Raw genomic sequence first — 72,089 nt, 5'->3', positions numbered from 1 at the left:
ACACGGCACTGTAAGGCTCCCTTGCCTTCCTCCTTGCGCCTATGCCAGACGGTTTGGACGCACTAATGCACCATCAACCGTGCACCCTGGCATACTCCTTCTGCACCATTCCCCCTTGTCGATTTCTAAACCGGGTATGCGATATGGGTTTAATCATTCTTCCTCAAGTGATATTAGTCATGGGGCGAGTGACTGATCTTTCATTCCAATTGAGTGACTGTGAGTTGAGTGTAGTATCCCTCATCATCATCGACGAATTTCCTGCGATTCCTTCCATCAGCTACCTCCCTGGGTGCTGCCGCATGGTCCCTACCATGGCGAACGTGTGCTGTAAAGATGCCTTGGTCCCTCCAGCGCCGACAACAACACTGGACGTGCCATCGATACTCAACCTTGATTCTTGACAAAACGGGCCAAGTTTTTCTAACCCTACAACTTCTATTTCTTAGTGATGGTCATGTTTTAAGTGTGGGGAAGTTAGTGGATGGTCTGTGGCGTGGTCCTAGGTCCCTGTTGCTCGGTTAACCCTATCCGTTAAGGTCTTAAGTGTGGGGACCCGTCCCTGCGTGTCTACCGTGCATACCTTTCTGCATCTGCCTTAACCTGCTCATGCATGAATGCCTTGCCTTGCTTTTGTCCCAATGGGATCCCTTTCCACCCATCCGGTTATGTTTCACCCACCCTTGGGGCTGTTTCCTTGCAGTTTTCCTTCATTCCCTGATTTTGAGGTCCTGCCATGTGAATGCACCCTAAGTTCACCAAAGTCCTCATCCAACCTCATAGCCCTGTTCCCACCATTGAACTGATCATTTTTCCTTTTTACCTACCCCTGTTCCGGTGCACGGTTTTTGAGTTATTAATTTTTGAAGCATTTTACGCAATTTAGACGGTTTTCCATGTGAACGCGCTTTTCTTGCTTCCGAATCATGCTCTGACATCATAGCCCTGACTAGCGCTTTTCCCCTAACATTTTTCCTTTTTATTCCGCATCATTCCGATACATGGTTTGTCCATTATTAATTTTTCCGTTTTTTACGACTTTTTCATGCGTATTTTTGCTATTTTTTCATGTGAACCTACCCTATTTGCATCGGAATTCCAATTTGATTTGACAGCCGTGTCTCCTGTGCCTTCCCCTACCTTTTTCCTTTTTCCTCCACCCTTTTTCGACTTCAGGATTTTTACTTATTAATTTTTAAATGAGTTTTCGGGAGTATTTTTGGAGTTTTTTACATGTGAACCCCTCCTATTTCCACCGGAACTGCGGTTTAACATGATAACCCTGTGCCACTCCTTCCTGCGGACATTTTTCCTTCTTACTGCATGTTATTCCGGTCAACGGTTTGTTCGATATTAATTTCCGATCCCATTTTTGGGTTTATTTTTTGGGTTTTTCCCATGTGAACGCATCTTCTCTCAGTCGGGATTATGTTTTGATGTGATAGGATTGTTGGGCACATCTTTCTGCACAGTTTTCCTTTTTTCTGCACTTCATTCCGATGCACGGATCTTTCGATATTAATTTTTGAATTGCGTTTTTGGTTCGTTTTTTGTGTTTTTTGCACGTGACCTCCCTTTACCCCTCCCGGAACCCCTGTCCCGTATTTTCCTTGTTTCCCCCCTGTCGTCCTGCCCACTTTTTGTTTTTACGATATTTCGTTTTGACGTCTGGATTGGGAGTTATTAATTTTTATTTCTTTTTACGTTTTTTATCGCGCTCGTTTTGCACGTGAACGCGCCTTTTTCGATTTTACGAATCTCCACGCGCCTCGGTCGTGTCCGCGTAACCCGTACTGTCTTCCTCGCGCCATTTCAATCCCGTCACGGTAAATTTTTTTACCCCGCCCCGCGCACGAGCGCGGGACGGGGGTACGCGCCTTTGTCCCCATCCCATGGCCCCCCCATGGGCCTTCCATCCCTTACCCCCAACTGCCCCCCATGGGCACCCACCCTTTCCCCCCAGCCCTCCCCCCCCAACTGCCCCCCATGGGCACCCACCCCTTCCCCCCCCAACTGCCACCCCTTCCCCACCCGCCTTCTCAACTTCTCTCTTTCTCTCTCTCCTCCTGCGTTCTGTCTTCGCCCCTCCCTGCGACCACCTCCCTCCTCCACAGCACCCTCGCCTCCCCAGCGGGCTTCCTCCTCCACCGTGCGCCCCGCCCGCGGCCTCCTCCTCCACCGTGCGCCCCGCCCCGACCTCCTCCTCCACCCTTCCTCCCCAGCGCCTTCCACCTCCCTCTTCCTCCATCGCCCCTCCAGCGGCTTACTCCTCCACAGTGCGCCCCGCCCGCGGCCTCCTCCTCCACCGTGCGCCCCGCCCCGACCTCCTTCTCCTCCACCCTTCCTCCCCAGCGCCTTCCACCTCCCTCTTCCTCCATCGCTCCACCGCGACTCCTCTCCGTCCTCCACCTCCATCGCTCCACCGCCTCCTCCCCCTCTACCACCTCCTCCTTCTCCTTCTCCTCCTCCTCCGCCTCCTCCCCCTCTACCACCTCCTCCCACCCTCTCATCTGCCCAGGTTAGCAACTAACCTTAGATTAGTTAACACTAACCTCACTGTGATTAATTACTAACCTCGCTTTAATTAACTTAACTAAACTTAGGTTAAAAACTAACTTAACTAGACTTCGGTTAAAAACTAACTTAACTAGGGTTAGGTTAACCCTAACCTAACTGTAGTTAGTCAACTAACCTACCTCAGGTTAGTCTCCCCCCCCACTAACTAACCCTAGGTTAGTTAGTTAGAACTTACCTAGACTAACTTAACTAACCTAGACTGATCCCAGACTAACCTAATTGACTTAGTCCACCCTAGACTAACCCAGACTAACCTAATCAACCTTGACTCACCTGACTAGACTTAGGTAGACTAACTGACTTATCCCACTAACCTGACTTAATTGACTTATGTTTAACTGACTTATGTGATTAATGTGATTTAGGTGACTTAATTAATCACTACATTAATTTTTCCATTAAAAAATTTCAGAAAAATTTCTAAAAATTCATTTTGCCTTTTGTCAATTTTTGGAAATTTGTCTGCTGGAAATTGCCTACCCTATAATTTCTGAAAATTCCACATTTCCTAAATTTACCCCTAAATTGCCAATAAATTTAGAAAAATCATTTAAAAATTTATAAAAAATCCTCAAAAATTCTAAAAAAATTCTAAAAAATTCCCCTCACCTCCCTTGCTCATTTTCCATTTATTCAAACATAAATAATCACAACTAAAAATAAAAAAATAAATAAAAATAAAAAACCAACACAAACCAACTTAACACATCTGCTAAGGTGTTGTCATTGTTGTTTCACCAGTGTTCTTTACTTTTCCTTTACTGGAACTCTTCCATGCACATTCCTGCATTACATACACACCCCTTCCAGGTATTTATTTTATGTGCTTTATTTTTATTTTCCCCCTTAATCACAAATTAATTGTTAAAATGAACCCTTTCATTCACCCACCGTTTCCACGCGCATTCGCGCTAAACACACATATTTCTTAAATTAAAATCAACCAGCCGTTCACTTAGCACGCGCTACGTGCGCTAAAGAGGCACTTTAAATTTTTTAATTAAAAAGAACCAGCCGTCACATGAGCACGCGCTGGCAAAAAAGTGCTCCACGTCACCTTAAATTATAATCAATGAATTGCATTTAGAGACCCAGGCGGGAATCGAAGTCCGGGAATCGAATAACTGCACCGCTTAACCTAATAATTGGTAATTAAATTTATAATAAGGAACCGCCGTTTTTTTGTTAAGGTTTATCACCTAATAAAACTTCACCCATTTTTAATTAATTAATTAAAATCAACCCTTCATTCAATTAATTCCCCCCTCACTGCACTTAATTCCCTTTTTAATGAAGCGTCTCGTGGGATGGGTATACGCAGTCATTAGTGTTATTTTCCATGGTCCAGTCTTGGTTCTATCACAGATGTCGTATTGATTTGTGTCGGATATGGTATGGTTTTGGTTTCATGTCTTAGTTACGGTTACGGGTACGGTATGCAGTTTTTTCTTTTATTGCCTGATACGGGGTTCTGGGTGTTTGTCTGATGCATCGCATGAAGCTTTCGGTCGCATTTGTCTCAAGGTCATGTCAAATTTTTTCTAGGATGTGGTTTGCTTGGGGTTAGTAGGTCGGGTCACGTTTGATTGGTAATTCTCTTATCCTTGGTTTTTGTCTGTTGCTTTGCAGGCATTCTCCTTGATTGTCTGTGTTTGTGGTGTGTGTGTAACCATCTGAATGGCGCCTTCTCATGCTCCTCCCCCTATCCAGTACGTCCCATTAGTTAGTAGGGATTACTCATCCCTACTTACTTTTGAGCCTCTCACGAAGGCGGGCCTTGCTGCTTTTGTGGCCACTCCTTTTCCATTACTTCCAGAGGATCTGTCCGTATGTGATGAGTTCCTGGCCTCTTACAGCAAGAAGACAGGCGTAGTCCAAGGCATGTCTATGACTTTGACATCTCGAGGCTTAGGGAAGGCTCTGTCTTTACCCTTCAAAGGAGAACCTTTTGTGACCACTCGTCAGCTCTTCTCTAATGACGAGATTCTCAAGCTGTTGCAGAAGCAGACAAGGGAAGTCCTTGATGTTAAGAAGGTAATCAACTCTTCAGGAGTTTCGTTTTCTATGATTACTGATCCTGTATGGAAGACGATGTGTCAGTTCCTTCAAGACAGGTTCATGCCTGCCAAAACGCCATCCCACTATTTGTCCAAAGAGCTTTTCACAGCTTCCAGGATGGTGTTGAAAGGAGTTGCTATTGATTGGAGCACATACCTCCTTACTAAGATGGATCAGCATTTTGTTAAAGTCACCAGGGGTAATGTTACCAATGTTACCTACGGATCATATTTGTCTGCCTTCTTGACCTATTCAGGTTTACAGAAGACTGTACCTCCACCTCCTCCATTCGATCCAGTACCTCCTCCTCCACCTTCAGAAGAGTCAGCACCTATTGACATTGAGGATGATGATTCTCCGCCTCCCCTGGTCATACAGCGCAAACGCTTGAAGAGGATAGCGGACAAAGCCCCTGCTGTACTTCCCTCAGTGCCTATCCCTGCTACTTCTGGCAGTAAACTCCCTGGGTATCTCTCTTGCAATAACATGTTCCGAGCACATCGAGAAGGATCCTTGGAGATCTCAGTTCCTTCCCTGAACAATCTCGTCTCAGGAGATGCCATTCCTTTCCTCTGCAAGGATATTCAAAGTTCCATTGAGTTGTCAGTGACAGCCTGTGTTCAACAGCTGTACGCATCTTTCTATGAGGAGCTCATGCAGTCCAAAGACCAGTTGCATAAGGCAATATCTGAGTTAGCTTTTGCTAAGGATACCCTAGCAGATCTATTTAAGCAACTGGAACAGCAAACCCAACTGGTTGCCACTCAAAGTGATGAGATTTCTTCATTGAAGACCCAGTTACTAGAAGCTCAATCACAAGTTACTAGCCTTTCAGACGAGAAGGAGAGGATGTCCAGAGAAGCGAAGGAATTCCAAGCTATCTTAGATGACAAGCTTTCAGCTTTACAGATGGCTAATGACACAGTGGCCAACCAAGCCTCCCAAATCCAGCAGTTGCAAGATCAGCTTGCAAAGTCCCGCTCTGTTCCTCCAAGCCCTCCTGTTCCATTAATTCCTTCTCTTTCACAGCAGGACTTGGCTGCCTTACAAAGACAGGCTACTTTGTGCCCTCTATTCCAAGACAAAGTGGAAAGATTGCAGTCCAGAATGGACTTGTTATGGTCTACCTTTGAACAATTTCAGGAATATGTCTTACCAGACCATTCTTTCTTTGTCCACTACCACTTGCAGAAGTTGGTCTTCTATATGAAGCTTTCCACGATGGATTTACCTTTTCCAGAGGATGGCTGGAGTGGAGCTTGGTCTGCTGAGTTGTTGACAGAGGTAGTTAGAATGGTCTTTGAAGATTCTGTCACGCCAGACACCATGTTGATGTCATATATGTATCTCCGAGGAGATTTGTTAATTCCAGATGAGGTAGATATGGCATGGTATGTGGGGGATGTGATCTTACAGGCTGTTCTATATGTCAATCATTTGGAGTTGCGCATAGCTGATATGTTTCAAAGTTATTCCTCCAAAGTAGCTGATTGTCAGGATAATTCGTGGCATCCCATGATTGATTCGGTGGTCCTCAATCAAAGACAAAACACAGCTCCTACCTTTGTCCAGAGTACTAACCAACTGAGGATGGATCTCTTAACCTATCTTTCCAAACATAATCCATTTGATGCTACCTTCTTTGATGCCTATCATAGACGATCTCTCTTGGGACCTTCTGTTCCTACCCTCCTCTATTACCAACAATTGGCTCACCGCTATGCCATATATATTTCCCTTTGTCAAACTAATTCCACAGTAATTTTACCACTTCTTTTCCAACCTTCCAATTTCCCTCAAATTCCTATTTTCACTTACTGTTCCTTTATTGAGGATAGGGTCTTTTCCCCTTCTCCACCCTGTCCTTCACCCCTCATTAACGTACCCTCCACATTTCCTATTTATCAGTTAACACCGTTCCTTAGTGATTCCTTCCAAATTTCTGCCACTCCTTCTTTAACCTTTTCTTCCTTTTATGATTTTTCCTATCCTTCCCTACATCCACTTTCCCTTATTCCATTACCCTCTCCTACCACTTCCATATCTCAACCACCTCAGTTGGTTAGTGACTGTGACGGGTTTGATACTCAGATTTCCAGAAGAAGGGGATGGAGTTCGGATGATTGCCTTACAGGACCGCAGATTAATTGGCCAGTAATTCCAGGGGAATGGACAGCTTCCAGTCAAGCTTATCAAAACTATGTTCATTTTGCCCAACAATATTCACAGTCTGCAGATCCCTCAGTGAGATTGACTGCTCACTTTGCTTGGTACCTGGCGTATATGCATAGGCACTCTCATACTGATTCAAAGTCTATTCCAAAGCTGTGCATGAATGTCAATGTAAGCATTGATTCCCAACAGCTGGAGATACTGTATTTTCATGCCCTCTGTTTACCTAGCAGATACTTGGTCCTGTTGGAAAGGATGTGCTGTCTCCAATTTTTCCAAAATCCTCCTAAAAACTTTGTAGATGAATCCTTATCTATGGATCGATTTAGACAACATCAATCTTTTAAGAGGGATCATCTTCATTGATACCTTTCCAATGTATAGTGGAAGCTTTTAATGAACAACTTTCTTTTTGAAGAAGTCATTCAGATGGTTGTGTTGTGTATTAGTGTTTGTGTTGTGAGTTCCTTTATGTCAAACGAACGTGGTGGTTTCCTATTGGATTTCGTGTACGAGCTATGTTTTGGAGATTTGTAGAGATGGGTTCGTGGATGGAGAGTTGAAGCTGATGCTGATGAAGAAGAAGCAAACTCTTATATCCTTTACAAATTTGTTGTGATTTTTAGTTTGATAAGAGGTGTTAATTTCAAAAGAGTTTTCCTTTCTTTGTATTTTTATATCAGAAACAGGTTATAAGTTGGGGTCGTATTGGATGGATTCTTTGTGAAAAGATATTGAAGATCAAAGTTGAGCTTTTTCTTGAACTTGTATTCCCTTTTTCCTGGGTCGCGAGGACGCTTCCTTATTAAGTGTGGGGATATGTTGAGTGTTGAAATGACTTGTTTTTTGGCTGATTTTTGTTGTTTTTGAGAGCTGAATGGTTGATTTTTTTGGGATGATTGGTTGGTTTAGAAGTGGTTTAAGAGTGTTTTGGATGATAATGATTGTGTTTTGGAAGTTCATGATGTTTGTTGATGGTTCTGTGATATTCTGATAGGTTCTGATAGGTTCTGTATACCTTCTGTTTTGTTCTGTTTTGTTCTGATTATCTTCTGTAAGGAGGGATGGAGTATTGATTGATGAAGAATGAGATATTGTGAAAGCTTAGTGAATGGTTTGTGAGAGTTTGGAATGGTTTGAGAATGAGTGATGTGGTTTTGATAACCTTCTGTAGGTCTTCTGTAGAGCTTCTGCTTCTGTTCTGTCTCTGTTCTGTCTCTGTTCTGGTACTGTTCTGTAGACTGTTCTGTATGCTTCTGTAAGTGTTCTGTGGAATGTATGTGTGACTTTGGGAAAGTTTTCTAGCCTTGGAAAGAGGTGAATACAAGTGCAAAAGAGCTGAAAGAAGTGGAAGAAGTAGCTGCTGAAGACTCAAGTGAAGACTAGAGTGAAGTGACAGTAGTGAGCTGTGAAGAGACACTGTAGTGGCTCTGGTGACCCTTCATATCAGACATACCTCTTGGGAGGGGTATCCACGACCTAAGAGTGATTATTGAGAGTAATTTTTGAGAGATTGTAGTGAGGATATGATGTATTATTGATGGAGTGAGAGAGAGAGAGTCAGATATAGCCAATTCTACGCAAACAGAGTAATTGTATATGAGAGATTGAGAGAGAAGACTATGAAGATATTGAAGATGAATACTATGTGATGTATTTCCATTCAAAGATGGTGTATTTCTTTGCTTTCTTTGTTCTATTGATGGATTTTATGAAGATGTTGAAGAATATGGTTGATTCTATTAAAAACCGTGGGAGATCTACATGATGCTGCATGAAGATTTGTTGTGCCTGGTGTTCTTTTCTTTATTATGATCCTATGAAACATGATAAACAAGCTTGTTGATGTTACAAGATAGATTTTCTTGCAAGAGAATTCCCTTTTCCTTGGTGTTCCTCTCGGGGCTCCACTAGTCTGATACCATGTCACAAATTGGATGGCAAGGGGACTTTCTTGAGCTACTACACCAAACACTTACCATACACATAAGAGGAAGCTCAGTCACAAACAAAAAGAGAGATATAGAGGCCAAAAAATTTTCTTGTTGGTTTCTTATTCTTCTTTCACACACAATACAATGTACATAAAGTATAGATAAGATACAATATAAAGGAAAGTGACCTACCAAGTCAAACAATGCATGACCAACTATACTAAGTAACTGGCACTATAACTATGACAACTACAAGTAGGTGCAATAATGACCATCAACATGCTAACAATAGATGTGTGGATCCATCTAGCTAGATAGACCATCATCAATGTATGTACATGTTGAACTTGCCATCTCAACATTTTCAACCATTAGGCTAATGTGAAGAAAACTCTAAGCCCTCTAAGGACACATGCATATATGTCAAACATATGGTAAAGTGTATTAGTGCACTACTATTGGAATAAAGGGTAGTGCCCATGTCCACCCATAAGGGCTAGGTTATACATAGTGCATATATCTATCTAAAATCATTATTGAGGTACGCTCTTCAGTGCCACAAATCGTGTCTCTGGCTCTTCTCTCTCTCTCTCAACCTACATCTCTACACATAAGCTCCATTGCAGCTAGCTCAACAAAGTGGTATCAAAGCTTGGTTCTTTAGGCAATCAGGAGCTTGGCATTTCTTTAGGTGCGGGAGCTTAAAGTTAAAGAAGAGTTCACTATGAAGAGTCTGTAGGCAAGGCAGCAAGGTTTGAAGCTTCTTCTTGAAGCTTGAAGCTTCCCTCTTCATTTGAGCTTGCTAGCAGCTACCATTGGCCACTTGGGGACCCTCCCCATCATCTTCAACACTTGGACCAGCATTCCAATCTCTTCAGGGTTGAAGGCACCATCAGTGTGGGTATGCAGATCATGTTTTCAGCATGCTTAGTACCTATAGCAGCCACTCCTCTTCATTTGGCATCATGGTTGTGCTCCAAACTTTGCATCTAATGCTTAGCATTGAGCATTGAAGTGTAATATTACACTTGAGACTGATATACATTCAACTTCAGGTCTGAAATATACAATATTCAGATCTGTAATAAACAGGGCACCACCTGCTCTCTTGAGATTGATGCTCATATGATAGATATTTGGATGTATCTTAATACTAGATGCTTTGGGAACCATGTGGCATTGTCTTCAGGACATTTTGAGCTAATCTTGGCAAGGATTTGGCTCATTTTGTAGACATATTTGTGGCTGGAAATAGGGCATTAACTATTCCTCGAGTGAATAATGCTTATGATTCACCTATGTGATGACTATCTAATGCCCCATTTGGTGCTACATGACTTAGAGATGTTATGTCCATGATTTAGATATTATTTTGGGGTGATTAGAGTCATCATTTTGCTTGGTTTTGACAGAGATTTGGCTACTGGAATAATAGAACTAAATGACATTTTGACTGCATATGCATTATGTCTTGCTTCTAGACTTGGTCTCAGGCATTCTATACCATGTATTCATTCTTATGGTTGATGTTACGTGCTTGGATTTGAAATGGAGTTGAGCAGTAATTAAAGATCATTTTTGGATCAACTTTACCTACATGTCTATTGCTATACATTCAGGGTTGTTTCCTACATATTCAAGACAGCATACCTCACTGTCAAGAAATTTGATATGTTTCTATGCAAGAATATTATGGTGATGTTTTGAGCCACTTTACACGATCTTTAGAGCTCAATCTCAGCCAATCTAAGAGGTTATTTTAGTTCTAAATTTTTAGGACAGATTTTTCCTGAATGTCAGGACTGCATCCCTAAATTGTAGGACAACCACCTATATTGTCAAGAATTTCAAGATTGCATTGTGTTTTTGTTAGAAAATTGGTATGTTTATTGTCATTGAATGCTTTTGAGGCATTTTGGGAAATGAAATGATGTATGTTCTTGCTGCTACATACTTGGGGATATTCCTAACATACTACTAAGTGGATTTTGGAGCTTCCATTGCTTGGCATTAGCTATCATTTACTGTCATACAATTATTTGGCCATAAATCATAGCTAGAAGCAATGACAATCATCTTATGCATATCAAGAAGCTTGAAGGAGCACACAACTTTGCAGTTTGGCAAAAGTAGTGCTATAATATCTTATTGCAGAAGAAGTAAGCAAAGCCAATTAAAGTAAAGAGACCAAAACCAGTTGATATAGAGCAAGACAACTAGGATGAGCTGAATGAGCTTGCACACTCGACCATTGAGCTATTGATTTCTGATGCCTTGCTGTTTAACATTGAAGGGTTGGATTTTGCTTATGACATTTGAAAGTGACTGGAAGAATTGTATGCCCAGAAGAGTGCTGCAAGCAAAGTCTACTAGCTAAAGAAACTCATGATTTGCATATGAAAGAGGGTAGTGCAATGTCTACTCACCTTAGTGAGTTTAACTCCATTTTCATCCAGCTTGATGCTTTGAAGTTCAATATTGATTGATGAGTTCAAAGCTACGTTCTTGCTTTGCACTCTGCCTAAGAGCTAGGATACCTTCATGACTGCTATGAGAAATTCTAATGCTATGCTTTCGTATGCTGATGTAGAGAGTGCTCTACTCATGGAAGAAATGAATCGGTAAAACAATGCATCCAGTAAGTCTTCTAGTTACTACAGGCAAATCATAGTAGAAAGGCAAATCTAATAGCAAGGGACGCAGTAAATCACGTAATAAGGATGTTGAATGCCATCATTGTGGCAAGAAGGGTCACTTCAAATGTGACTGCTATAAATGGAAGAAAGAGAAAGGGAAGAACAAGAAGACCGATGATAGCAAGGAAGAGAAGAAAGAGAGTCAGCCTACTAAGAAGAGCAGTGTAAAGATCCAAGAGGTAAATGTAGTTAGCCATGAGAGTGACAATGGGAATGATGTACTCTTTGTTTCTTTATGTTTCAATGCACATGCTTTGATAGTTAGCCGATACGGATGATGACATGCACACTTGGATTTTGGATTCATGTGCCTCTTTTCATGTCACCCCTCACCATGAGTGGTTTATAGACTATACAAGAGGTTGACATGGTGTTGTCCATCTTGGGGACAATTATGCATGTGACATTGCAAGCATTGGCAGTGTGCAACTACAGTTTCAGCATGGACCTGTCTTCACTCTTGAGAATGTAAGGCATGTACTGTAGCTCAAGAAGAGCTTGATTAGTAGTGGATAGCTAGATGACGATGGATTTCATACCACCTTTGGTGATGGAAAATGGAAGATCTATTGAGGATATAGGGTTATTGCCAGAGGCTCAAAGAGTGATACTTTGTATCCTCTCCATGTATCTAGTGTGCGTGACCATATTGTTGTCGTGACCAAGCAGCCAAGTGTTTCCTTGTGGCATTGCTGGTTGAGACACATGAGTCAAACAGGAATGGAAATACTTTCTCGTTTGGGTTACTTGTCTTGTCTTCATTATGTTGATTTTGAGAACTATGAGCATTGTGTTTATGGTAAGCATGCGCAGACATCTCAAAAAAAGTCTCTTTCACTGAAATATTTGCCTTTAGAGAGTTAATACATTCCGACGTATGTCAAATTCCAAGGTTATCTATAGAAGAAAAGAAATACTTTGTCACATTGGTCGATGATGCTACATAGAATTCATAGCAAGGACGAAGTGCTTGACAAGTTTCAAAAATTCTTGACATTCGTTGAGAACCAGACTGATAAGATACTTAAGTGTCTTCGCTTTGACAATGGTGGGGAGTATGTGTCCAAAGCCTTTTAGACATTTTGTGACACCAAGGGGATAAATAGGGAGCTCACTACACCTCATAATCCATCCCAAAATGGAGTTGCAGAGCGCATGAATCGAACCATACAAGATAAGGTCTGTACAATGATGTCTCATGCTACATTACCCCATGGATTTTGGGCAGAGGCTATTATGACAGCCGTTCATCTGATTAATAGGCCACCGAATAGGTCTTTGTGGGGAGAGTCCCTCAAGAAGAGTGGTCGAGCAAGCCACCTTCTTATGCTCATTTTGGCTACAAGGCTCTTGTCATATACGGAAAGAAGAACGCAACAAACTGGAACAAAAGTCCTATAAATGCATATTTCTAGGATACGATGATGAGGGTGAGATGGGTTATACACTTTGGGATCCCAAGAAAAGAAAGATAGTATGCAACAATGACCTCATCTTCTCTGAAGATTGCATGCATAAGAAACTCGAGAAGACTAAGGAAGTCAAGAGGATTGTTTTCAAGGAGGATGTACCTTTCAAATAGCCATTTGTGCCCAGTGGAAAAAAGTGTATACATGTTTTAAATACTCCTGAAAATGCAAGAAAATGGTGCTGGAAATGACCAGCAAGGTATTGCTTATGATACACCACAGTTTCAGCCTGAAAACTTGCAATTAGGACAGCCTGAACTGTCATGACAGTAACTTGTACATGCAAAATTGTAGGCCCATATTTCAAGACAGCAACCTGTACATGCAAAATTACAAGCCCCTATTTCAAGATCTTCTCTCCCATAGTCAAGATGACTCCTATAAGAACCATTTTGGGCTTGGTTGCAGCTGAAGATATGGAGCTCGTACAGATGTATCTCATAATACCTCAAGGGCACAAAGGATTTGTGCATCTACTTTGGTAAGCAGAAGACATTTGGCTGCATCTTGGTTCAAGGAGAATGCAAAACGAAGAGGGATGCAAGGCTCAACCTCTCTGCCATAAGGCATAGTCCCATTCCGTTCCCCTAAAACAAGCAATACGATGAGTTGAGACCAAACATAACACTTACTACAGAAGTAGAGTATGTGGCTACTACTGAGGCATGCAAAGAAGCCTTATGGCTGTTACGTTTGATTGCTGAGCTTAGGATTACTGAGGTTTTTGTCCTCCACTGTGATAGTCAAAGTGTTATCATGTTAGCACGGAACCCTGTGTTTCATGCAAAGACAAAACACATACATGTGAAGTATCATTTCATCAAAGAGGTACTTGACAACAAGAGCATTGAGCTGGTCAAGGTGCACACTGATGATAACCCTGCAAACCTCACAAAGGGTCTTCCAATAGAGAGATTTACCCATTGTTGGCAGATGATGGATATTGGATAGGTATAGTCTCTTCAGCTTTGTACATACTTAGACTTAGCTTATTCTTTTCCTCTATCTTTGGGTGCATTGCCTTTAGGGGGGAGGTTGTTGGGATAAAGAGCAGAGCCCATGTCCCTGTAGGCCAGGTTGTACATAATACATATACCTATCTCTAAAATCATTATTGAGGTACGCTCTTTAGTACCACAAATCATGTGTCTCTGGCTCTTCTCTCACTCAACCTACATCTCTACACAAAAGCTCCATTGCAGCTAACTCAACAACTACCTTGACTTGACCAGATAGAGATATTTCTATATTGCTTGATGAAGTACATAGCATGGTTGTATAAAATTTGCTACACAAATAACCAACAATGAGAGTTAGTTGAAAATCTAGTTAGTCAATAAAAAACACATAACAATGTAAGTTACCTTATAGAGTGAAGTGAAGATTATCCTAGGCTTTTGTAATTGCCTTTTCGAGGTGTTCTAATTGATCTTTAAAGTATTTGAGATCAACACCTTGCTATCATACAATTTTATTTCAAAAAAAAATTCTATTATTTTTCAAGCTTTAACTTTTCTATTTTAAGCTCATCCTATAATTGCATTATACAAAGGTTTCCATTAGTTGTAATTAATAGATGAACCACCTTCTTTACAGTTGAAGTTACTAATTTTCTAGTGGGAGCCTAAAAATATCCTAGTTTTTGCCCCATTAATAGATAATTTTCTAGATATATACTTTCCATTCATATATTTCCAAGGATTTGGTTCAATGACAATATTGCCTCCATGTAAATCAATTAAAGGTAAAACTTGTTGAATCTTAGTTACAGCATCATTTCTAGTTGACAACAAGGATTTAAGCTTCCAGAAAAACCCTACATATAAAGATGAATCCACTTTTCAATTATTTTGCAAAGTGCATGAAGTATGCACTTGTCAGCATTGGCTAAAGAAATATTGAATGTAGACAACAATAAAAGCAAGGATATCTAAAAGTGACTTCTTTTGAAACTATATATATATATTTGAGTGGCTCCAAATCCCCAACTATATGTCATTCTAAGTTGCAGTTTCCAAACCCCTCAATAAAGAGCTATTTTATTTGTTGACTCTAGATCATATCAAGTATTGAAGCCCAATGGAGAAGCCAATTCAATATGTTAAAATCCTCTATAACTAATTTTTAAAAACTCATAACCACTATATATATATATATATATATATATATATATATATATATATATATATATAATTTTTATTTTGAGTGGCTCCAAATCCCCAACTATATGCCATTCTAAGTTGCAGTTTCTAAACCCCTCAATAAGGAGCTATTTTATTTGTTGACTCTAGATCATATCAAGTATTGAAGCCCAATGGAGAACCCAATTCAATATGTTAAAATCCTCTATAACTAATTTAAAAACTCCTAACCACTAGAATTTTTTCTAAACACTAAAGGGCACTAAATCATTACATGGAGCTAATCAAAGTGCTCTATTTATCAAGGTAATATAGACTCTTTCTAATTTTATGCACTTCACTATCTTACTTTCATCTAGTTTAATTTGCAAACTTGGATACTCCTTGTACCTCTTCCAAAGACACATTATAAAATCTAATTATCAAACATAGAGGAGGCAAGTTGAGAAAAATATTTTTGAATTAATTGAAAAGAACATTTTTTTCTTGCCTTTGAAGATCTAGATCTAATATGAAAAGTCTTATCCAAAAGCTCCATATCCATCAATTTACCATTGATTCTTTGTCATATAGTCATTACCAAAGATGTTCGTGGAAGAAAACAATTGTGCACTTAACCTTGTTTCATTTTTTGAATTTTTATCCCTTAAGAATATCCTTTGGAATTGTTGAAGATAGAAGGTTATAATAAAATTGATATGCTTTTGAATTATAACTTTGGTTGAAGAAAAAGCCTAACCAAGTTCAATATCACAAATCAAATGTAATTCTAAACAAATCCATATTGTAAATTTATCATGTAAAAAAGATCGCCTTGCTTCTCAAATTCTCTTACTACATTCATCCCCTCCTCATTTGAGCTTTTCAATATTGCCAATAGTGTTTTATGGATTTTAAAGACCTAAAACAGATTCTTTCTATTGATATGCTTCGATACCTTTCTCTAATAAATGGATATTCTATTGACAATCCTATAGTTTCTCCAATAGCTCATCTATATGTTTTGTTAATAAATGAATTGTCAATGTTAGAAATACTCTCTTTGCAACAAGATTGTGTATATCCTAAAAAACCATTATAACCATCACCAAAAACCTCATAAATGATGAACACTTTTAAAGGATGTGTGCTATTTTTGATAGAGTATTTGGGATATGACCTTCCATCCAACCAAAGGTTAAGATGTTTCTTTCCTTGAAATCTCAACACATGCTTCATGGACTTTGAAACAATATTGGGTCTTTTTCTGTTTCCAATTGGTTCATGCTCACTTTTTAGCTCAATATGAAGATGATAAAGGGCTCTTTTACAAGTAATATAGATATAATTGGATGATTGATTCATAGTGAGGGTGTGTTTTGAAGATCACTCTAGGAAAACTATGTGAATTTGAAGAAGAAGAAGAAGAAGAAGAAGAAGATGGAAGAAAAGAAGAATAAGGAAAGCATTAGCAAGGAGTAGGAGAAAGGAAGAAGGCAATGAGGATGGAGGGAGGCAATCAAAAGTTTTAAAAAATTAAATTGAGTATTCCTTTTCACTTTCATGATGAAAAAGTAGGATCTTATCTTCCCAATCATTGTTACTTCTATGGAGGCCTGGATTTCTAGGCTTGATGTAAGCCATGAGTACATTATGATTTTGATATTTCATAATTTTACATATGATTACTTATATACTATTATAATTAAAACCCCATAAAATAATTTTTTCCCCAAAAATTTTCTATCTATAAAATTGCATATAGGGATATTTCAAGACATCAAAACTCCTCTAACGGTTGTGATTCTCGGTGCTTAATAATAAAGCTAATTGTTAAGAAGTTATATGAAATTGACAAAAAAGAGGATAATTTATAGTTAGATATTATTTTATTAAGTAGAAAATGATTAAAAAAATTATTTTGATAAAGTATATTTCTATGGAGGACATGGGTGAAAAGTGAAAAGAGATCTTACTTACCAAAGTCATGAAAAAATATTTCTTCAGTGGAGTGGTGACAATATTAGCCAACATGGAGAAAGAAGGCGTTTGAGCCCACTTTCATAGCGTTATTATTAGGTGAGGTTTATAAAATTATTAATTATTGATTGGTATCAACAAAGGTCCAATAGACATCCATGCATAAGAACCAATTGTGGGTTTATCTTAAAGAACTTTCTAAATGAGGTTCGATAAATGTTAGGAAACATCACAATGAAAAATGTCTCAAAAGATACTCTTGAGATACATTCATTAGATTTAGTGGTTTTAAAAGAGCGAGCTCTTCGCTTGGAGATTTTTATCCCATATTTAGAGCTTTTCTTAATTTTGAAAAATGGATGGAGCATTGAAGATCCCATTTGGAGATTTTTGTGTGTCCAAGGAAATAAACAAAAGTAATTTGAAGTTGAAAGTGATTATGTTGAGTGAAATACCCATAAATGCAAACCCAAGAAAACATGGTTGCAAGCATAAGACTACAATCAATCTTGTAGAGTCAAAATCATATTACACTATAAAGATCACGATGCATGTAGTGACTAGAGTCTTCATCTTCATCACCTATTGGAAAATGGCAATCCATAATAAATTTATTGGCTTCTGTGAAAATGTTCCAATGCTCCATATATAATTGTAGGACCACGTATATCCAATGCCTTTGGGTAGCTACTTCTGCAACATATCCAAATTGACAAGATTAGCATTTGTGAAGTCTTGTAGTACTTGACCCAACAAAGTTGTAACGTCAATGTTGCTCTTAATATAGCATCTTGGTGTATTGCCTCGATCCCTTCCCTTGCTCCCTTTTCTTTCTCACAAAAGTGGAAGCTTGCATCTTATGTTAAGTCCCTCATGTAATGTTCCTCATTGACATTGAGATGATTGTCATGGTGTGATCCATGCCCATTACGATAGTTGCAACTCATTGGTGCTTAGAGGTTTTTAAAAAAACTATTGCTAAGAACTTAGCCATTGTTTTGTAAGTGATTGATTAATGTTTTTGTTTCAATAAGGTAATTTTACTCCATGTGTTTATGTTTTATATTTTGTATGATCTACATAAGTGAAAAGAAAGAAACATCTTGCTTGCCAAAGCTGAGAGAACTTTCATCAATGAAGTGATAACAAGAATATCTAACATGTAGAAAGAGGACGTTGGAGTCCATTTTCCTAGTAATGTCACTTAGAGATTTATAGATAATTGACTAATGATTTTTATTTATAGATAATTAACCAATGATTCTTATCAAGAAATGACCAATAGACATCTATACATAAAAGACAATTCATGACTCTAGCTTTGAAAACCTTTAAAATTAGGTTTAATGAATACTAGGAAACATAATAAGGAAAAAGGTCATGTAAGATATTTGTGAGATATTCATGTTCATGTTCGATTTTGGGGCTTAAAATAGAAGTTTTTCCTTATGAGCTTTTATCCCATTTGTGGATCTTTTCTTCATTTTGGAAAATGAATAGAGTATTAATTATCCCATTTTGGATCTTTCCTTAATTTTGGAAAATGAATAGAGCATTAATGTTTCCATTTTGGAGCTTTTCGAGTATTTGAGGGAATTCAGAAAAACAATTTGAGGTTGAAAGTGATGATGTTGAGTGAAATATCATAAATGCAATCGCAAGATAATAGGGTTGCAAAACTATTAGACTACAATAAATCTTGTATAGTTGGAATCATATTACAATATAAATATCACAATTCATGTAGTAATAACACTACTTTTTTTATGCTCTCATAATTTATAATACAACTACAGGAATATTAGCTTACTTGCCATTGATAGATGATGATACTCCTTCTTCCCCTCCTATAGGATGATGATAATCCACAATAGATTTATCGACTTTTCTAAAAATGTTCTTAAATGCTTCTCAATATAATTGTACGAATGCATATATCCAATGGCTTTGGGCAATTTCATCTCCAATATATCTAGATTGGCAAGATCAACATTTAGGGAGTCTTATATTATTCGACCCTCAAGGGGGTTGCTCATAAATATGTAAGCATATCATATAGGTTCAAAAAAGGGATTTGTTAAATACCATTTTTACTCATTTTTTACATAAAAATGAGTACTATATAAAGGGGTTATTCACAAGTTTAATAGGAAAGGGGTGTGCTTTATTTGAGAAAAAATTAGAGATAATGATATTTTTAAATGGACCTTGAACATATGTGATATAGAGGATTTACATATAGTGAACCCCACGAGATTTCACCAACAAAGTTATGAACTCAATGGTTGATCCTCTAGCATTTTGGCATGTTGTCTTGGTCTCCCCCCTTGATTCCTTTTCTTTCTCATGAAAATGAAAGCTAGCGTCTCATATTTTGCCCATCAATATAGCATTCCTCATTGACATTTAAATTATTATTGTGGGTCACACTTGTTAGGGTAGTTGCAAGTCACTAGTGCTTAGAGAGAATGAAGCTAATTATTGATAACCTTGCTCCTATAAAAAATAAAAACTAGATGATTAAGGGTTAGACATTATTTCATTCTATGTATTTATATTGTATATTTCTATGGCCTGCATGGGTGAAAAGAAAAAATGGATCTCACTCACCAAAGTTGAGTGAAAATCTTTCATCTCATTAGTGTGATGACAAGAATAACCAACATGCAAAAAGAGGACTTTGCAGTCAACTTTGAGAGGGAAGAAATGGTGAGATGTGAGACAAAAGCTATGGAGAGCAAGAGGGTTGAGAGAGAGAAGCACACAAGAGAGATATGTTGGGTGGTGCATGCTCGATTATTGGCCATTGTCCTTTACCCCCAACAACCTCCCATTTAAAGGCCAATGTTCCTTTTTAAAGGAGGATAAGAAGAAAGTGAAGGTATTATCCAAAATGCCCATCAACACTTTGTAGTGAGCAAAGTGCTCAAAAGATAAATTCTTTGGGAGAAGATGTGAAAGGTTATAATTTATATCTATCTTGACAAGCTCAATATGCTTGTCCTTAGCACCTCCCTAATGAAGAAATACTTTATCTCAATGTATTTTATATTTGCATGAGGGATAGGGTTCCATGCCAACTAAATGGTACTTTGACTATCACAATGCAATATAGGCACCTTTCCTACAATGTCCAAGTCTTCCGCTATGAGTAATCCATATAGCTTCCTTACAAGCCTTAGTGGCTGCAGTATGCTCTACCTAATGGTAGATAAATCTATAGATGGCTACAATTGAGAGACCTTAGAGATTGCAATACCTATGAAAGTGAAGACAAAACCTATAGTAGATCTCCTAGAGTCTAGACTCCTTGTAAATTTAACATCTATATATCCAAGAACAAATGCATCATTCCTTTCAAAGCATATGCACAATAGATCTAGTGCCATTCAAGTATTCGGTAATGTTCTTTACAACCTTCCAATGCTTCTTGCTAGGGTTTTCCATATACATGCTATCAACTCCCACTACATAGGTGATATCCGAATACGTAGCAATCATGGTGTATATCAAGTTACTGTCAGAGAGAGAACTAGGGAGAGAGGAAGAGGAGAGAGAAAGACTGCAGAGGAAAGAGAAAGACTGCAAGAAGAGAGAGAAATAGAGTGACGAGGAGAGAGAAAGACTAGAATTGGAGAGAGAAAGACAGGAAAGATGAAGAAGCCATGGAAGCTTGGAGCAAGAAGGGAGAGAAAGTTTGTAAATGTATTGATATGTCAAAAGATGTGAAAAATTACAACTTCTCTCCTTATATACCAGTGTCAGTGTGACATGGCATATTATTAGCATTCTAAGTATTCCCAGCTTCTTACAATCCATCCCTTCCCAAAAGTTTTTGTCCCCAAAAACAAAACTAGAAAGAGCTAAAGAAAAGATGGATGGAACAGAGTACTACTCTGTTTTTACAGCTTTACAAATAGGGAATGAGTGAAGAATTATCATTACAAGAGCTGAATTTGAAGTACGGAAAGTGGACCCTGCTATATACATGGTTTGAAGAACTTTAGAAGCCATTGGAGGTATAGAATCTTCAACAAATAGTTCCAGAAGAAAGTAGACAGCTTGCTGGAATAACAGTCCCTGCTGGACCAAATCAGCCATAACTTTTGATAGAAGTGTCCAAATGAAGTGTACCACATATCAAAACGAAGCTCTTGAAGAGTACTTTAAGCTCATGTAGATAGCTCAATTCTGAAAATGAAGTACGACAAAAACTGTTCTAAAACAGCGTGCTGTCCTGAACCAGTCTGCACCAATACTAGCTCCAAAAGCAGTAGGCTTCAGCCACCAATGTATCCTTCAAGTATGGATACTCATCCAATATTGAATCAGGTCTCCAAGAAGCCTCTTCAGAGGGTAAACCTCTCCATTTAATCAAATATTCCACAATAGAACGTGATCGAAGCTTCTTTTCACGCTGACCTATAATAGCCTCTGGGATGTACTGAACAATACCATCTTCATCAATAGGTGGCAGCTCATCAACTAAATCCACTGGATCACCATAATAGGGCTTGAGCTGACTAACATGGAAGACGTTATGAATTTTTGTAGAAGAGGGAAGCTCTAGTCTGTATGCCAAATCTCCAATCCGCTTAAGGATCCTGTAAGGGCCATAGAATCTGTGGGCAAGCTTATTACTGGATCCATCTTTCAATGTAGAATACTTGGATTTGGGCACCTTCAACAAAACCAGCTCTCCTTCCTGGAACTCTAAAGGCCTCCTCTTCTCATCAGCATACATCTTCATCTGATCTTGAGCCTTCCTTAGATTCACCTTGCATTGCTGAAGAAGGGTCTGCATTCTATCCAACTCTTCCTTCCCATGAGGGTTAATCTTTTCGTTAAAAATGACTATGGGTAGGGGCACCTTGTAACCATACAAAGCCTCAAAGGGTGAAACTCCTATGCTCGCATGAATGGAATTATTATAAGCAAACTCAGCCAGGTGTAACCAAGAATCCCATGAGGTTTGGACATCATAGCAAAAATGGCGAAGATAAGTCTCCAACCATTTATTAACTCTCTCTGTCTGTCCATCAGTTTGGGGATGATAAGCCGTAGATGGAGCCAACTTGGTACCCATAGATGTAAATACCGCTTGCCAAAAGTTACTCATAAACTTTGAGTCCCTATCATGGACAATCACCTGCGGTAATCCATGCAATCTGAAAATATGCTCCATAAACTGGTTGGCCACCTGAGAAGCAGTAAACTGAATTTTTGTTGGGATAAAATGAGCTGCTTTGGTGAGTCTGTCAACCACCACATAAATGCTATTCCACCCCTTCTTGGTAGTAGGTAAGCCAGTGATAAAGTCCATAGTAATATGAGTCCATTTACCCGTAGGAATAGGCAATGGCTGCAATAAACCTCCTGGCTTATGGGTGCTATCCTTATTTTGCTGACAAGGCATACACTTCATAACGAAGTCCTTGACATCTTTCCACAGTCCTTTCCAATAAAAGCTCTTGCTGATCCTGTCATAAGTCTTGAAAACTCCCAAGTGTCCAGCTAAAGGCGAAGAATGCATCTCCTCCATAATTTTTCGCTTGAAGGAAGAAGTAGAGGGAATAACAATCTTGCCCTTCCACCAAATAAGACCATTTTTAAGCTGGTAGTGCGAGTTTTCTTCCATGAGACCTTGCTATAATTTCTGAAAGATTTGGCTGAATTCCTCATCTAAGAGATATGCCTCTTGTAGCTCTTCAATCCAATCACTATGTAATTCCGTCATGGCTGATACTTTGCAGGCCCACATACGAGAGAGAGAATCAGCCACTATGTTATCTTTGCCCCTTGTATGAGTGATGTCAAAGTCATAATTTTGTAATGTTGCTACCCATCGTCGTTGCTTTGGAGTAAGATTTGACTGAGTAAGGAAATACTTGAGTACGCGATGATCACTATGCACTCTGAATCGGCTGCCATATAAGTAATGGTGCCATTTCTTGATTGCATGCAGAATAGCCAACATTTCCTGATCATAAACATTCATGGCCATTTCCTTATCAGTAAGCTTACGGCTTTCAAATGCAATTACTCCATGCTCCTGAAGCAAAACAGCCCCAATGCCACGGCCACTAGCATCACATTGTATAGTAAACTCTTTAGAGAAATCCGGGCATACAAGAATAGGAGCGGAGGTAAGTAATTCCTTTAACTGGTTGAAGCTGCTATCTGCAAGAGAATCCCAAAAGAAAGCCTCTTTCTTCAACCTGTCAGTTAAAGGGGCTGCAATTGCCGCATAATGCTTAATAAATCTGCGATAGAATGAAGATAGACCAAGAAATCCTCTAAGAGAGGTAGTAGTAGTAGGCGTTGGCCAATCTTTTATGCATTGCACCTTCTTGGGATCAGCCTGTATTCCTTTTTCACTGACTATATGTCCCAAGTATTCCACTTCAGTCTGCATGAAAGAACACTTCTTCTCCTTAGCAAAAAGCCTATGATGTCTCAACACATCAAAAACCTTCCTCATATGCGACAAATGATCCTGAAAAGTCTTGATGTAGATCAAAATGTCGTCGAAGAATACCAAGACAAACTGAAAGAGGAAAGGTTGTAGAATCTTATTCATCAGGCTTTGAAAGGTAGCTGGAGCGTTTGTAAGGCCGAATGGCATCACCAAGAAATGGTAAAGCCCACGATCAGTCCTAAAAGCAGTCTTGACCTCATCACCCTCTCTCATGCGAATCTGATGATACCCTGATCTCAAATCAATCTTCGTGAAGAATCGAGCCCCCTTAAGCTCATCAAGCAAATCATCTATCCTGGGTATAGGATATCTGTTCTTCACTGTTATCTTGTTAAGATCCCTGTAGTCAATGCACATTCTGAAAGATCCATCTTTCTTTTTGACTAACAGGACTGGGGATGCATACGGTGAAGAACTTGGTTCAATGAATCCCATTTCAAGAAGCTCTTTGATTTGCTTGGCTACTTCCTCTCGTTCACATTTTGATAGTCTGTAAGGTGGCTTATTGATCGTCTTTGAGTTGGGTTCCAAATCAATGGGGTGATCCACCGCTCTCTTAGGAGGCAATGAAGTAGGTACTTCAAATAAATCTCTATACTCCTCAAGAAGAGCTGTCAAGGCTGGATGGTTTGCTGAATTATTGGGCTGATCCTGTGTTTCTTTGTTCAAATGCAATACAAATATCTGTGAGCGCTTCTTGTACTCTTTCTTGAGTTGTTGAATGGTGATAAGCTAAAAATCAGATCTACTAGGGATTCCCTGTAAACGGATGAGCTGTCCATTGGAGAAAAACTCCATATATAACTGTGAGAAATCCATAGTAATCCTGCCTAAGGTCATCAACCAGTCACAACCAAGTACAATATCTATGGGCCCCATTTCCAAAGTGATCAGGTTTACTTTGACTTCAAAATTTTCAGCCATCAGCAAAGAAACCTGTGGACAAATCTGTGTGCTGATTTCCTCTTCACCATTAGCCACTTGTACTCTAATGGGCTGCTGTAAGTCGGTGGGAACACAATTCAACTTGTACAAAATGGATTTATTGACAAAACTGTGGGTACTGCCACTATCTATCAGGATGAACACTGGCTTTCCACATATGCTTCCCTTCATACGAAGTGTATTAGGGTTCTTAGATCCCGTCCAAGCATCCATAGAGATAGAACAATTAGTGGCAGCAGGCAACTCATTACAAAATCCACCAGGATCAAATGGAATATCACCGCCTGGATCAAAAGGAAAAGAGTCAGATGGATCATAGAAGTACTCCTGTCCACCATCATCCTCGAAATCTTCATTTTCAGCATTGATTGGGACTGCATTAACTTCATCTATGTCATTTTCAAGGTCCTCAAGAACTAGCATACTCTGAATTTTTGGCTTGGCATTTTTGTATACACACTTTGAAGCATGGTCAGGAGTATACTTTTCTCCACACTTGAAGCATAAGCCTTTGTCCTTTCTTTCCTTGTAAAGATCCATGGGAATATTTCTAGAATTTGTATTGGCTGAAGTAGACTTAGGCTTATTGTCACCTTGCTTAAATTCAACCTTTGGACTGTTTGCTGTCCTGAAATTGCCTTGAAGCCTAGAAGCATTAAATGGGGGATAAGTTGGTATCCGTAAGCTCCCACTAGGCATATGGTTGCTGCCATAATTGTTACCAACTTGCCCTTGCTTTAAAACAGTCCTTGGCTGTCCATAACTTGGCTGAAATGAAGACTCTTTCCTATACTTCCTTCCAAAGCGCTCTGCAAGCTCAATAGCCTTGAAAAGTGAAGTAGGATTTTGCGCCATAACATCAGCTGACAAGGATGGTTCCAAACCATACATGAACTTGTGTAACTTGGCCTCATCACTGATGTTTTCCACATACATGGTCAAGTTGAGGAATTGGTTTGTATATTCCCTTACACTTAGGCTCCTTTGTTCCAAGTTGTACCATCTTCGTTCTAACTTCTCTTTCTCAAGAGGTGAAACAAAGACTTCAGCCATAAGTGCCTTGAAAGCTTCCCAATTCTCAATAAGTACATTCTCTTTCTTGATATACCTCCACCAAGTGTGAGCAAATCCTTCTAAGTGCAAGGAGGCAAAGTGTATCTTCATAACATCAGTTTTAGGAAATATATCAAAATAAGACTCCATCTTAGAGGTCCATTCCTCTAATTCTGATGGTGAAGATGACTGGCCATTGAATTTGGATAAAACAATTTTGTCCTTGAATTCTCTATCATGGAAGGGTTGCTGTCCCAAAACTGGCTGATCAGAATTTCCAAGTACAGAACCCCCAAAATGAGATTGAAATCTTCCAACAGGTGGCTGAGAATTACCCTGTAATCTTCCTGTTGGTAAAGCACCCCTAGAATGCTGTGTATGCAGTCCAAAAGCTTGAGTATTGGCACCGTTCAAACTGCCCAAATAGTCATCATGCCTTTGTGAAGCTTCTCCCACTTCATATTGACTATTGGGTATGCCTCTTCTTCCTATGATTCCATCTCCATGACCATTTTGGTTGGATGGCTGAAGTGGAACTGAAGGATCAGTATTTGAACAGGCCTTTTCATTAGCTTCTTTTGATGCCACTTGTAATTGTAAAAGTTTAGAGACTTGTGCCATGAGTAGTTCATTGGACATTACCAATCTATCAATGGAAGCCTTAGTCTGATCAGTAGATTGAACCATCTGATCCATTCTTGATAGCATGGCCTCATGTCGCTCTCTATGCCTTAGTTCATGGGCACACAAAGTATCATTGAGCATGCTAATTTCTCCTTGTTGAGGCTCTTCAGGGTTCTCTTGAAATGTGCTTTCCATCATAGAATCCCTGATTTGCTGTGCATAGTCCTCCTGGACCTTATTTTTGCCTTTATGCCCTGCCATAATAGTGCAGTCCTGCAGTACCCCCTGTCAGTAAAACGGCTATAACTTTGGCTAGAAAACTCCGATTGCAAAACTTTTTTGTGCGAATCGAAGCTTACAATGCCCTCTTCGAGATGAGCTATAGCACGCTATAACAGGTTTAGGACAGAAAATTCTGTAACTGACTTTCAGAGTCTGAACTGTCCAGTCCTGCACCCTGTTTAGACCTGTAAGTGCCCTGTTTTGACCCTGTAATGCAAGAAAGTAACCTCCAAAGGCTACCAAACCCTGCAAAGGGGTATATAGGACCTGTGGGTACCCTGTAGTACCTGCACCTGTACTTCAGTATCAAAGGGTGTACCTGTATCCACCTGTAAATACCCTGTGGGTAACCTGAAAATGCCCTGTTTTACCCTGTTTTACTCCAATAGGTACTTGAGTCGTTGGAAAGTCTTCAATCTTCAATTCTCCACTCGCTGTACCTGTGTGAGGGATAAAACGGCAGGACGGGCTCCCTACACGGGCTCCGAATCACCGGGAGGTGGGCAAAGTTCCCCCCGGGTCGGTTGGTTGCACCCCTTCGGGATCTTCGATAGTGAGGGAGGGTCACCTCTCTTTTGTCCCACTATCTCCCCCGGCATCCACCTTTTTCCTCGGTGGGAATATCAACATGGCAGAGGCTAGTGTACTAAGCAATCAGCATGATATGCATTTGGAAAATATTCATTCAGCCTTTCATGAGATGCAATTGATTGAGATAAAAGAACTTGAGATGGGAGAAGGGTTTTACCTATGCAATTCAGTGACTCACTGATTGCTAGTACTTACCCTTTACAATTTTCCAATTTAGGCAAAAGAGAATCAACCAATCAATTGGATTAGAGTAAGCAAAGGAATCAATCAATGTATTCAGTCCATAGGATTCAAATGTTATGCTGAAATCTCAGATTAAGGCCCTTCATTCACTGATTGAAACTAATATGCATTAGACAAGCATTGCATTCATGAATATATGGATTCAAGCAAAGGTTGGCTGAGAATTTGATGAAAATGTTCAATTCTTTAATCTCTCAGTCAAATGGCTTAAGCTCAGCAATTGGATTAATGAGAGAGATTAAAAATTGAAGAGAAATACCTTGACATGGCTGAAAATAACTTGCCAAATGCTTGATAGGGCTCCCGGTTGTCCAATGTTAGCAAAATAATCCAAGAAGCTTGCTTATCTGATGGTAGAGACCAATCTTGAAGCTTCAAATGCTTGAAATTGAAGCATTAAACCCGTTTCCCCCAAATTTTTGCTCCATAGAAGCTCTTGATCTTCAATCTTAAGCCATCCCGTGCTTAATCCTTGCAATTTGTTGAAGAATCCTTGCTGAAATGATTCCACGGGCCAAAAGGATGAAGAATCTTCAAGAAATTGTCAAGAAATGGAAGCTTGGGCTGAAGCTTTCATGGCTGCCCATGGACTGTTCATGTAGGGTTTCAAGAGAGTGAAAAGCTGAGAAATATGGTTCTATTTTGGAGTAAACACACCAAAACCTTGAAGGAATCACTGCCAATGATGAATTAGAAGCACCATAGCTGAAGATTGGCTGAGAACTGGAGGAGAACAGGGCTGGAAAAATCAGCGCAAATTTCGGGCTGCTGTCCAGGCCACGTGGCAGCTTCTACAGGGCATGATTGGTACTCCACTTGTTGCATTTGATGTCTAGAGTGCCATTATGCAGGCCATTGTTGATGGAGAGCAAAGATCAGTGAGAAAAGAAGAGATCTCAGCCAGCAAACTCCATGAAAGCTTGGGCAGAGCTTGAGGAAAGAGGAAAGGAAGACCTCTTTTGAAAAGTAACTGTAGTTTAGTCTCTAACTAAGCCCGGTTAACCATTCTTTACCCTAGTTACCTCCATTTTTGCATAAAATTTGATGACGTCCAGCCATTTAAGCCTTTACCCGCCATATCTGACCTTGAATAACTCCAGATGTAGTCATTGCTAACTGTAATTGTCCTGCAGCACTCCACTAGTCACTGTCTTGTACCATTTTTGTCTGAAATTGGTTTTGAAATAGGAAAATAGGAGTGAAAATGGAAGAGAATAATGGATCAAAGACTGAAGCTCTGATACCACTTGTCAAAGAGAGAACTAGGGAGAGAGGAAGAGGAGAGAGAAAGACTGCAGAGGAAAGAGAAAGACTGCAGGAAGAGAGAGAAATAGAGTGACGAGGAGAGAGAAAGACTAGAATTGGAGAGAGAAAGACAGGAAAGATGAAGAAGCCATGGAAGCTTGGAGCAAGAAGGGAGAGAAAGTTTGTAAATGTATTGATATGTCAAAAGATGTGAAAAATTACAACTTCTCTCCTTATATACCAGTGTCAGTGTGACATGGCATATTATTAGCATTCTAAGTATTCCCAGCTTCTTACAGTTACCAACTGTAGATGCATAAGAAACATTGATCATTTTAGCCTTTTACTTATTTGACTTGGAGCTATTCCCTTAGCTAAGTTTCAAATATGGAGGCAATGGAACATTGATAGCCTTACCAATGTATTCTTTTTGAGAAAAATAAAGTATCTTTTTATATATATCTCATATCATGCACATACAAGAATATGACCGGCATTTCCCAAGCCCTTCATGTCAAAGGTTTCATACAATGTTTTCTTTAAAGCATCCACATTCATAGCAAACTTCCTAGCAAATTAGCATGGCATATATATAAAGAATCAATATCATAAGGCTATTATCCCTAGTATTCTTAGTATATAGATAGTGATTATTCTCACTTCTTATATGCCCTTGAGACCAAATAAAGGCATTGAACTTATGAAACTATTTTTTGGGAGTTATTTCAAACCATATAAGCTTCTATGCAGCTTACACACTAATTGTCCCTTGCCATCCACAACAAACCCATTAGGTTGCTACATGTACATATCAGAAAGCAATCTTTATATTCATCTAAACTAAGTCCACATCCTTCTTTAGCAGTTAAAGCAAGGATTATATGAAGGGTGGTCATCTTGACTATTGGTGAGGGGATCTCATCAAAGTTAATCAATCCTCTTCTCCTGGCTGCCAATCTTGCCTTGTACTTAAGTAATGCATCAAATGGAGATGTCTTCAACTTTTAGATCCACTTAAATGGTAGCCCATGTTTATCCTTAGGAAAATGAACTCACTCCTAAGTAGCATTCCTTTCCAAAGAAACTATATGACTACATGGCCCTCTACCACTTATGGCTATCATCCCTAGTCATAACATTACCATAACAAGAAGGTTCGCCACAATTTCTAACCATGACATAATCTAGAGATAGAATATATCTATTTGGTGGTTTAGAAACTCTTGTAGACTTGCATAAAACTGGTTCAACAGAAGTTGGATGTTCCACCTGTCTAACATGAAAGACATGAGACGGTCCATTATTCACTTGGCCTATTCTTGATACTAGTTAACAATGCAAGGAGTTGAATGACAAGGTTGTAAAATGCATTTTAATTAGATATAGTAATGAAAGCAAAGATTATAAGTTATACCATCCAAAATGTAAGTGTATCTTCGTTAGCTATGATGTTATCTTTGTGAAAGATGTTATTGAGCCTTTACTTTCATATACAAAAGAGATTATGTATATTTAGAGGATATTAAAGTTACTTTATCGCCTCTTTTCAATGGTGTGCAATCACATGTAATGCCAAATGAGACAAATTTTCACTCTACATAGGTTTCTCATGATAACACAGATTAGCCTATTTTTTATGCAAAATGTGAATGATGCACTTCTTGATGAGAGAGTAGAGATTGAGAAGTCTAGGACTATGTCAAAAGGGCAAGTGTAAACATTGCATGACTGTAAGTTGGATCACCATCCATGGCTAGTCATATTCGTTTGGGCACTCATAATGCCTCTTATGCATGAATCAAGATCTCTTAGCATTTGTAATGCAAGTGGAAATATTTCCATTAATAAGTAAGAAAAAGTTACAACATAGGTCTCTTAATTTTGTGCCACTTAAATTTTTGTTTATATCATTCCAAGTACTCTTGAAGTTACTATTATTCATTATTTTGTCACTTCTCTTTAATAACATTTTGCAAAAGCACAAACCTTAGACACAAACAAAAAGCATAATCACTTGTGGTTAGATTTAAATGAATTTACAGTCCTCACCTTTCATACTCTATGAAAGGTATTCAATAAGATGGAAAACATCCAAATTATTAAATTGCTCATTTCATAGTGGTTCATGAGAAAAAAAAAATATTCACAATTGAGTTCACAATAATTTCTTGTAAAATTTTATTCATGAGTGTCTTTTGAACATCTTTAAAAGACTATTATTATAATAGGTAATGCATAACCTAAGCCATTTTAGTTTGATGAAAATCTTGCAAAATCTTACATTCCAACTCAACCTATTGTGCCTTGGGAAAAGATTCTTCTATTCCCTTCCCAAAAATGTGGACGATGATACTGTGGGTTTCCACTTATTAATAGTCCCAATTCATATTGAATTATTAGTATATTTCCAAGTCTAAGAGGAGACACTATTTACCCCCTATAATTTTGTCAATGTTTGACACTTTGAAGGATGTAAATACCTTGATTTTGTTTAGTTTTGATATAGTTATATACATTAAACTTATCTAAAAAGTGCATCGTTCATTTCTACACAGTCAAACAAGAAAACACATGGAAATGACCCTTTCCGCTAATAGGTCAACGCAACCATCGAACTTGGAGGTGATACATTTGTTGAATATGTCAAAGCAAGAATAGGCTCCCAAATATCATTACTACATGGAAAACCAAGTTCATAATCCCCTCTTTCTCCCAACGCATATACAAGGGAAGTCATAGCTTAACAAGATTACCACTAGGGGCTTGGACATCGTCCTCCCACTACAACCCCTCTCTTAAGAAGAAATGTAGCTACGAGAAGCACAAGTGGTTTGACAAATATACCTAAATACCAAAAGAGCATAGAAATCCATGAGTAAAACAAGAGCCCTTCCAATGGATTATAAGGAAGACCACTTAAGGAGATGAAGCTTGGCATGCTATTCCAAGGTCAGGCCATGCATGCACACTACAAAACTGATGGCATGATCCTACTTGAGCTCTTTAAAGACATCATCATTCGTGTAATGCACATAAACCATGTCACAATTAAGGACAAATATATGGCCTTGGCAAAGTGACTTGGACATGACAAATCCGTCTACCCTAGTTAGATAGTGTCTAGTTATTTTGAGCCAAATATTATATGTTGTTATTGGCAACATGATACCTCCCATGTGCTACATGGTGAATAGAACTTTGAATATAATATTTTGGTCCATTTGTGTTTGTTTACATTATAGTTTTAAGTTTAGTAATCATAGATTGAGTAATTGTTATGTATAGATATTCACAAGACGTGTGTCATGTATGTTATCAAATCTAATATGTGTCTCTTCTATGAAGTGAATTAGGGTGCATGTGAGTATATCTCAATCAAAATTGGTATCACAAATTGTGGGCTTAATGAAGCAAGATTAACCAATTTAGGCCATGAATGCATATATTTTTATGTAATGCTTGCCAAATGCAATAACTCCTCTACATAGTGACTTTACAATATTGACAAGCCTATCCCCAAATTTTGGTCCTCATATAGAAGACCAAATTTAAACTTACATTGTCAATTTCTTTGCAAATATATTTGCTCATAAAGGCATCATTTGCACCTTGTTCCAACAATCCAAGTCCAAATAGACTCCAAGGCTAGTCTCCTTTGGAAATTGGCCTTTACAAAATTATCATTTCATACCATTGACTAGAAAATCAAGCAAATACACTTAGATACTCATAAAAACAAACCAAATGTGGAGAAAATAACTTGGGTAAACTATGCAAAATCTAATAGTGGGAAACATTAGCAAATATTGCTACTACACTTGTTGGGGGGGGAGCATGCGTGCACACAAAATATCCTCGCTAAAAAGTAAACTATATAAAATAACTATTTAAACAATATAAATATTTAAATATAATTAATGTTAGCATGTTTTATCTTCTTAATTTAAAAATTTTGTGATAAATTTGATTTAAAAATAAAATACTAGAGATGGACATTAAATGAGTTATAAATCTAAAAATTAAAATAATCAAATTTGACATAATACAAGCTTATAGAAAACTATAAAGAATATCATGAGAATGGTAAGCTTGGTGCATAGAGAACATGTTTTCCAAATCGTCCCTAGGGAATAGTTCTTCCATGTCTTAATAAATGAAGCATACAACTATTAATGCATCCATAAAGAACATGTTTTCTAAAACGTACCAAAGAGTTAACGCTACACCACACTAAAAGATTACACATGTTTGTCAAATATATTTCAAACTACTAATATAAAAAACTAGAGGATAAATGGAAATATCTATCATGCTTAGTTTTCAAAAGCAACTAAGTAATTTAAACAAGCATAGTGTAATGTTAGGTGCCATCAATCCAAGCCTTAGTTGATATCACAAATATAAATCTAATGCAAGTGAGTTTTCAACTAACAATTGTGATGAAAAGATAGTGAGAAACTTGAACCACTAGCAAATAAGGGTATTGCCACTGCTAAACTTACAATAATATTATACTGAAAGAGAATTAAAACAACTAAAATTTTTAAAATGAGCACATAAGGTAAGATTCCTATAATTGAATGGAGAGAATATTCTGTACTTCAAAAAAAACTTACTGTGAAACATCTTAGAAGAGCTATGATGGGTTCACCTGACAAAGAAAGTCACATCTCAACTTAAGAATCAAGACATTTAGATTACTGAATCAAGCCCTAGTGTTTTGGAAAATACTATTTCAAAATCCTTTTCTATTAGATATAGACCTTAGTATGAACATAGAGCCACACTTACTAGTTATATAGGACGAGGATATGAACCTATGTAATACCAAGACAATATTGTACACACCATAAGTATTTACTAAAAAGGACTCGATCTTATTTTTAAGTCTTAAAAATTATTTAAAATAACAATTATTCCTTACATTGATATTATGTCAGAGAGAGAACTAGGGAGAGAGAAAGAGGAGAGAGAAAGACTGCAAAGGAGAGAGAAAGACTGCAAGAAGAGAGAAATAGAGTGACGAGGAGAGAGAAAGACTAAAATTGGAGAGAGGACAGGCTAAAATTGGAGAGAGAAGGACAGGAAAGATGAAGAAGCCATGGAAGCTTGGAGCAAGAAGGGAGAGAAAGATTGTAAATGTATTGATATGTCAAAAAGATATGAAAATTTACAACTTCTCTCCTTACATACCAATATCAGTGTGACATGGCATATTATCAACATTTTAATTATTTTCAATTTCTTACAATCCATCCCTTCCCAAAAGTTTTTGTCCTCAAAAACAAACCTAAAAGACTAGAAAATGATAGATGAAACAAAGTACTACTCTGATACAAGGGCTACAAAAATAAGAAAAGCACTAGTTTGTACTAAGTAATGGAGAGGATCGTAAGTGGGAAATGAAGATGCAAAATCCTGCTCAAAACCTCCTGGATCAAAAGGTATTCCATCATAATGATTGTCCAAGAGAATAGAATGCCTCTCAACCACATACTCCAATCCACCCGGATCAAATGGATACGATGAAGTATCCCCATAATCAAATCCATGATCACATCCAAAATCCCCTGGATCATAGGGAAGCACAATGCCATCTTCATATTCATGTATGCCCAAATCATATATTATATCATCATCAAACATGTGCCAGTCATCATAACCATGATCAAGGCACTCATTATCAAATGCGTTCAATGGCTGTTGTAGACCTTGATTAAGTGTAAACTGATGCCCAAAAATATCATCATGAGATTTCTTTAAGAGTCTAAAACCTTCAACATGACCATCTACATCTGCAAGTGTTTCATGTGATTCATCAACGAAGATGCCATCAGCTTGTACATCTTGCTCATCTGCAAGTGCCTCATGTAATTCATCAACGAAGATACCATCAGCTTGTGTACATCTTGCTCTTCATTGTTCACTTCTTGTACATCTTCTTGGACTCGTACATCTTCTTGGTCTTCTTATTGCTCATCCTCTTGTTGATCATGTTGTTCATTATCCAAATCTTGTTGTTGAAGAGATGGATGCTCATAAGCATGAGCATGTTGACCATAGTAACCATTCTGCTGCCAAGGTTCAATGGGATGATACTCATCAGCATATACATGTTGTCCATAAGCATAAGCATTTGATTCAGGTCTTGCTGTTTTTCCCATAAGAGCAATACATTGTTGAATCGAAACTACAAGTTTGTCAATATTAGCTTTTGTTTGAAGCTGATCTTGTCCAAGTTTGTCCATTTTAGCCTGTGTTTGAAGCCAACCTTGTCCAAGTTTGTCCATTTTAGCATGTATTTGAAGCCAACGTTGTTCACTAGAGCTGGAGCTATTGTTCTCAACTGCCATTGCAGTCAAGTTGAAGAGATATGTTGTTCCTTGAAAAATAGAAGTCCAAATAAGGTGTATCATAGCTTGACTCGAAGGTTAGGATGTCTAGTATCAATTAGAAATCCTGGTTTGAATTTAGGAGTAGCAATACCCCCCTCTGTTTAAGAATTTCCAGAATTGTCCACAGTAAACTGCTAGTGAACTGTCGGTACCAAATAGGCTCTAGCTCGAGAAATATGTGTCCAAATGAGATGTTTGATTGCTCCACTCGAAGCTTATGATGTCTAGTATCACTTCCAGTTGTTTCTTTGTCGTTAGAATGATGCTACTAATTTCTGTAGCAACTTTTCCAAATCTGTCCCTGTTTGGACTGCACCCTGTTTAGCACTGTAATGCCCCTATTTTGCCTCATAATCATTACCTTTCATCTAGGAAAAGTTGTAAGGCACTTAAAATCAGTAAGAACACTGATTAGACATGCACAAACCCTACAAATATATCCTTGATACATCCAAGAAGTGCTCTACAAATAGCCCAACTGATCCTTACTACATACTCTCAACCATTTGATCAAGCAAAACCCATAAGCATTGAGAACTCCAATAGTTGCTTCAAAATGGAGCTAACCAAGAAACAAACTCCAATATAGCTTGAGTTGGTTGTCTTCTATGGCATAAAACAGAATGCAGATTGTGCTGGGTATGCATTTGCAGCCACTTTCAATCATGTGACAAAGCTTCCTTCTGAGTTTGTGCCTGGTATTTTAACTACCCTGACAGGCATGTCCAAAGTATCACATGCTGCAGAGAATTGTGCAATCATTAAATGTCCAGCAACAACTCGTGGTTGAGCACCTCAGAAATCTTGTCCTGCTTTTTGACAGCAGCAACAGCAACAACATCACTGGCACAACAATTGCAACCGCAACATTCTGGTGCTATCATGCAGGAGGGGCCTACTATACAGCAACCTGTTTAGCACCAGCAACACAAACAGCCTTTGCAGCTTCAACAGAATGCTCTGATGCAGCAGCGGCTGCAGCAGTCAGTATTGATTAAACAGAAACTGCAACAGTAGCAGCAGCTGTCTTTGCAATAGCAGACTAGCAGCAGTTGTCTTTGCAACAGCAGACTCCATCACTGCAGCTACTGTTGCAACAGCAGACTAGCAGCAGCTGTCTTTGCAACAGCAGACTCCATCACTGCAGACATCAAACTACGGATGAGCTTGAGTTTGCACATTCACTTCCAAGTTCTATCCAGTGAAGTTGCTGATTGGTTGGGCTTAATTCTTCAGTGGTTGCTTCCGGATCATGACAGTTCTAGCCATATTGTCTTTGGAGGTCGTCAATTTGAGTGGATTCAAGAGTATGACTTTGAAGAAGATGTGGCTTCATTTGAGGAGGATCCGCATTTTGCCATCGCATACACCGACTGGGAGTAGTTACATGAGTTTGATTTGCATGCAGCAAATCACTTTGTTCTAGGATCCATTCAAGAAAGCCTAAGCAATGATCTGAATAGGAACTTCTCTCATCTGAATGATTCTGCAGATGTGAATATACTTTTGGAAGATCTGATGAAGTTGAAAGGAGGAGACTTTGGTGCTGATGAAGACTTTGAAACAGAAAGTGAGCCAGATGAAGACAACTTCCTTAGAAGGCACAATTTTTCTGCTCAGGGCCTTGAGTATGACCGTTGGAGCTGCACAAGACAGCACCAAAGACATTCATCGGCCTTGTCAGTTCAGACAGACCTTTAAGTCCAATCTCAACAGTACACAACACTTTAGGGTCTTCATCGGGACTTGGAATGTTGGTGGAAGGCCTCCACAAGATAAGATAAACCTTGAGCAATGGCTTAATTCTATAGAACCTGCTTGTCATATATGTGATAGGATTCCAGGCTGCAAGAGGCAATGGTCAGAGTAGGAGCCCTGTCTCTATTCTTCCCGACGAGCCCATGCTCTCGTTGAACATGAAGTATGGGCCATCCTCTGCTGTTCTTCACCACGAAACCGAACAGAACCACACAGCTGCAATCCTGAAATCTAGAGCTGAGTCAAGGAGGGAGAAGTCGCTTGGTCTTCTCAACCAGAAATTCGTGCAGCTCTTATTTGTAAATTTGTGGGACTTTGAGAAGGAAAACCCTCCAAATGCTCAAGTGGTCCTCCTGCAGTGCTGGTCACAAGGACAATGTTGTGGATTCCCTGTGGAATGCGCTTGATCCATGGATAGTTGTAAGCGTGTCTACAGATTGTGAACAGACAGGTGGAGGTGGCAATTTGCAGATTTGGAGAATGAACGACTTGATTTATAGGCCAGAAGAAGAAGAAGAAGAAGCTGGTCTCATGTTCTCCACCATAGTTGCTGCTGAATCTTTTACATGTGGGCTGTTGTATCCCAATTTTTCTGTCTTCTGTTGGGGTTCTCTGTTTGGGTTTGGAAAGGTTGTGACATTGGTATGTGCAGATGCTGAAGAGAAGCATAATGTCCAGGATGTTGAGAATGCCAGCGCCATTTCTTCTATTTCTTCTTCTCCACAAGGACAATACTCACAGGAGCGAGACCTTTTCTGCTATTTCTTCTTCTCCACAAGGACAATACTCACAGGAGCGAGACCTTTTCTACTCATCTCCTTTTCCACAAGTTGAAGCTCTGGAGGAAGACATCTGCACTCTTGCATCGATGGAGGAGAACACATCAGGGGCCACAAAAGGAGGTGCGAAGGCCCCACGTGCTGATTTTCTGGACAGAGGAATGCTTCGGGATGGCAGGGAGGCGGCAATCAAGAGAGGTGAAGTGTGTTGTTTCTGCGTCTCTCCCATTCGGAATTCTCCCTCTCCTGTTCATTGTGTTGGTTCTAGAACGGCTTTTCCTGCCTGAAAGCAGCATTCAATCAAGCCATTGAGCTCTCTGTTGAAAATCTTGCCAATAGCCGCGCCTTTTCCTGCTTCCCGGCTTTCAACGTTCTCTGCTTTCCCCTTTCTCCCATAGCCGCGCCTTCCGTTTCCTCGCTTTCTCACAGGAATGGCCTTGTGGAGGGATTGTTTGAGACTGTGAAATCATCAAAACAATCTTATGTATTCAACCTTAAGGAAGGAGCGTGCAGCAAAATTTACAGCCCTTCTAGAGGCACCACAACGTGAAGAGAATCTGAAGAAAGCTCTGTCAATTGAGAAGCAATGTGTTGAAGATCTGGAAAAGGCTTTAAAGGATATGCGAGCAAACTCTGCTGATATGAAGGTCTCTGCAGAAGACAAGCTCTCTCAACCAAGAGAAATGATCGCCGAAACTAAACAAAAGATTCTTGCAGCAGAGTCAAAGTTGCGTGCAGCAGTGCCTTGGAGGCAGATGCCACTCGCAAACATGGTGTTGCAGTGAGAAAATTGCAAGAAGCTGAGCCTCATGAAGATCATTACGACAATCAAAACTGGATCTGAATGCTAGGATTTCTGAGCAACAAAAGGAGTTGATTGAATTGCAGCGAGTATTGGACATTCAAAAAGCAGAGCTGGAGTCGAAAATGTCAGATTATGAGGCATCCCTAGCAATACTGCGCCTTGCATGGATGCCTTGAGCTCCTTGATTTGATCCTTCTTCTAGTCTTCGAAAAATGGCCTAAAATGACCAACGAGTCGCCAAATCCGGTCTGTCAGCCTCTAAACTTGGTCTAAGTTTCATTTAAGACTCCAAGAAAGGCTGCCATGGTCTGTGTGGTCTTCATGAAAGCTGCCATTAATGCTTTTGCATGCAGTCCTTGTGGTCTGGAGGTGTAAACTCCCAAGAAAAGCTGTCATTAATGCTTCTGCATGCAGTCCTTATGGTCCAGAGATGCTTTGGAAACTCCCCTACTACTCCAGTACTTGTGTACCTCCATTTTTTTTGCATAAAATTTGATGACGTCCAGAACACTCCACTAGTCACTGTCGTGTACCACTTTGTTTGAAATTGGTTTTGAAATAGGAAAATAAGAGTGAAAATGGAAGAAAATAATGGATCAAAGACTGAGGCTCTGATACCACTTGTCAGAGAGAGAACTAGGGAGAGAGAAAGAGGAGAGAGAAAGACTGCATGAAGAGAGAGAAATAGAGTGACGATGAGAGAGAAATACTAGAATTGGAGAGAGAAGGACAGGAAAGATGAAGAAGCCATGGAAGCTTGGAGCAAGAAGGGAGAGAAAGATTGTAAATATATTGATATGTCAAAAAGATATGAAAATTTACAACTTCTCTCCTTATATATCAATGTCAATGTGACATGGCATATTATCAACATTTTAACTATTTCCAATTTCTTACATATTAATCTTCTATGCTAACAACCTAAATTGGGTTAACAAATGCACCATGAAAGAGGTATGTACTTGAACAAGCATCCTGTAGAATATTTCCAAGAGGAATACCCTACTTATATTGGTGATACTAATACATTCTATTCAATCTCAAAAAAATGGTGTCAAATAGTCTAGACCTAGCTCAAAGAAGGTCAAGGATCTTCAATTCTATCTAATAGTTACATGGGTGCTACAATGCCACAGTTGGAGCTACATCTAAACATGTTCATTCTGGTTTCATGCCCCTCTTTTCCATACCAATTGTAGTGAAGCTAAATATATAATGGGCACACATTGGAAAGACCCTCAACTACCACACTTTCGATATCTTAATCAAGTAGTAGAATCCAAAGAATACGATTATGTTTGGATCCTAAAATAAAATGTTTTAGAATTCTATACAAATAGCAAAAATGTCATTCGAGTTCATAAAAGGCCAATTGATGTACTAGACTTGAAATTATGAATGATGTAATCAAAAAGTCATATAAAGATACCAATCCTCAAATTTTTGAGATTTTATAAAATAAAATGTTTTAGAATTCTATACAAACAACAAAAATATCAATCAAGGACCATGTTTTGCTACATGAAGGATCTAATTAAGTGAGATGGTGACTTTTGTGTGCACATACACAATCACATGTCTCTCTCTCTCTCTCTCAAAATCTAAATAGGCCAAAAATATTTTAATACACTTGAAATTTTCCTAAATACTTAAAATCCCTTGATTTTTTTTTATTTACATTGTGTTTTGACAAGTTATTTCAGTGAATGTCGTGAATCTTTGAAGTGTGGACCTAGGTCATGACTCTAAGAATGATCATGGCTCATCATATCAATGTCACATTATTCAATTGGGTCCTTAGTAAACAAAGTACAAGTTCATCTTTCATTTGTTGAAATTTAGCCACTTTATTTACTTAAATTTGTGGTGTAATTTATAAATGTCTTAATGGAAAGTGCAACTACTTGCATGAATATGTAGCATGCTTTCATAGTATATCGTGTACTATAAAAGTTTATCCCCGTTTTAGTTACCATGTATTCATCCCTGCAACATTTCACCTTGAAATAAAGTGCTTTGACATGAAACATTTTGAGGTTGAAATGTTTGATTGTTACAGTACTATACATACATATACTTACATGTGTGTATTTCCACGTCCATGTGCATGTGCATGTGCCCTTAGTAATCAACACCATTTGTTCAACTTAATTATCTTAGCATGAATTATCCTCGAGATATTACATGAACATAACAATTGTAGAGATATATAAGCAAGAAAAGCTAGAAGTGCTGGCATGATAGATCCTTGTGCATATCAATGTGTACAATCACCCAAAAAATGTGTAGCATATGAGCAACAAAACCCATGACCAACTACATGTAGGAGGATTATATCATCTACACTTAAGATGCCCAAATCTCTACTACATATCAAAGTATCAATGAGTGAAACTTAAACCCTAGAAATCAGTATTAAAAACAATAAATTTCTTTTAACAGTCATACAACTTGACTTAATTATTCATACCTCGTTAAGTCCCTTTAATAGCCACACAAATTCATAGCAAGATATCTCTTTTACCTCCATGAATCCAACAATGTTATACTAAAGTGTATAGATATAGCAAAATTGCATTCCGTCAAACACATATAGATATGGTTGTGCTAACTAAATGATAGCCCATTATTGAAGTCAATGCTTCCTTCACAGCAAACTGCCATGACAGTTTTCTTCCAACTTAGATGCAGATTGCCTAGCACTTTCTGGTACTCACAATTGGTTTGGTAGATTCCCTTTTCATCACTCAAAGTTTCCTACATCCTTGCAGGGACCAGATTTTGAGCCCTGTGGGCAACAAGCAACCATGTCAACTTGATTCATCATCTTTTCAACCTCTCTCTTTTTATGCTTCTTTACAACCACCACTATATGATGCGCACCACTCAGTGACATTGTTACTTCCATATTCTCTCTTAATATTTCTGGAACATTGCTTGCGGTACTCTGCTTCCTCATAGCATCCATCTCTTGTAAATTAACTTTATCAGATCATTGGTTTTACACAACAAATGTGTGAGAGAAATATGTGCACATTGTACACACGCACGTAATGGGTGTGCACCCTGCTGCAAGAGTAAAAGGGTGGCTATCTCTGTGGTTCATTGCAAGTCTAAAACCCCATCCACCTACTGTAAATTAACTTGATCAGAGTAATACTCTTACAACAAAATGTGAGAGAAAAAAATGTGTGCACCACAAACATGCGTGTAATGGGCGCCTAACCCCTGCTGCAAGAGCAAAGGGGTGCCGGCCCATGTGGTTCATTGTGACTCTAAACCGCACCTGAAGCTCTTACTAGCATACTGTTGATTCAATCAAACTCGCAAAAATTAGCCACCATTAGCATGCAGAAGATATTTTTGGCTGATGAATACCAGGGTCCAAGAAAGACAGTTTCACTTCACCTTTAAGCTGGTTCAAGTTTTGGAAAAACCTTCTCAAGTCAGTTTCGAGGAGGGAAAATTGCTCTGCAAAACTATGTGCTCTTAGTTTAACATTTGGAAGTATGAAAAAAACTGGTTCAAATCTTGCTCTCTCTCTTCAAAGGACGAGAAGGATTTTCAAAAAACCATATTTCCCAAACCTTTCTTCTAACCCTACATAGAGGAATAGCCTTGGCTTTTTAATATTTGTTGAAAATGCATGTTTTTCTTCAACCAATATTGAGGAGTACCCATCTACTTCTGAACCCTGGCCAACATGGACCTCACACTTTTCTCTCTGCTTATCTGTCTATGTGAAGAGACTAGCCTAAATAGCTTGCCTTTTACATGGCAGTTTAAATAACTGAGTTCTTCTTATAAGAATCAAAGAGATCAGTGGCAACCTACATAAGAAGATTGGCAGCTTCTAGAAGTCAGAATACTAGTTGGAACACAGATATGAACGCCTCCAATGAGTTCAGTCCACTGTGCAGATAGCAACCTAGATTGCTTCACCTTCAAGAGGCAGTTGCACATTGGACTAACTGCAGATATGATATGATGCCAAAGATCCTTGTGGGAAACTGCATCTGATGGTCAATCTTTTATGTATCATCCTTTTGCTGTTTGTACCAGCCAAATCTCCAGGTACCCACAATGCTATTTACAGCTGAGTCTGCACAGAATTTCAGACTTACGATGCCAAATCCCGATGAAGGCTTTTCTAGCATAGTACATGGCATTGATTGAAGTTTGAGAGTAAAAACACCTAGCTTTGAAAGTTTTAACGATAACCATATTTGAATGCAAACACTGCATTACCTCTTATGCATCCTAATAGACTAAATTATTAATCATGGATTTTCCACGTTAACTCTGAGAGAGAGAGAGAGAGATTTAAAAATGTAGATCCTTAAAAAAGGTTTAGATCATATCCAAATGTATGCCTTAAATTTCTTTAAACCATAGATCTAGTATATCAAAATGCCCTATGAGTGGTGAGAAGGCCATAGATGCCAGCCCTTTTTTGGAGCACTTTCCGCCTGTGAACCGTATTTCTAGATGCTATCTCAACTAGTACTAATAAACTTTATACAACATCTTGACAGAGGGAAGAGCTTCTGGAGGGAAAACTATCCAGCTTCCAGGAACAAAAATAAAATAGTCAGCCTACACCACCATGTGGAACTGACTGATGATCAGCATAACTGAGACCATAGCACTTCTGAAAACAAACTTACCTGCAGCTGCCTCAACAGCATTTAGATTGCAAGGGACCTTGTTGCCATACTTTAGGCACCCTTCTGTCCCAAGTGTAGAGCAGCATTTCGGAGCTCGTTCATCACATCATTACCTCGCTGTAATGTCAGCTTCAGACTAGCTACTTTCTCAGAAAGAAATCTAAGGTTCACATTCACTGCACAAATAGCTTGGTCTGCAGAGGCGAGAGCTGAATATAGCTGTTTTTCATAAAACCGTTACACAATTATATTTGGATGGAAACAACACAATGACTTCAAAAGCCTCAATTTTGTAGTTTACCTGCTGTGTCAAACTGGTCCAAGAATGGCCAGAATTAGCTAATTCCAACTCCAGCTTTTTGTATGTCGTCTGCAAGTAAGAAGCATCAACTCACATACAATTACGCAGGAAATTCACACAAGAACCCATAAAGTGAGAATTTAGTACCTCACTAGAACCGCTAAGGAGCCAGGAATTGTGCCCTTACACACGAAACATGCAGTCACTCTGGATGGTTAAGCATTCTAGTCTTGCAGGAGATGTTTTATATGGCCACAGTTAAGCTGAAATTTCTAAACCTACTGTCTCATCAGAAGAGAAGGCCACACCTCTCCACCACAAGATCCTCACAACCATACATCATAATCAAGTGCTGAACATCCAGCAGAAAAGAATTCACATGCAGAAGTCTAAATTACTGATCCACGTGCTATCTTCTTGGACTTGCATTATAACCAAGCAGCATTGGTTTACAGATCATTACTTGTTGGATAAGTACCCCAAGAGTTCCTTGTATGAGCTGTGAATGGATTGCTTAAAGAGGCAAACCAAACAGTACATCGGATGAGGTGTTATGGCAATTCATTGCATGACCCATGTATGGGTGAGGATTCATCCCAGATGGTCTAAAAGGATCTATGTTCAATTATTATACCTTTGTTATGACATATTCAGTTATTAAAACCTCACATCTAGTATTCATATTTGGACATGACTGCATAACCTTTGGTGATTGGACCTGAATGGATGAAACTATGGACTCCAAGATTGGACCTAGATCATGGACGACATTATTATAGCATCAAAGGTTAGACATGAACCATGACACGATGAAAGTACTGAAGGCAAAAAATCTCGGGAGTATTCTCCATTTGTTCATGTGCATTCATATGACCTTTTTCTTAGTACCTTGTCCTTAAAATATGGATATTGGCTCAACATTTTATGCAAAGCATCCACTTGCAATGGTCCACATCTCAAAGGCTTGCCACAACCAATGACCAGATAGAAACATAGAAGAGGTGGCAAAAACACAGCTGCATGAAGATGTGGGGACAAAGAAAGACCAAATCTACTGTATGATGCACAGTTATCACAGCTTGGGATAACCTAAAAGCTTATTGAGCATAATGATATCAATTACTCAACAAAGGAAAACAAAACCAAAGAGACTCTTTGATTATGCAAATTCACAAATAAAATGAACAAGGATTGGAAGTTGTCAAAACAAGAAACTCACCTCAAAAACATCATCTAAGCTTCCACCAAATGGAGCATTATCCTCATTACCTGTAATGCAAAACGCATGATATATATTAAGTCTCCCTTAAAAGACTTTTTGTCCTCAATATAGCACATGTCTCTCCTCAGAACTATGAAGCAAACATTCGATTCACACAAGATCCTAAAGCTCTCTCTCTCTCTCTCGTGAAGAGTTATTTTTCCAATTTCAAAAAAATAGTACAAATGTCACAAAGGACTAGGAAGACCGCAAAAGTGATGAGAAAATTGTCGAATGCCAAGGGACTAAATCCTCCTAGGGGAGAATGCTTGCATGATGAACAAGATTGAGCTGCCAATGAACAAGACCCTTCAGTTTGGCCACATGATCTTGAACACTAGAACTAGAATTTTTAAAAAAAGCATTTTGGGTTATCCAATTAAGCCAATATCCCTAGAATCAAAGCAAGTGAAACATAATCGTCATGTGAGGCCGTGCTAAAGTAGGAAACTTAGTGTCACGAGCGTGAAATTTTGAGATGCTTTAATCTTGCTAATAACATTTGATTAAGTTATTAATCAAATGTGCAAGGTTGTTTAAGCACATGTGATGCACATGGCAGTTATTTCGCGGTAACGGGCCAAGGACCCCCAGGATGTAGTGGGTGTCAAAGGTAAAAGTTGTGATAAGTTATACCAGCTGAGCTATGGCAGTTAGTTGATATCAATTTTGACCCTGGGACAATTATTTGGCCAATAAGTGTCGGTGGTGACATTAGGAACTAGCATTAATTAATTAATCAATGCCAGTCTAAGGATCAACAGAGGTTGGGGACCACTCCAAGATGCAAATGGCCTAGCCAATTTAATTATGGATGGGCACATTTAATTTTAGGCAAGGTCAGAAGGGCTGAAATTAATTTTAAGGATTATTTAATTATGAAATTTAATGAAATGACTGGATAGTGCTGTAAAATAGATTTAGAAGACTACTAGGGAAAAAACTGAGAAAATGTTTTTGGGGACTAGGTCTCAACCATTTAGTTTGTTTACAACTTGAGAGAGGGAGATAGAGAGGTGTTGGTCCATTTTCTGATCAGAGAACAACAATTTGTTGTAAAAGACGGCCATCTAGGGGCCTCAAAAAGCAAGGATAGTAGGGAGTCACCTTCCAAGGGCTAGCAACAGCATTGCTAATCAAGAGACAACATTTTGGAGGTGGTTGGCAAGAGGTGACTGCACTTTTAGGGTTTTTTTCACAAAGAAAATTAGATTTCTCTCTCATCTTGGCTTTCTCTCACCTTCTCCAACCCACTTGAGATCTCAACATTTCTCAGTCACTTGAGCAGATCTTAGCCAAATTCGGTAGACACCAAAGAGATCTCTACTATAAACCCTAAATTTCTACAAAAATTAGGGTTTGACAGCCACCTCAAGATCCATGCCAATTGGTGAAGGTATCATACACTGAATTCAACACTTGAAATTTGTGTAATTGTCAAGGAATTCAGATGTCAACCCATTCATTGTAATTTGGAGCAGCATTTGGCCAGTTTTGGTGGTTCCATTTGGGCAAGTCCTGGGTGAAAAATCAAGGGGCAATTGGTCCGAATTGATAACTAATTGTTGCTATTGCAAAGAGGCTTTTTGGAATAGCAATGGAGATTGTGAATCTCAGCTTATACACATTCCATTAGCAATCAAGTTAAAGAAATACTGAAAGGGGTGTCACTTTTGGGGCCAACAGGGTGTCCAATGTCCGAGATTATTAATGTAATTTGTGCATTTCAAGTTATATTCATTTGCTAATTGTTATAGTTAAGTGCTTGATCAAGAAATTACTGTATGTAACCAGCCTTTCTTTTTGGAAAGGACGGTATTTCTCTAATTAAGCACTTAACTACAGCAACTAGCAAATGAATATAACTTGAAATGCACAAATTACCTTAATAATCTTGGATATTAGACACCCTCCCTATCAGCCCCAAAACTAGCATCCCTTTCGGTGTTTCTTTAACTTGATTGCTAATGGAATGAGTACAAGTTGAGATTCACAATCTCCTTTGCTATTCCAAAAAGCCTCTTTGTTATAGCAACAATCAATAATCAATTTGGGCCAATTGCCCCTTGATTTTTCACCCAAGACTTGCACAAATGGAACCACCAACTGGCCAAATGCTGCCCCAAATTACAATGAATGGGCTAGCATTTGCATTCCATGACAATTACACAAATTTCAGGTGCTGAATTCAGTGTAGATGCCTTCACCAATTGGCATGGGTCCCAAGGTGGCTGTCAAACCCTAATTTAGGATTTACAGCAGAGACTCTCTCTATTGTCCACCAAATTTCACTGAGATCTACTCAAAATGGCTGAGAAATACTGAGATCTCCTGAGAATGGGTTGGAGAAGGTGAGAGAAAGCTAAGATGAGAAAGAGATCTGATTTTCTTCGCGAGAAAACCCTAAATTCTGCCTATTGTCTGCTCCAATCTGCATTTAATATAGTCACCTCCTACCAAGCACCTCCTGCCAAGCACCTCCAAAATGCTCTCAACAAGGCTGTTGCCACCCGCTCGAACGTGACTCCCTGCTGTCCCCTGCTTGTTGAGACCCCCAGATGGCTGTCTTCTATAGCAAAATGTTGTTATCTGATCATAAAATGGACCAACAGCTCTCTCTCTCCCTCTCCTAAGCTATAAACTAACTGAATGGTTAAGACCCAACCCCCATAAATATTTTCTCAATTTGTATGGGCATTTTTGCCAAGTGGCAATCTTCTAAACCCATTTTACAGCATATCCAGTCATTTATTTTATTTTCACAATTAAATAGTCCTTAAAATTAATTTCAACCCTTCTGACACTACCCAAAATTAAATGTTCCCATCCATACTTAAATTGGCTAGGCCATATACAATCTAGAGTAGTCCCCAACCTCTATTGACCCTTAGACTGGCATTGATTAATTAATTAATGCTAGTCCCTATATCACCATCGATACTTATAAACCAAATAATTGTCCTAGGGTCAAAACTGACACCAACTCACCCCCGAAGTCCAATTGGCATAACTTATCACAACTTTTGCCTTTGATACCCACAACATCCTCCAGGTCCTTGGCCTATTACCATGAAATAATTGCCCTATGCATCACATGTGCTCAAACAGCTTTGCCCATTTCATTAATAACTTAATCAAATGTTATCAGCAAGATTAAAGCATCTCAAAATTTCACATCCTCGTAAAAGACCTTCCCCTTGAAATCCCTGCAATCGTCCTGGATTATATTGCATTGTGCTGAAGCAAAAGAATACTACACTAGAATTTCCATAAGGTATCACAGTCACAACATTACGCACTATTGTCTAACCATGCCATATGCCCCAAATCTATTGAAAATTTTCAGCCAACATATATATAACATAAAACTAAAAATCAGTCTAAAATTGTTACTAGAAACTCATTGGATGCATCCATAACTCATGTTTCTCAACTGTTCCGACTATCAACCATAGAAAAGCATTAATTCAGCATAAAGCATAATTGAAACTATCGATGGCATTTACTAACATGCAACTGTCCATGGAACCAACAATAAACCATTGAAAACTGAGCATAATGTGATCATAAATTGATCAATTACTAATCTGAGAACTAATCATAAAACTACTGCAAATGTGACCCCAAACTTATCACAAACTCATTGCAAAAATTGACCAACAATCAATGCAAAAATTGATGCAAAACTGATCCCAAAAGTGACCATAAACGGTAGAGTGGAAGTGCTACCTCCCCCTTGAGCATCACACAATACTCTAGATTCGTGCTCTATTGAACTTGACTAAGCCCGAACTAAAATCGGCTCTGACTGAAAGACATCTAGGTAAAGTTGCAATAACTAAGGATGGTCTGCCAAGTCATCCTCTTCCATCCATCTAGCATCCATTGGTGAATAATTCTAAAACTTCACCAAGTATCTCTTGGAAACTTTCCTTTGACCTTTCTTTCCTTACGTACCAAAATATGCTCAGATATCAAAATCTCATCCAGCTCCTCAACCTCGTGTTGAATTTCAATAGACATATCCTTTGGCATATCATCATGAACAGGCCTTGACAAATTGGCATGAAAGACATTGTGTATCCACCAATGTGGAGGTAATTTCAACCAATATACCACATCATTGATCTTCTCCAACACCTAGAAGGACCCAGTATCTCGTACTCGGCTTCAGATATAGTCTTTCTCTTTCTTTTATCTTTTCTAGCCTTGCCTTTTCAAAATGCAGTAATACATAATCACCCTTGCAAACTGCAAAGCATGTCTATGACGATCAACTACCCTCTTTTGCTTTTCCTGTGATCTTTGAAATGCATATTTTATCTTTCTATAGGCTGCATCCAAGTTTGACACATAACGGTCAACCTCAAAGATCTTATCCTTAGGTTACAAGATAGATGATACCTTATTCCCACCCTCAACCACCTCAACTGGAGCTTTGTCAATGAAACTATGTTGTGTGTTCTAAGAAAACTCAACCAAGGACAAATATCGCTCCCATTGTGTCTTGTGGTCTGAAACATAGCACCTCAAAAGATCTAACACTGTGGAATTTGCTTTTTCAGACTAACCATCTGTCTACGGATGGAAGGATGATGAGAATTTCAATGTGGTACCCATATTCTCAAACAACCTCTTTCAAAATAAACTAGTCATCCGAGGGTCTCAATCACTAATGATCGACTCTAGCATACCATGATACTTTAAAGATATGCTGTAAAAACACTCATGCCATATAATCAACCTTTATTTTCTTCCTCACGGGAATGAAATGTGCTTGTTTGCTAAACTTGCAAATGATAGTTCATCTCCCATCATTCCCTGTAGGTTGTTGAGAATCAAGCTCGTGATCAGTATCACCAACATGACCGATCTTATCTAGACAACTATCGTCTTAGCTGTCACTCTACATGTGTGTTGTAATAACTAAGTCGGCCAAACTCAACTACAGTTAGTAGTACGATCAATTAGTGACCTAGTATGTTTATCAGTTATGTGTGATTAGACTTTAGAAAGCATTATGGAAGAATTAGAAGAAGAGAACAAGAAAGCTCACACTCTCTGTTACAACTCCATATCTTTGTCTCTCTCTCTCTCCCTCTAAAACTTGAACATAGTATCAGAGCCTGAACGCCTGAACCTTGAAGGCTTCGCAGTGACCATTTGACATCAAGACATTAGATCTGAAGAAAACGTCATCAAAGGAGACTGTGCTTGCAGCTTGTTTTTTTGCAAAAGCTATATCTTGTTACAAAAATGGATTTTGGAGAAATGGCCCGCAATTCTTGACCGTTTCAACAGTCTACAACTTTGCAAAAAAAAAAAAATCAAATTCCTCACAAATTTTGAGATATTTAGCACAGACATGTGCAAATTGGCTATTTACTACAGTAAACAACAAATGGTTCTAGGGCACCGGTGGCTTTCATCCTAACAATGTATATGCCCTTATGATCATGTATTTGAGCATGATATTGGAATATTAAATGCTCAATCTTGAAGCTTATTTGCAAACTGGAAACAATGAACTAGTTGTTGTCTTGAATTTAAAAACAATATACCTACAGGTTGAAGTATCTGTGATGCTTATTTGCTACTGACAAATGCTTGGATCATACCACTTGAGTGGTAGATGCTTTTTGGGATGCTGTGAGTGCTGAAAGTCCAAAGTTTGGACTGATTTGTTGCCAATTATACCGGGATATTGATTGGTTATTATCTGCAAGAAGAATACCTATCATCTTCACTTGACATACGTGCAATATATTCTGACCGGTTGGACGTGTATCAACTCTTACATAGAGTGGCAACTGAAGGAGATGTTTTGGGGCTGTTTTGAGGTCTGAATACTCTTGTTATAACAGAGAAAATATTGCTAGTTATAGCAGTGGACTAGCTGTATTTGATACTCATACTTGCATACATCACAAACATTGATGCTTGTATAGACATAGTTTATTTCTGGGATATTTTGCCACTACAAAAGAATGTTTTGAACTGATTTGAGCTTGGTTTATGCTCAGTTGACTATGTTTTTTCATTGTTGGAATACAGTTTATAGCAAGTAAGTTGTCAGGAAAACTGGTCCTAAACTGTAGGAAATCTATTCTTGAATTGCGGAAAGACTATTCCTGAACTGCAAGAAACTATTCCTAAATTGCAGAAAGATTGTTCCTGAACTGTAGGAAAACTGTTCCTGAACCGCAGAAAGTCCTTTCCTCAACTGCAAGGAGTCGAGCATTACAAATTGCATATAGCATTGAATACCTTACTTGCAAATATGGCAAACGCTCAAGGCACTGACAATATCACTCAAATTGTGGGAGAGAAGCTTGATAACAAAAACTTCGCTCTATGGAAGTTCAGGATGCAAAATTTCTTGATTGCAGAGACTATTGGGATTTATATATGGAGGCTAAAGCTGAACCTGAATTGTCTAAACGAAATCCGACGCAAGAGCAGCAGAGAGCTCACCGACAGTGATCAGAAAGAGTGTGTAAAGTACTGCATTGGTTTTTTTTGTGCATTTCTGATACGATGGCTATACAGATTACCAATTGCTATTCCCCAAAGGATGCTTGGGATGCACTCATGAAGAATTACGGTACTGTCACACGTGCAAGAAAGATACAGCTGAAGCAACAGTTCAACAACATATCTAGGAATGACAGGAGTATTTAAGCATACACAACTGAAATAAAGACCATAGTTAACCAGCTGGCTACTATTGGATATTAAATGGGTTAGGCAATGAGTATAAGGCATTTGATACGTCTATTTCTGTGATAACAGAACCCCCTTATTGAGATGAGTTGCTTGCACTACTGCTACATGAAGAAGTAAAGCTTGGCTTAAATACATATTCAAGCACATCTCAGGGCAGAGACACTATCTTTTACTCTAGTTAGCGAGCTAGAGGTGATAGAGCTCATGGAGCTTTTCGGGGTCGAGGAGATACTCGAAACACATGGATATCAACAGCAAAATGCTTGGCATAGCTCAAATACGCAAGGACAACGAGGATCTGGAGCCTTTAGAGGCGGGGGAGATCACCTAGAGGCAAAGGTGATTACTGGCAGTCGCATTAGCAGTCTAACCAGGATAAAGACTGCCATTATTGTAGAAGATATGGGCATATTGCGAAGGATTACCATAAAAAGCAAGCTGATATGAAGGCAAAAGGTAAGCAACATGGGCAAAATTATCAAGATGTATGCTTCTTTGGGAGTACATGTGTGCATGTATGGATACTTCTAGCAAAGTGCTAATATTTTCGGAAAACACATTTCATGTTGGTCATAGCCAATCTTGCAAACAAAATATCAAACAAAAGAAAGCACTCTACTATAATATGAAAACAAAAGACCACCCAAAAGTGCCATGCTTGAAAAGGGTGTACAAATGAATTAAGGAATGTGTACAACAATGCATTTTCATAGGCCCCACAAGTTCAAGACTATATCTACAAATACTAGGTAAGAAAGACTTTAGCCTAATGGGCCACCTAATGATATGGGTGGATGCTAAACAGGAAGGAAGTGACCAGGATTAGAAGCAAGTGAACCAAGCAACCAAGTGTCAGGCTTTTTAATGCAACTTTCAAGTTGGCCCTAACAAGATGGAATTGGGACACACTGAAGGTAAACCAAACAACAAGTCAGCCATTATAATTTTGCACTAAAAGGGCACATTCCAACCATTTTAAAGCAAATTTCATTAACCCTTATAACCCCAATTTGATATATTGTACTCAATCCACCTACATTCTCATATTTTAAATCCTAGATATCCACTCTATTTATAGCAAGCCCTAGCCTCCCATCTCTTTCTGTGAGAATCAACAAAGAAATAGCAGTAGCAGCAGAACACAACTGCTGAACACTAAGAAGAAAGAATAGAGAAAGAAACAGCATAAGAACTCATAGAATGGATAAACAGGTGATGGCATGGCATACCTCAAGTCATGAGATATAGAGAACAACCCACACAGGTGATGGCACATGTGAGGACCAGCCATATCTTCAGTCTCCCTCTCTCCAAGTGAATGTGATCTGATGCAAAACAATGGAATGGAGTATAAATAGGCCTAAGGACAAGACCCAAGATAAACAAGCTAGCGCTAAATGAGCCACCTAGCTGCCTATAAAAGTGCCCAAACAACAACCTAAAAATCCATGAAATGAACATTGCTAACATCCTCTCTCAAATCATGGGTGATCAATATTATAAAATATTCAATAATGGGAACATATAAGCCCCTAGGAACCACAACCATGTCCATACCACAACAATGATCTATCAAAAACTTATCATATAACAATGGCAACTCATGCTCAAAGAAGACACTCAGAGTACCCAAATACACCACTGAAGGTATTCCAAGACTACAATTCTGGATCCTAACTCCCAAAAGAAGAAGCACCAAATCGATGCCAATCATACTCAAACCCTAATCACAAATGGTGAAAATAGCCGAATCTCAATGCCTACCATGAACATCATGACCATAATGTCCCATCTTGAACCATCCCACCAAAGTCCCATCATGGACCTAGAAGTCACACCATCTCCGAGATATTAACCACCAAACTTTGTCAATGTATGTAGAAAATATCCCTTAGAGTCACTACATCATGTAGATGTATGGCAAGCACTACCATGCCCTACCTCAACGTTCTCACAATTATCCCTCTCTAGCTTAAAAATTTATAAGAAGCATCAATCCACTACTATAGTACTAGGGCATCCTTGCTCCATGCCAAGACATACAATGTAAGAGAATAAGTGTCGTAGAGAAGACCAAATAATATCAGAACTCACATGCAAACCCCTTGGACACTAGTCCGGTCTCGCCATGCCAAAGAAAAAACCAACTTCCCACCTTGAAATGGGATAACCGTCTGAGACAATCATGTTAGCAAATTGTACATCTAATGGATGAGTCTATGTATTTTAGTGGGCTTGTCACATTTTGTGCTAGAGGAGGGATCAAGATTAGCCACCCAAATTATGGACACCAATTCCTATTTCATCAAGAACTCTCTTTCTGGGCTGGCCACTTAGGTATTTTCTATACCTACTTATAGCTAAGTTTCCTCCTCCACACTCATTCACTTTTATTGCACCCTAGTAAAGAGAGGGAGATCACATCCACTATGGTGACTTGGAGCCAAGCTTTGTACTATCTCACGCCTTGGTATATGGATTCCATTTTCCAAGCATACTATTCATGAGTTCTTGCATTCCCAAGTGTTTTCAATGCTTATCTGCTACTTTCTTTTGTTTTTCTTAAGATCCTTGGATAGTTTATCTAACGTAGGCAAAAGCTATATCCATGACACACGAACTCATCGACATGAAATCTCTCTTCCTTTGTTTCAAAAATACGTAGTAAGAGTGGTTTTCCATATATAATCTCGAATGGTGCTTTACTTGTAGAAATACAAACTATGTTGTTGTAGACATATTCTACCAAAGATAAATACTTTTCTCCTTGTTGGTTGGCTTCACATGGCACTTCCACATATCCAATATTGTGAGATTGGCTATCTCACTTTGACCATCTATTCGAGGATGATAAGAAAAAATACCTCCCTCAACCCACTCCCACAAGAGCCACCGACTATGGGACAGCTTTGCTTATGAGCATTTTATACGTTCTCTCATTCATTTACAATATTCATCCATTCACTTCAGAGTAATCTTTCTTCACTGTTTATGTTTGTGTTTACATTTTGCATTTTGCATTTTTGTATTTTTGCATTTAGGATTTGTGTTTATTGAGTTACTATTTGAGAGATTGTGTTTCAGCCACATTCATACATTCTATGTTTTCTCTATGCAAACCCTAGTATATCTTCACAGCATCTACTTCATTTTGACTTTGAGAAATCAGCCTTGTGAAGACAAGGAGTAAACAACAAAGACAAGCGCCAACAATAAACAAGATAGGTTTGAAAAGAGTGGTGGGCAATGTGTCTACTTATAGATGAGTGGATCCTCCCAACTTAGGGTTTGGCTTATGGGACACAGACACTCTCTAAAAACATGCACCATTTAATGAAACTTTGGTAATAATTTGAGTTTTGGGGCTGCAATAAAGAGCTGATCAGTTTATAATGCTTTTTTGAGATCAACACTTTGTAGTTTTTTCTTTCTTTGTGTACTTGTGCACTCAGTTACAGCAGCTTCTCACACTTCCATTGCTGCCTCCTATTTTGACAAATCCTAGGGGTCAAGAGTTGTTGTAGCAATGACCTACTCATCAACCGAACAAAACTAGCCATGCCATCAAAATCCTAGTAACCCTCTCTTTATCAATCACGGCCATCGATTGGTCTATATGGCCACCACTAGAGCAGCATAACATCACCTCATCTGTGTAGCATGGAAATGGGGCCACAAAGGCCACCTAAGAGTAGCCACCAAGAAATTTCAATGAAGCACGCCAAAAACCAATATTTTCAAGAGGAGCCTCTAGAAGCACCAAAGATGCAGATTGAATTCCTGACACTTAGAACATGGTCAAAGCAAAAGGGTAAAGAACCAGCTTGAAAGGTAAGCCTCAGAAGAACAAGGTTAGACCATAGTGAGAGAATATCATAGACAAGCCCAACAATCATGGGGCAAAGGCACCCAGAACAAGGTTCAGCAGCTCCAGCAGTGAAAGACACAGCACTTCAGACCTGAAATCAGTCAGTAACAGCAGCACACAAAGCACCGCATCAGAAACCCTCTTCGTCATCTGCTACCGTGTGAGAATGAGCAAAGAAATGGAAATAGAAGAACACAAGTGGTGAATACTGAGAAGAATGATAGTGAAAGAGAGAACAAGAGCTCAAAGAATGAAAGAACGAACAATGGAACCCATATTAACTCAAAGGCATGAGATGTACCGTACAAACCACACAAGTGATTGTATGTGTGATGACCAGCAATACCTCTAACCTCCCTCTCTCCAAATGGAAGTGATGTGATCTAATACAAAAGAGTGGAGGAGCAGAGAAGTATATATAGGCCCAAGGACGAGACCCGAGATAAATAGGTAGTCCTAAATGAGCCACCCAGCTGACCATAAAAGAGCCCAACTAACAGCCTAAAAACCATGATGTACACTGCTAACACCTTCATCCTTTGCCACATATACATGCCAAGCTCTTGTTGAGCTCACTTTCCGAAAAAACTATACTTGGTATCAAATTCAAATATATAATCCCCAAGGAGGCACATGAAGCTGACTAGACGGAGAAGTATCCAATTTCAAATTTGATCAATAAATCCCTTCCCATTAGAGCCAATGCATCCTTTCCCAAACGATCTTGTCGTTCTTCTCTAGTTCATCCACAAGTCAGAACTCTCTAGCATCCAATTTGCAACCACCTTTCTTCAGGACTCTTCACTATGTGGTACATACTATATGGCCATCAAACACTCCATCAAGCTTAAAAATGCACATCTACATTTAGCCATCCTCCTAGAGACATTCCAATACATCAGATAGAACCACATGGCACCTTCTCACAGAAAACATATTAGTGCACTTCTATGTGCTTTATACTTGCACAGTAGACTGGATTATGGCCAACAGCCCATGTTGGCAATGATTAGAGCTCAGCAAACAAGACCATTAGTGTTATGCACGTCCAATAATGCACAAGCAATCATGCCAATTTCAATCAATATTAGCATTCAGCCCACTCCTTATGCGCATTCAATCCCACATATTTCAATTGACACCTTATGCATTGTCTGATCAATTCTCAGCAATTCCCAAACATGTTGACATTGCATTCCTCTGCAGGTTGCAGATCAATTCTGACCAAGTCTAGGGCAACTGCTTTCACAATGTTCACTTCCATAAATTAAAAGGCATATAGTGAGGTTTTTCCCAAAGGGGCATACATAGTTCAGTGCTATCTGATAGGTAAAGCTGGAACTGTACAAAATACATGCAATCTATATTAGTATAGTGCATCTAGGAGTGGTATTAGAGCATTCAGATGTAAACGTGGTCAGTGCTGTCTCTCTTCTATGCAAAGCTGGAACTGTACTAAATACATGCAATTTATACTAATGTAGTGCATGTAGGACTGGCATCAGAGCATTCAGATGTAGACATTTTTATTTCTCAAGGAACATAACAGGGCGAGAAATTTCATGCAAGTCATGACCAGTAGGGAACGATTATAGACTTGCATAAGGCATGTGGGTGTTACCTATGTTACAACTAGTCGGGCGTTGAGAATCAGAGAAAGCGGGAGCTTCAAATGGATGCTCGTCAGAAGAGAGGTCTTGCACCAAGTCAGCAACGCACAAGAGAGGACCACCCACCAGTCCCTTCCCCATAGCCTACTCGACTGATGAGATCAAGCGGAACCAGACTGGGGTTGTGCCTACTCACCTACGCCAACGTCTAACTTTATACTGTAACATGTATTTTTATACTCTTTTTATGGGTTTGGCATGTGCCCCGCTATTGCATTTGACATGGGAAGTCTTGACATGGGAAGCCAAGCATATTCTGCCCCACATCATCACAGGATGACCATGGTTTAGGGTATAGGATTTAGGGTTGATCTATAAATTACCATGGTGGGTCATGTGCATGGTTTATAATTAAACAAGCATTTGGTTGCTCAAAATCCATGGGAGACCACCACATATTGATTGTTCCAAAAGAAGAGATACTATAGTCATCATGGACATATATGTAGACCACGTCCAAGTGTCATGATAGCACGATTCTTGCAAAAGATGTGCAAGCTCATGGCAAATGTTCCATTATAGCAAGCCTCTTGCATTGGTCAACATGTCCTCCCCCTCAGCAATCATGCTCACTTATCCTCCACAGACATGCCTAAGACTAATTGTGAGGGTGCATTGTCTCCTTAACACTCATACATAACATGCACACTCACTCACACACACGCGCGCGCATACAATGCTAAGAAAGCTCAAGACATCCTACATAAACAAACTTGAAAGTATTTTTAACCAAAGAACTTATTGAAACAAATAATCTAAAAGTAAGAGTACCATAAAATATGGGGGACAATTCCCATATCTAGGAAAACCTTATAGCTTTCTAAACTTTAGGGTACCACAATTAGGAGGAACAATGTGTGTATATAACAAAAACTTTAACTTGATTTCTCTTCAACCTCATGTTATGCACATGATTCCTTTAGTCTCCCCAAGAGGATGAAGAAAGCCCAATTAAAACATTTTATAAGTAATAGACTCAATTTTTTGTAGAGTTAGAATTCATTATTCTATTTAAAAAACATACAAAGAACAATGGTGTCTTAAGAGGGCTTCCTTTGAGATCTTTTTTTCATCTACATCTATTGTCAATAGAAGAACTTCTCATAGGAGAGGGAGGATGTAGGTGAGGGCCTCCACGGCCTTTTGCTTTCTCTGTGGTGGAAGAGCCATGCTCGACTTCTCACACAACACCACTCAAGTAGCTTTCGCTTCACCATCATCATCACCTCTAATTTGGCTCCCTCTCACCAATGATGGCATCAAGTATACTTGAAAAAAGCAGCACCTTCTCAAGCTCAACTTGAACTCTTCCTATTGTATATGAGGACTCCTCATGTGTATCTACAAGCTCAACCTATTGTGCATGCAATCACTTGTCACCTATATCTACATGAGAGAGAGAGAGAGAGAGAGAGAGAGAGAGAGAGAGGCATGATCTCCTTGATCCCCCGCTTGGCTCCTTCATAGAAGGATATCAAACCTAGTCCAAGCTCTTGTGAGATGGAATCCGATTCTCAATGGTGGAACTCTGTGTGTGCACTTGGGGATAGCCTTACCTGCTCTCAATCCATCCATATCTTTCTTATTAATTCACAAGCACAATCATGAAATAGACATGCCAAGATAAAGAATACAACATTTTCCAAATGAAGTTTTTATTAGTTACATCTCTTGAATCAAAGGAACAAATGCTGTTTGAGGTTTTGGTTCGAATCCATAAGTCATATATGGTTCAAATCATAAGTCAATAATGACGCTATTACATTTGTCTAATACATGTCATATGCAACATGTATTGGACCTTTTGGTTCGAATCATAAGTCGTAAATACTTAATTATACGTGGTCCATAGATCTCCACATGGCATTCAAAAACGGACAATCCTCTATCTTACATGTTTTGTGGTGGACCATTCCAAATTTAGTGCTTGCCAACTCTCCCAATAATATGGACATGTGTGATTGAAAGAAGGTGCAATGATGGCACATCAATGAATCTTGCTTTCTTGGTATCATACAATGGGGTGGTACATTTTACATTTTTTTAAAGACCTCTTTCAAATGTTTGGAGAAGCTACAATCTCAACGACTTCTGAAAGTATGCTTGTGGATGGCTTGCTATTTTTATCATCTTACGTGGATTGTCCCTTTTCTTTTTGGATAGTCTATGATATCCATATGTAATTATTGGCGTTTTCCTTTTCATTGATAAGGTTGGTGGTGTGATGAAATAAGGCATACCAAGGAGGCTATAGAACAAAGAAGGAGAAAGGCACACATGTTGGCCACTCAAGCATCTAAGAACTTTGGAGCCAACAATGACATCTTCAATGGCCTAGAATTTTAAACATTTTATTGATCATGTTCATGCCACCTTGGAATGTTTATTCAAAGCAATCTCAAACGGCATCTTGGTATGCCTTCTTTCATCACACCGACAACCTTATCGATGAAAAGGAAAACACCAATAATTACATATGGATATCATAGATTATCCAAAAAGAAAAGTGACAATCCACATAAGATGATAAAAATAGCAAGCCATCCACAAGCATACTTTGAGAAGTCAAACATTTGAAAGAGATCTACAAAAAATGTCAAATGTACCACCCCATTGTATGATACCAAGAAAGCAAGATTCATTGATGTGCCATCATTGCACCTTCTTTCAGTCACACATGTTCATATTATTGGGAGAGTTGGCAAGCACTAAATTTGGAATGGTCCACCACAAAACATGTAAGATAGAGGATCGTCCGTTTTCGAATGCCATGTGGAGATCTATGGACCACGTATAATTAAGTATTTACATTGACAACGTAGAAGAAGGTGAAAATGTGATTGATACACATTATTGCCAAATATAATATATATATCATGAGCTATGTGAACGAGCATACAATCTAAAAAACTAAGGATTAATTAATTTGATAATTATAAAACCTCGTGGTCTACAATATTTATGGTGAAATACAAATCCACGTTCTTAACCAATAAGAAAACTTTGATTGAACTAGGAATCTTTACTTGTGAAAATGCAACATATAATTGTCCATGGAGACAACTAAGTCTCAAGGTATAGCCCCATATAGCTCAAACTTTACTTTGGACCTTATTAATAGTTGTAAAAAATGCTAATTGAATGGGAAATCATATTCTTCTTGTAACCAATAGTACACTTGCTAATTTTTTTTAAAAAATGTGATTCTAGGAATAAAAATTGTAGCTACATAAGTGTTTTGACTTCCAACACTTTTCTAAGAAACTTTTTGCATACCATTCAAGTATTATTACATAGACTCATTGCAAGGTTAAGGTTCTTCAAGAGTATGATAGAAGTACTTTTTGAAAAGCACTAGATAATGGAGGGGAAAACCATATTCAAGATTAATAGAGTTAAGGTACTCGGTTGAGTAAAGGAAATAATTAACATCACTCTCGACTATGGAATTAGTATTATAATACATTTTCTCATTCTCACTCATTTTTTGAAGGTTGCAAAATGCAAGGCATCAACATCTTTGTTATGTGAGGCCAAAATAGCCCATCCATTGAAGAAAGACACATAATTGTGCATATAAAGAATATCCATGTAGACATGTAAAATGAGATCAACCATGGTAGCATTATGCTAAAATCATGTGTGATGGAGTAACCATATAGTTCCATCATGTAGACAAGTCTCACCATTTGCAAGAGAAAGAAGATAGTCAATGAAGCTTTGATTCCCAATATTGACATTTCTAGATTGTCACTCACATAATATGAAGTAACCACAAAATTTGCACATGATTCCAAAGAGAAGAATAGCAAAGAGTTGCATCCATTATCTATTCATAACCACCCTTGGAAATAACTCAATATCTAACAAAAGGCACCACTAAAAAGAATTATCTTTCTCCCAAATGTTTGGTCGCATCTCTCAAAGTCCTATCTAGTGCCTCAAAAGCATACCAATGCATCATAAGCACTTCAATCCAATATAATAAAGTAAGTTGCTAATAGCAACTTTGCATTTATACTTGAACAAGGATGTTGTAGCAATGTATGTTGCTTAGCTCTAGAGGAATCTTGAATCTTGAGTGTGGGGAGCATCCCTTTGGCAACAACAATGCTATTGTTGCTATTATTGTGGGGAGCATCCCTTTGGCAACAACAATGCTACAATTCCAAATGATATTGTTGCTAGCACAAGTTTACCTTCCCCCCTTAATCTTGCTATTGAAAATTGTATAAGTTTTTCTTGACCCTCTAGGACCATCCAAAAATAACACAATACTTCGAAAATTGTTCACAATAGCAAGCATATAGAAAAATACCCTCCTTTGATACCCATTCAAACTAGACTCCATTTGCAATTGCACTCTATTTACATCTATCTCATCGAGTTTCAAAGGATTACCATAAGCTAAAATAAATTATCTATCTATCTCATGTATTTTCTCAAGTTCATTAAGGCTTCATTTGTGTTTTCGCAAGTATCTTCTAAATGCATCGATCCAATATTGAAGGAATTTTCTAGAATAACAAGAATTTCACCATGAGCAAAAGATGAGCAGTGGATAATATTTTATGTCATCTCCACTTTAAATCACTCCAATAATTAGCCCAAATACACCGGGTCACAAAAAAATCAACAAAGTTACAAAAAGTAACTACAAGTGTTTGCTTGTTTGTACCATCATTTCTTCCTTCATGCACATGAACCACTCATGATCACTTCCCAACAACATACATGGGTAGTAAAACTCACCTTTGTTAGATGGAATAAAAGAAATACAGCCATACATATGTCATTTTTTTGCTTCATTCCATGATTTTCTTTTTGCATTCCAAACCCATTTTTAGAAAAGTCTTAGTACAACAACTCATTTGCATCCGAATTTGACTCATTTCAAACAAGGCACTCTATTAAGGGCATATGTTATATGTTCTCATTAGAAAAACTAGTTATCATATTATCATTATCATGAAGTGTCACTATGCTTTCCCTTGCAACTATATTTCTAAGAAATGCATATCCAATTTCTCATTATACAATTTACAATTATAGATGCTCTAACATATCTTAGAAGTAGAGGCATATTCAACAACAATGCAAATTTGAATCTCATCAACGCAACCACAACATCTAGATCCACTAAGTGCATTCAAGGAATTGCCTACCATAGACTAGAACTCAACAATAGCACAATCATGCCCTTTACAAAACATACTTCTAAAGATATTTCATTATAGCCATTGGCGAGCAAACCTCCATGTTGATATGTGTGGGAGCTTTCACTCAACCGCCAAGACTCTCGGACCGCTTATTGTTTCAAGCGTTCCAAGCCGAGCATTAATGGCTACCTCTCACATAATTGACGCGCCATGCATACCTACGGGTGTAGTGAGCTTACCTTGATGCCGTTCGAGTTACCTCCTCTCCCGCGCACTCCGGTAGCTTCACGATCCAAGTGCAAGCTTAAAGCAAGCTCCATCCTTAAGCTCCACGCTCCAAGCTCCATTGCCGCGAGCAAGAGAAGAGAGAAGAAGAGAGGAGACGATGGAGAGCTTCTCCTCCTCGGTCCCTCACCCTCACACACTCACTCCCTCACACTCCCACACTCCCTCTCTCAAGCACAAGCTCAAGCAAGCAAGAAGAAGAAGAAGAAGAAGAAGAAGAAGAAGAAGAAGAAGAAGAAGAAGAAGAAGAGGAGAGCTACTTTTGGCCACACACAAGAATGAGCTTCTCATTCACTTTTCAACTTTATATACAAAACCCTAAATCCCTTTTGGGCGGTCATCCCCTTTTTCCCTTTTTTATATGGCCGGCCATAGTCTAGGCCATTTTTCCCATTGTCCTTCTATCTTCTAGCTTCCTTTCCACCGCCCGTCTACATTTACAAATTGCACGGGTGAGAGCCCGGCGCTCTTCTACAAGATTTCAGGGTGCGCCTTTTTATTTTAAAATGCGCCTTTCCCCTTTTGCCTTGCCTTGGACTTTTAAGGTTGCCCTTGCGCTTTTGGCCTTTTCTCCTTTTCTTTCTTTAGTCGGGCTACCTTTTTTCCGCCTTTGCCCTGTGTCTTTTCCACTTCTTTTTGCTTTCTTCGTGTTGGGGTTAACATTACCCCCCTCCTAGACGAGTGCCAGTCCCATGGCACTCACCATCGTAGGTAGCAGGCTGTAGCATGCACCGAAGACATGGGTGACAAGGACGCCTGTGGTTTTTGTGGAGGAGTGTTGGTGGTGGTGTGGCAGAAGGTCGTGGGGGCCTGATGGTGGCCCAGGTGGTTGGTGGAAGGTTGTTGGAGTTGGTGGTAGGGCTATGCTGTGTTGGGGATTGCATTGATGGCTAGCACAAGTGTTGGTTTGTTAGGGATTCTGCACATGACGATTCTTTGCGGGCTTGTCGGATGGTAAGGGACAAGCGTTCACAGTTGCGTGTTGATGAAGAGCGAACAACACCTTATACCTGCAATTGGAAAACCTCACATGTGGTCTCTCCTTAAGGGGTAGTGCTAGTCTTCTTATCGTGCACAAGACATATTTGATTAGTTTGGGAGACAGGTCGAACTCTAAGCAAGCTAAGAGTATTGTCCTGCACTTGAGGACCCAAACTGTGCATATACTTTGGTGCAGATATTATGTAAGTGCTCATGCATACTTAGATATTACGTAGTTAGAAGACTGTGGGCTAGTTTCTCATAACAATGCGTGGATGAAGCAAAGTTGTCCATGTGGAGAAGGAGTACACGTGAAGGTATATGAGACATCCTTTGCATTGTGACTGCACGATGTAGCGTAATTGAATACAAGGACACCGCACTTTCAGTAGCTGGAAACTATTGGACTTGCTTGATGAGTACGGTGTACTTTTCATGGCCAATCGTGCGGTGCTTTTATCACCACTGATTGCAATGGTACTAAGGCAGAGTGCAAAAGAAAATTGTGCAAGTGGGTCAGGGTGACAGGTCTAACCCTAGGCGAGACAAGCTCCCCAGGTATGTCCTGCCCTTGATGTGCCCTGAACAATTGTGGGTGAGTGTAAGGGGCTAGGGGACTAGGGACGAAGCCGGTCGACCAAGGTCACCCGCCGTACCTAATTTGAGGACCCCTAGGTGCTGTGCTGTGATCGTGGGTGCTTCTTATTTTTCCATTCATTTCTTTATATATATATATATATATATATATATATATATATATATATATATATATATATATATATATATATATTGCCTGAGTACAACCATTACAATATGTTGAGGCTATGAGCCTTTCAATGGGTTGGAAAATGTCAAGCTTCGAAGGCTCAGAAAATGAATAGTACAATGATGATGGTGCCTAGCCTCGTTGTTAGAGTAGTTGGCGAAAGGGGGAGATACACTTGAGCTATTGCAACCCTCCTTGCGGCACATGCAATGTGGGTACAACTGAGGTAACGACTGCCGTGAGCCAACTATAGAGCTTGACCCAAAAAGGGGGCGTGGCCCAGGAATGTTTTGTGGGCCATGCAATGTGGGCGGTTGGCAAGGGTGCTTTCGGCAACGTGGCTTTGCTGCGGCTCGTTGTGGGGTTGTGGGTGTTGCGGTGATTGGGCATCGAACATTTTCGCACAAGGACCTGTATCATCCTGCATCCACTTGTTGCTTCATGAGAGCATATGCATTGTGTATGTCGCAACTATAATAAACCCGTGCAATGCAAGGAGACATCACTTAGTTGACTAGACACTTATCACCTGCGCTTGATTAGCTTTTTCTTTTGCTAAGGCGTAGCATATATTAAATGCAAATATGATAAGTTCATACAAGTCAGGAACATGTCAACACTTAACCATTTAAAAACAAAAAGTCCTGGCCAGTTATCATTTGGTAAGCCCTTCATGCATTATGGGCTACTCGATCTGTACGAGGCAAGGCGATTCTGGATGGCCGGGTGATTGGGGCTCTGCTAGTGTGGGGCTCCCACGGGGGTGAGCAGGGAACATATCAGCCAGGATATGAATGGTGTAATCCCGGCTCGCTACCGTCTCCAGAATTTCTTTAAATAATTCATTAAATTCTTCTCGTTTCTGAGCTGCCTTTTCTACCTTTGAGCGTCTGGGGCCCGAGCGGGAGATGGGAGTGCGTACCACTAGTGTTGTGGCCTGTTGCAGGTTTCGAGTCTCGACTTTCTGGACTGGAGGGTTCTTCGGCCTTCGCCCTGGAAAATGTCGCTTAGGGCCCCGCTTCTTGGCATACCTCTTGATGGTGGGCACATAGCACTTTGGTGGAGGAGCGCGTGCCACATGCTCCCGCCTTCTGCGAAGAGCGTCTTTGCAAGCCAACTCTTCATGATTCTCCATGCGTTCCGCCAAAAAAAAGAAAACCTGTAAGGTGCGAACCAAGGGTTAGACCTTGATACAGGAGACAAGTGTTTGCATGGAAGGGATTTTAGTGTGGTTTATGAAGCGCATATGACAAGAAGGGGAGGGGTGAGGCATGCGGTGTTTGTTGTAGGGGAATGGTCCCCATGCTGATGTTCGCATTGCCTCCAGTCATTAGCATATATTAGTTTATGCTAAGTCGCGTGGACTGGTTGTCGTGGAGTGGGACAGGGTACATCCTCGGGAGGATAGACCAAAAAGGGAAGAAGGTGTATAGAAAGAGACTCCACCCTGTCTACATCATCAGAGTTGTTGGTCAAGGCCTCCTATGGCGGCAATATGGGTTGCATGTCCTTCACCTGGAGGTGGGGCTGATCACTCGGCTTTTAAAAGTGTGATGTGAGGAGGACCTGAGGAGCTTAGCCTGTCAAACCCGACTCTTCTCCCTGCGCTTGACTATCATTGCTTGCGTGTGTTGATATTGTTTATACATGGTGACACAAAAATCAGTGTTTATTTATGTACATATCTATGAATCCATGTCACATCACGAGGATAAGAACCAAGTGTAGAACTCGGGGTTGTACCGGAGCATGGCACACGCATTTAGTATTCATGGCAGCTGACTTAATACTAATAGATATTTTGCCACGTCGAGTAGCATGGAACCTTGACCGAGTCTACTGGCAATATGTAACTCCTCTTCGGTGAGAACCTTATCAATCAAAGGGCCCTGTAGCCTAGTCCCAGCCAAGTCCGCACCCCGAATGTCAGTGAGCACTCGAAGGGAAGTTGGTGCCACGTAGGTTGGGTCTCTTTGAGACCGCCATTTGGCCAATCGCTCTTCTGAGACCGTCATGATCTGAGCCCCTAGTTCGGCCATTACGATGTGGATTTCGCACCAACGCCACTCAAATTGACTTTGGCCTGTTGATAGTTGCTTTAGTAGCTCTATGTCTACGAGATTCGGTCAACAGAGCACTTCATTGAACGTGACGGTTAAGCGTAGTTCGTCAGCCTCCTCGTCAGGATGAGTCGCATTTGTTCATGCAGGAGCCTATCGTAGTGCCCGTTAAGATGTTCTTGTTCTTCCCATGATAGAGGAAAGGTCAAGTAATCTCCAAGCTGTTCCTTGGGGATCATGCCCACGTCTGCAAGGACGTAGACATGCGCGACCACTTTGAGCTTAGCCTCCAACTCAATTAAGCATTTTGCGACACTTCTATGTTCAACAAGGGCTTGCTCGGTTGCTATCTCATGCAAAGTTCTAAGAGTTTCCTTAGGCTTTAGCATGGTTGGGGGCTCAGGCCTAGCGGTCCACACTAGGTTTTCTTATGCTCTTGGGGTTCTCACATTTCTCATGAGGTTTTGCTGTTATTTCGTCCTGGTTCTTCTCGGATGTGACTGGTATAGATTTGTCACCCTATTGTGACAGCGTTGTATCCACTCTTGATTGATCAATGCGAGTTCTATTGTCAGTGGATAGAGTGTTGCAAGCAACTGTTGATGGCAACGGTTGCTTTGGTTTCTCAGAATACATAGATGTGTCTGAGATTTCACCGCTATTAGGAGAGGCATCAGTGGGTTCATTGGTGGATGGACTCGATGCTTTATTCATCAGCTCTCCAGTGCCCTTCGTCTCAATGTTCTTTGGGTCCACAACCACATGCATCTGTTGTTGTTTTCTCTGCTTTCTCCTCTTTTTCTTAGTCAATGAAGGTGCCTCTTTCAGCAACTCAGGACCTGGGCTATATTGACCGTTGATGTGCTTGGTCGGGCTTCAGCATTTCCCTTCTCTAGTGTGTCCTTATGGGACATAGCCGTGGTTTGCTGAATAGCCTTGCCCGGTTGTGAGGGCACAACTGTCACCCTTTTCGAAGAGTCTAGCTTTTCAACCAACTCCCTTGCGTTTAACTCCTCCATCATAGGCTTTAGGCACTTTGCAGGTGCTGGAGTTGTCGAGGGATTTGGTTGCGACACCTCCTCTACAGGTAAATTTCTAAGGACACGTTCCACAAGGGGCATTGTCACAGCCAAGGGCTGTGACTGCTGTGGTCCCTGATTGGAAGTAGTAGCAGCTAGTTTAGTGGGCTGGCTACCCTTGGTGGATTGCGGTGTCAAGTCCCTAGGGCGATCAGAAGTGGTTGTGTCTTTTGTTGGCCTTTGAGCACTCATTTGTGTAGATTGAGCATGAGTTGATCTGGTCACATTAGGTGGCTCAGGCATATCCTTGGGTCGAGAGCTACAGATGGCATCATGTCCCACCTCCTTGACGGTTGGAAGCTTAGATGGAGATAGAGATTGGAATTGAGCAGTCACCCTTGACAACTGCTGTAGTGCTTCCTGTGTCTGTTTGGGAGAAGAGGGCATAGGAGATCTAGGGCTCCTAGGTGGATGTGGCACTAGCTGAACGATTTTCTCAAGGCTATTAGATGATTGTGCCATTTGCTTTGTTGAGAAATCAGCCTTGCCTTGAGCAATGTTGTGCCTATGATGCTTGTTCTCCTCTTGGGGATTCAAAGGCTCCTTGGGCACTAATGATTTTTGTGCACGCTCAGTGGCTGCATCTGATGTCCGCTTGTCAAGCACACTAGGCTGAGGATCTACTTTTTGATAGGCCATGTTTGGTTTCTTGATTTCAGTAGTGACGGGCTCAATCACTCCAATATTTTTGGTTTGAAACTTGGCCTTTTGTTTAGTTTTCCTCCTACGCCTCTTTGCTTTGGACATAGTTTGGGCTTCTGATAGAGGTGGCCTAGTAGGGAGTTTGGGCACCCAAATCCATTGGTTACCTGCGTAGTATCCTTGAGCACGTAGCAACGCTTTGGATATCCATCGCGGTGTTGTGCTAACTCTCCATCGACGCCTTCATCTATAAGGCTTGGGCTTCTTTCGTGGTCTTCTACGATATTTGTGAGTCCAAACCCTGTCCTTGGCCTTGTCTCTTGACCTTCTTGTTTCCGGCATGGCCTCACTCACTGGTTCTCGTTGTTTGACCTGTGCTTGTATCAACTCTTCCAACAAGTCCTTGCCCTCGTTTATAGGCTTGACTGTTATGTCATCACCTTCCTTGCCTTTCCCTTGAGGTTTGATGAGGTCACCCTTGCTAAAGGTTGTGACTATCCTCACACCCGGTAGTGTCAGGTGTATCCTCTGTGCTACATAGTCAGCCCCACACTTGGTCGCCCTTTTGAAGGGTCTTTCTAGGAGGGTTTCTTTCCCGCAGCTAGCACTATTTGGAGGAACATGAAATAGGATAGGCAAGCTTTCTGTTTCAATTGTCACAAGGATTTTGCACTTCCCTATGAGTGCTTGTGGGTGTCCCCCATAAGGGCTAAGAGTTGCACTAGTCGGTGTGAGCTCTGGTTGGCCTAGTATGGTCCATGATTCATAGGTCAAGATGTTAAAATCTGCTCCTTCATCAATCAGAGCATCGATAGTATGCTCTCCTTTCGCGGTGAGTTTGATCCTAAGATAAGTAGGTGGTACTATGTCTTCATCTTCCGGGTCTTGGCTTGTAAATTTAAGGCTTCTGATAGATGCCCTTAAGTTCTTGACTGCACGACCAGATGTGGATTCTCCACTGCTTTCTTGGATCGTCAGTGCAGTGCTATTCAAGGTATATCTCTCGTCAAGAGTGTCATGTCTAGTCATCTATGCATTTGTAGCTTGCTAAAGTTGCCTTTTGCTCTGACTAGACACGGTTTGAACACAATGTCTTTGTGTTCTCGTGGTGTGGCCTTTTTGCCCTTGATGGCTAGATTGGCCCATTGATGTTCTAGGGTCTCTGTTTCTCTTTGTTCGGGTATGGGCTTTTGGTTGCTCTATTGCAAGTGAGACTCCATGCTGGTGTAGAGCCATTACTACGCTAGGGTCCAATTTGGAGGACCTGTCACGGCGCGCGTTTTCTCTCCAACCTACTCGGGGGAGGTGCGGAGGGGGCCTCTGCGGGGGTCCGGGGGGGGCAGTCCCCCCCGGCCCGCAGGGCCGTTACGGTAGATGCCATATGCAATTTGGAGGACCGGTTATAGCCAAATTTTGAACTACGTGCTCTAAATTTTAGCCCAGTGATGGATCTGTGATGTGCCTTTAGCTCTACGTAGCCTTTGGGGTCAATCTCGAGGTTTAGATGTGTCAAAATTTGTGTTCTAGATACTTGTCCGATTTTGACAGTTTTCTGTTCGATTCTCAAATGTCTGATTTTCAGGAGTCCGATTATCAAAATCGGACGTCCGATCTTGAGTGGGTCCAATCGGACCAGTGGTCCGATTTTTGGTCGTGTCTAATTCTAGGAGTCGGATCAAAAAGTGGTCCGATTCTAGGAATCCGATCGGACAGGGTGGTTCGATTCTGGCTGGTTCGATTCTGGACTGGTCCGAGTGTCCGAGTCGGACGGGTTGGTCCGATCGGACTCCGAACGTCTGAGTCCGAGTGGTCCGATTTCCAAAATCGGACGGGTTGGTCCGAGTGGTTCGAGTCCAAGCGTCCTATTATGGACTGGTCCGATTCTGGGACTCGGACGGCCTGGTCCGACTACGCAGCTGACGGCCCGCGAGTTGCATGCAATGCCTCTAGACTGATGCCTACTACACCGAATCGTCCAGCGCCTTCCAGATAGGTGCAAGACACTACAAGGGAATGCCAGACATGCCTAGAACCACTGTGGTGCTCGAATCGAATGGCACTCCAAGGATCTGTGCCCCTATTTCCCTGTTTTAGCCTGTTATATAACAACAGAGAACCCTACTATTTGCTTGTTTTTTCTTCTTTTTCTTTGTTTTTTCCTACCCTAAATGCATCCAAATCACAAAATAAATACCTATACTACTCCATTCCACAACATAAATCTCAGAAAGCAAAAAACCTACTTGCCAAGGAGATCGAATACCATCTTCAACCCCCTCGCTTCCTACCTATCTACCTCAAGCATCGGTTCGGGGGAAACCCCTTACTTTGATGCTCGATTTGAAGCGCGCAAGTGCTCAAAGCTTGAATCCGTTGGTCCCGGCAACGGAACCAAAATGTGGGAGCTTTCACTCAACCGCCAAGACCCTCGGACCGCTTATTGTTTCAAGCGTTCCAAGCCGAGCACTAATGGCTACCTCTCACATAACCGATGCGCCATGCATACCTACGGGTGTAGTGAGCTTACCTTGATGCCGTTCGAGTTACCTCCTCTCCCGCGCACTCCGGTAGCTCCACGATCCAAGTGCAAGCTTCAAGCAAGCTCCATCCTCAAGCTCCACGCTCCAAGCTCCATTGCCGCGAGCAAGAGAAGAGAAGAAGAGAGGAGACGATGGAGAGCTTCTCCTCCTCGGTCTCTCACCCTCACACACTCACTCCCTCACACTCCCACACTCCCTCTCTCAAGCACAAGCTCAAGCAAGCAAGAAGAAGAAGAAGAAGAAGAAGAGGAGAGCTACTTTTGGCCACACACAAGAATGAGCTTCTCATTCACTTTTCAACTTTATATACAAAACCCTAAATCCCTTTTGGGCGGTCATCCCCTTTTTCCCTTTTTTACATGGCCGGCCATAGTCTAGGCCCTTTTTCCCATTGTCCTTCTATCTTCCTAGCTTCCTTTCCACCGCCCATCTACATTTACAAATTACACGGGTGAGAGCCCGGCGCTCTTTTACAAGATTTCAGGGTGCGCCTTTTTATTTTAAAATGCGCCTTTCCCCTTTTGCCTTGCCTTGGACTTTTAAGGTTGCCCTTGCGCTTTTGGCCTTTTCTCTTTTTCTTTCTTTAGTCGAGCTACCTTTTTTCTGCCTTTGCCCTGTGTCTTTTCCACTTCTTTTTGCTTTCTTCGTGTTGGGATTAACAATATGTGCTTTATATTTATGAGAAGGTAAGGATTTTAAAGCAAAACCCATCTATTATCAAGGTGTAGACCTTTGACTAGGACTCATCCTCTACCATCATTCCTACTTGTGTAAATAATGTAACCATACTCATCATCCACACTTGTTTCTGTAAAGCTCCAAAGATAATGTCTTATACACTTACCATCTACCGTGAAAGAACCCATCTCACTAAAAGACATCCACATGGACCATGCATATTGCAAGCAATAATAGTCTCAAACAAATCAAGAATTATCTCTTCGTCTGGAAGCTTGTCTATTTTAGAGCTTTGCATCCTTGGGCTTAAAATCACCATCCAAGATTAATAGAGTATATGAGCGTAGGAACCCACATTTTTCAAACTTCACTACACTCATGTACATTGCAACTTTTCCAAATAGACTTCTCTTCACAATAAAGTCCATCATGTACTTATGTTTTTGGCTAAAACCCCTTGTGGTCAAAATTGGCTTGTCATGGACAGTTTCATAGGCAATAATGCATCATTTTTCTCTATCCATCTTAGATTGCACATAAATGTATTAAAAATATCTCATTTACCTTTGTTGCAAACAATTGTTGTAGCATCTTGGTATAATTGATATACATGGTCTAGGCTACTAGTAAAGGAAGATGGAGAACGACATGCTTAACCCTCCATTAGATATTCCAAAAAGTGTTGTGATGACCATTAGTTATGGCAATCATATTAGCAAGGCTAGAATAAACCTCTACATGAAAACTAGACTAATTATGTCAATAAATCATATTATTGCATCTATGTCTTATACAATCTTTTAGGTGGTTGGATACCTATTTTAGAGGAATATCCAAAGCCATAGTAGTGTAGGGGAGTTTCTTGTACTATCCATCTTCTCTATAGGAAAAAAAAAGAATATAAATCAATGGCATGTAGCTTCTATGCAAGTTAAATATAAAGACATAGGCACCACTTTTGGTATGCACCTTATATATCATGATGGTGAAAGGTATTATCATTACCTTGCCCAAGCATTATTTCTAGTAGGCCTATAGTACTTTCTTGACATGCCATTACCAACCTAATATCATTTTCAACTCCATTCCATGGTTCTCAAGATTAATCTCTTAGCCATGGATTGGAAAGCAAAAGCATAAACATTGTGAGCATGCATCATTGCCTAGAGCAAAGCCAAGCTTGCACTATTAAGATTTGGCAT

General features: G+C 39.7%; 1 protein-coding gene across 6 annotated transcripts; it reads right to left on the bottom strand.

Annotated features, from left to right (window-relative positions):
• Positions 1–33,626: 33,626 nt before the first annotated feature.
• On the bottom strand, positions 33,627–57,005 carry LOC148041706 (uncharacterized). 6 transcript variants are annotated; one of them, XR_015691341.1, is made up of 6 exons: positions 56,649–57,005; positions 44,392–44,441; positions 43,173–43,241; positions 42,872–43,090; positions 41,613–41,675; positions 33,627–40,992 (listed from the first exon to the last, which is right to left on the bottom strand). XR_015691341.1 is itself a non-coding variant. In XM_087681526.1 (4 exons), exons 1-4 carry the CDS (start codon positions 56,776–56,778, stop codon positions 42,923–42,925), a joined length of 417 nt encoding a protein of 138 aa, XP_087537652.1. In that variant the 5' UTR covers positions 56,779–56,988; the 3' UTR covers positions 42,313–42,922. The 6 variants fall into 6 exon arrangements, 1 of the variants encoding a protein (XP_087537652.1); XR_015691337.1 differs by having other exon boundaries at positions 33,627–41,675; XR_015691340.1 differs by lacking the exon at positions 41,613–41,675 and having other exon boundaries at positions 56,649–57,004.
• Between the last annotated feature and the right edge of the window lie 15,084 nt (positions 57,006–72,089).

Source organism: Lygodium microphyllum, chromosome 1 (genome assembly GCF_053477565.2).
Source record: "Lygodium microphyllum isolate KBCC chromosome 1, Lygodium_microphyllum_v1.1.10, whole genome shotgun sequence".
Classification (NCBI taxonomy): Eukaryota; Viridiplantae; Streptophyta; class Polypodiopsida; order Schizaeales; family Lygodiaceae; genus Lygodium; species Lygodium microphyllum.
The sequence above is the reverse complement of the archived record's forward strand: the minus strand, read 5'-3'. Positions and strand labels throughout refer to the sequence as shown.

What these genes read in the sequence shown, in the direction of transcription:
- LOC148041706 (XM_087681526.1), bottom strand. Translation starts at nt 56,778, where the DNA reads ATGGGGAAGGGACTGGTGGGTGGTCCTCTCTTGTGCGTTGCTGACTTG. An exon ending in GCTTAGATGATGTTTTTGAG is followed by an intron (nt 43,242 to 44,391) that starts GTGAGTTTCTTG and finishes TCTTACTTGCAG; the next exon opens with ACGACATACAAAAAGCTGGA. An exon ending in GGACCAGTTTGACACAGCAG is followed by an intron (nt 43,091 to 43,172) that starts GTAAACTACAAA and finishes TATGAAAAACAG; the next exon opens with CTATATTCAGCTCTCGCCTC.